The sequence below is a fragment of the Lactuca serriola genome, chromosome 2, assembly GCF_051521515.1.
Source record: "Lactuca serriola cultivar US96UC23 chromosome 2, Lser_US96UC23_V15, whole genome shotgun sequence".
NCBI lineage: Eukaryota > Viridiplantae > Streptophyta > Magnoliopsida > Asterales > Asteraceae > Lactuca > Lactuca serriola.
The window spans coordinates 202,053,953-202,126,041 of NC_136409.1; the positions used below are offsets into that span (position 1 = coordinate 202,053,953).

Consider the following 72,089-nt stretch of genomic DNA (forward strand, 5'->3'; position numbering starts at 1 on the left):
ATTAAAATTTTTGATGTTATAAATTTGAAAACTATTGTTCTTGAGATTTGTGGTTTATTGGAAATTTTTTGACTATTTAAAATGAAAAAAATTCCTTTTGAAAATTTGGTCGTTACACCAGAAGATGCACACAAGAATGATGATGGATTGCTTGGAGAAACTAATCAGCAAAACTTCTTCTTTTTCCTTCAAACCCACCAAAATCTTGCAAAATGAGTTCAAAAGCTTCAAAAGGACTAGGGTTTGGCCAAAGGGTCGTTTGGCGGTGATGAAGACTGGGGAGGAAACCCTAGCCATAAATTCCTTTAAATAGGGACCAAGGCCCGAAAATCTACAGTTTGCCTTCAGATGGTTGCCACACCGTGGCCTCATGCTTTCCACGTCGTGATGCGGCCACGTCGTTGGGGACAACAGTGATCTGCAAACCTTTTGGTGATGAAGACTGGGGAGGAAACCCTAGCCATAAATTCCTTTAAATAGGGTCCAAGGCCCGAAAATCTACAGTTTGCCTTCAGATGGTCGCCACACCGTGGCCTCATGCTTTCCACGTCGTGAGGCGGCCACGTCGTTGGGGACAAAAGTGATCTGCAAACCTTCTTGACCATGCCATGTCGTGGGGACACCTTTCCCACGCCATTGCCAAGAAATTCCTTGAAAAATATATATAATACTTATAATAAATTATACATGGGATTCTCGATGTTACAGTCTACTCCTCTTCGGCAATAAGAACATGATTGGTGTTTGTAACCCTCTTTTTGGTACACATAACAGGATCTCACATAGAAAGAATGCCACCAGATAAATCACGTGCACTACTAGTTGCAAAATCAAATGAGAAATTTCCCCATAAACCAAAACAAGTCAACGGTACGCATACATGATTCTTGAACTCCTAAAAACACACCTCATTTTACAACACAAAGTAGATATCCACCTTCGCTTCAACTTACTCCGGACACTACACGAATTTAGTGATAAGATATTCATTCATTAACTAAAACCACTCCCATTTGTTTAATATAATCGCTTCCATATTCTCACTAACATTATTCATACCATACCCTAGTTTGGTACCAACTTCGATAAATCTTGATATAGTATCTACCACTAACTCATGATTATCGACTCACTACAAACAAAACGTCATTTAGTGGCACAAACTTTTAAGAGTATATTTCTTTTATGCCACTATATCATGTTTTTAGTGACATATCTTTTGTACCATTATAAAATTTTACAATTTTAGTGGCATTTAACAATTTGTGTCACTAATATTCATATTTATTAGTGGCACAATGATATGAAAATGCCATTAAAAATATATATTTTGTGTTATACAATTTATTAATTACTTTTAGTTTTATTGTAATATTATAAATTATTTTTTTGCCACTGAAAATATTAACCCAGTTTTATAATCTGTATTGATGGAAGATTGGAGGATTATGGTTTTGTTTTGTGCCACTAAAAGAACCAAAATTCATTGAACACTGACACAAGTTTATCAAATAGAACCTGTAAGTGCCAATTATGGTTAGTTGAAATCTCGTTTCCCCTTTCACACGCTCCTCGATCACTCCACGCCCTAGTTTGATCGCCCTTCACAATCTCTTTAGAGACGAAAGTCGCAACCCACCATAAGACTCGGGCAACAAGTTGTTGAACATTATATATCGAAATTAGGTTTCAAACATCGCGCATTCTAAACTCTGAAACTCTGTTATCGAAATTCCAGGTTCTCGTTCAATTAACACTTGTTTCAAATGTGATTATAATTATTCTGTCTCTGATTATTTAGAAACCATGTACTTTTCTTTCTCTTAGTAATAGTTTTCACTTAGCATCCTTTAGAAACCATGTAATGTTACAAAATTTTGTTCGTTTACAATGAAATTTACTGAGAACCACAAAGAAACAATAAAAATTGACAATTAATTAGGTAAGGTGTGATATATAAATACTCCATGGAGGTCGTATAATTACTTTGAGGCTTTTAATTATATTGAGGGCATAGGGATGCATAAATTGTAGTATTGAACCCTATTACTGATTAAGATCTTGATTATATATGCATGTGACTCAATATCAACAGGCTTGTCCTCGAGCCTAATTACACATGGAGAATATGTCAACTGCAGTTGATAAAGCATATAACACAAAGCAGTTTCCTATAATTTCATTAGATTAAGAGTAAGTAGCCTATGGATAAGAGTAGCTTTCACTATTTCTGTAAATACTTTCGTGATCTAAGTGCAAGATTGATCTTAATGTTTGGACACGACATATCTCAAATGACAATACAACCCTCCTTAAACTCCTTAGCTACACTGAAGAAACCAAGATATATATATATATATATATATATATATATATATATATATATATATATATATATATATATGTGTGTGTGTGTGTGTGTGTGTGTGTGTGTGTGACAACCCGAAATTTATTCCGTCACTGTAACCCTATTCTGTTAATAAAAATTTATTTTTATTAAAAGTTTTCCGTTAACTTCTTGAGTTAAGTAAATAAATTGGGGTTATTGCCGTAATTTCATACGTGTCAGAAAACGAAAAATCACGCGAAAAACCCCGTTTGCGGTTGGTGTTGGGTGGACCCCCCACCTTGGCCGTAAACTAAACCCTATATAAGGGTTGAGTGGTCTTCATTCCACCTTTTTCACACCTTAGAAACTTTCTCTCTCTACTCTCTCTCTACAAATTCGGGTTTTTGATCAAGAAGCACTCTGTCAAGCTTCACATAAGTAAGTAAACCCCTCCTAGCTAGTTGTTTGCTTAGCATACTTGCAAATCTATGAATTAAACCCTCAAAAACCCCAAGAACATTGGGTTTACAGTTTGGGAACCTCCCAAAACTGTAAACACCCCAAAAGGGGGTTTTGATGCCCAAACTCCTTCCAGTGCTTGGCCAATGATCTAGGAACTTGCATGAATGATCTAAGAACCCCAAAACGTGAAAAGAAAGAAGTAAACATGAGTTTACGGTTGGGGAATATCCCAAAACCGTAAACACCTTTTAAGGGTGTTAAAATCCCCTTAACACCTTCTATAGCTTGTATAAGTGACTAGAACCTTGTATGATTACCCTAGAAACACCAAATCATGCAAGAAAGTGACAAACATGAGTTTACGGTCGTAAACTCATGTGTTTACGGCATTAAACTCCCCAAGGAGGGATTCAAAAACTGTAAACTCCAAAGAAGGTCCATTTCAAGCCCCAATCACTTCCATAACCCTTGATTCGAGTCTAGCATGATTCCTTGAGTAGTTTAAGACCTTTGAGCACCTAATGACACCATTGCCATGAGTTTACGGCCGTAAACTCATGAGGGAAATGGTCCCAAAACCGTAAACACCCTTAAGGGCTACCATTTGAATAGTAAACTCCAAAGTGAGGCCATACTCCCCTTAGATGCAACTCCTAACACTCCTAGCTGTTGAATCAAAGTGTTCTCATACGTTAAAGTGCCTTTACTTATTTAATTAGTGATTAAGTGTGACATCCCCATTTTTCATGGCCAGAAAAGACCGATTTGTTTATGCTTGTTTTTAAAATCAGAGTAATCTTTTAAAGAAAACAGTTGCGGAATTTGTTCCCAAAATATGATAAAGATTTATCAAAGCATTTCTTTAAAGAAATGTATTTTCATTATATAACAAAATCTCGGGATGTCATGTTCCGATACAGACACATAAGCATAAACATAACTTACATTATTTACACTAAAGATTTTACATCTCCTTTAATCTCTCTGTGAAATATATCTTCGTATCGATACATGTGATACAAAGGAAACCGAGTGGGTCAGACGTGGGAGCCTGATGAGCATATAGGGTTTTCATCCCACAATGTTATTTCATATAAATATATATAGAACATTCAAAATTATATAATTTCACCATATAAAAGCAACTCTTATCCCACCCCCATCGATCCTCACAACGCCATGATCTAAACTCTCGTATCTAAACTTTTCCTCTTTATCTTATCCCTACTCACAGATCTAAACTAATCTCTCCACCAGATCCATACTCTTGGACCTAAAACTAACCTCTTGGTCTAATCCATACTCCTGGATCTAAACTAATCTCTTGGTCTGATCCATACTCCCGGATCTAAAACTGTGCCCAATCCATACTCCCGGACTAGAGACAATTAACTATGTCTTAATCCATACTCTCGGAGTAATAACAAGTTTACCTATTGGTCTAATTCATACTCCCGGATCTAAAACTGTGCCCAACCATACTTCTGGACTAGGGACAATTTACTATACCTAAATCCTGTTCTGATCCATACTCCTGGATCTAAATTGTGCCCAATCCATACTCCCGGACTAGGGACAATTTACTATGTCTTAATCCATACTCCAGGATTAATAACAAGCTTATCTCTTTTCCTATTCCATATTCTTGGATCTAAATCCAATCTCTTGATCTAATCCATACTCACGGATCTAAAACTAACCTCTTGATCTGATCCATACTCATGGATCTCATCTACCCATGTCCTACCCAACATATTCGTAGATACAAAATATATATACAGTTTAACTCATTAAATCCTATATAGTTCATCCATTCCATACTCATCTCAAATAAACAAACAATATATAAACACATAGCACATATTTCATAACAAATACTTAATATTTATGTGTTAGAAGAAAGTGACCACACACACTCACACATATAAACATCTTTATATTATACACATAACACATATTTCATAGCAAATACTTAATATTTATGTGTTAGAAGAAAGTAACCACACACTCACTTGATTAGAAGATGATCGGACATCACTATAGCTCTTTAAGTAGATATTCTTCGGTGAAACCGGGATCACTTCACACACCGGGTTTCTCGCGGGCAGAGCTTCGGCTCAGAAACTCTTTTCTTCTCGGGATCTTCGGACTTCGGGACTTGCTTCGGGTCTCGGGAATGATACCGGGGCTTCAGGGGTACTTCTTTGCACGTAAATCGAGGTAATATGGGAGAGAGATGAGAGAATGAGAAACCAAACTCGGTTGACCCTTCAAATCTATTGATAGGGCAAAATCTGCCCTTGCCACGTCGTGGCACCTTTTTCCACGTCGTGGGCTTGTGCATCTGGGGGACTCCCGGAGGTGTTAGAAGACTTGCCACATCGTGACACTGCTTGCCACGTCGTGGTATCTGACAGTTTTGGGGTTTCACGCCCCGAACTTCAGAAATTCATAACTTTCGCATACGAACTCCGTTTTCGACGTTCTTTATATCGACGCATAGGTGAGATTATGCTCTACAACTATCGTTTAGACTCCATTGGCTAATTTTGAATTTATTTTTAATATACTATAAATATATTACTTATATATTTTCTTTAGTAGGTCGGGACAGGAAAACTCCGTTCGAAATTCATAACTCCTTCATCTGAACTCCGTTTTTGTCTGTCATTTTATCGTTGGACTACTATCGAAGACATTTTCGACTCTCGTTTAGATCACTAAGGATAGATATCTATCTACCTTAAATTCACTATTTACGTCGCGCTGGGTCGTGCCGGTTCTGTCGCGAAACTTTGACAAGTCATAACTTCTTCGTTATAACTCGGATTTTGGCGTTCTTTATATGCACGGAAACCTTGTGACATATACTAAAACTTGGTTAAGATTAATCCTTCTAAATAATCTTCCATCAAAAATTCATTTTTGATGCTTATCGTCTCTAAATTGACTAGCCTGGATCTACGGGCGTTACATTAAGTAACTAACTAGATACCATTATGTATCACTTCATGTTACATAGGATACATGGGTGTGTTCAAGTCCTCACTTAACACCTAGCGTCCTACCTGGCACTTCCATCCATTCCACTCACTGTAGATGAGTTCATACCCCTATACCTTTTTACCGAGTTTTCACGTTTTCAGGGGGAATACAAGCAAAAGTACAAGGGAACTTGTACTCAGAACCTATTATTTCGTATAAAATGTTTACATGTTCAGTATACTTTTAACACAGAAAACCGTATTACCATCCGATTAATAAATTAACTTGTAAAGTTAGTTTTCAAAACTATAGCAAGGAAACTCGTGAATCTCGTCATAAAATGTTATATTTTATATTTTACAAAGGATTCATGCCAACCATAAAACAGGATTTTCTGTATTATTACTCGTAAATTCGTTAATCTTAAGATTGGAGACACGTCCTTGGTAACACTCCACCGGAATACGCCAGTGTAGGACTAACCCTGTAACCAAAATCTCCTAGAGGGAGAACGTGACTATTATGTATAGATCTATACGGGACTGATTACCCCGCACCTTGCTGCTAGCTACAGTGGGACCGACAGGTCTACAGGTGACAAAGTCATAAAATGATACTGGCCCCGTTACGTGTCATATCCAGTTTATTGTATGGTTATGGAACTCGCAACTTAGATAATGGAGATTTACTTTTGGTTATAATGAACCTAGTGAACTAACCTCAAAGTAATAATTGTTTTGATTACTAGAGGATATTAGCAATATCCTTAGGAATTAGTTCACTACCTACTTATTAGTTTTATGTGTGTATTAAAACTAATGTATCACATCGAGAGTAACAGAGTTTTCAAGGAAATTTCACCTAATGATACAAGTATAGTAGATACTTGTACACTTCATTTCCGAATCGATAACCAACCATTAACCTTTAAGAAAAATATAGGTTTTTCTGGGATAACTTAACTTTTCATAAACAGGCTGTTTAACAAAGAGATAACCAAACTTCTTTTATAAGAAAATATCAGATTTTTCTTGGGAAACAACTTTTCATAAAATCAAAGGAACATTTTCTTTCACCAGAATCAACCGCTTATGAACTCACCAACTTTATGCTACTATTTCTAAACCTGCTTGTATTCTCAGGTCAACCATAGACAGATGTTTCTGCCAACTTTTGGAGAAAACGGAGCATTTTTGGAACTCATGTCTTTTACTTTTATTATATATTGGTATGTATAAACCAAGTTTTGAACAATGTAAATACTCATATTAATGTAATGGTTGTGTTTACTATGCTTGTTATACAACTGTTGTGATACTACGCATGACGTCCTCCGCCCCGGAACGTTTCCGCCGTCGGTTCCGGGGTGTGACAATATATATATATATATATATATATATATATATATATATATATATATATATATATATATAAAATGTAAGTACTAAGTAATAAATTTATTTAATATATGATCTGTATATGCAACTTTCCATAATTTAATGGCTAGTAATAGTATGATGTATAAAGCCTTTATGTAATAACTTATGACCATATTTTAATTTGCTTTTTAGGGTAGTTTTTGATGTTGTTTTCATGTGGTTATGTAGTAACTGGTTTTAAGCTTTGCATGGACAAGAAATAGTATCTAATACTTGTGGAGCTAATCATAACTGCATTTTCATAGTCAAGTCTGAATGTATATAGTTGAATATGGTATGTTCTCTTAATAATTATCTATTGCTTCATTTTAACATTTATTGGTAGTAAAATTGTGTATGGAAGAATAGTTTTGCTAAAAGTGTTTTCCTATTTTTTTCCCTTATTAGTCTCAATCTCAAGGGCAATTTCGGAAGACTAGGCCATGGCAACTCCATTGAAAGCGAAGCGTAGATGTTTGTAACTTTGTACATCAAGCAGACTTTCTAGTTTTTCTAGATATTGTATAAATCATATGTTATTTCACTTGTTGTTTTAATTTCTTGTGTTTGACTTCACTGCAGTTGGGGATGGAATCAAAATGGTCAACTTGGTTTAGGAACTATTGATTACTCTCTTGTTCCACAAAAAGATTTAATCTTTTTAGGTAAACTATACTTTCTATAATTTATTATCATTTCATAATAAAAGTGGAAGCTTTATATGTGTTGGATTTTATGTGGTTTAACCGGGATATTACTGTCAAAATTGTTGTTGCTTGTGTTGAGCATACATGTTTTTTTTTTGACTTATTAGGGCCTGATATTTAGGATCGGAGTCAATAGTTTTATTAATTACTTCTCTCCTATTCCACCAAATATTAGACCCTAATAAGAATATAAAGCAATTGCATCTTTAACAATAATCATGTTTGTAATTGGTAAAAAAACATTTATAGCAAATGTCCAAATATATAGATGATGAATAGAGGGGATTGCGAAATGAATGGAATAGTTCATCCTATTTTAAAAAAAAAAGTCAAAAAAAAACATTTTATTTGATTATTTCTTGTTTATTGTTCAAGAAACTTAGCAATTTATAGTAGTTTTTATGAAAGTGGCATAAAAAGTTACAAAAAATATATGTTTCAAATTATGTTTCCTTTTTTATATATAATTTTTCTTGAGTGTAACCAAATAAGGGCTATTAGAGAAGACCCGATGATAAGCATAATTAAGATGATGATGTCCGTGTTCATGAAAGAAAGATGCAAGATGTTGCAATGCCTCCAAATATTTCTTATAGGTAGTGCTTGTTTACTATGATTGAAACTAGGAAGGAGTGGAATGTTCCATTGAAATGAAAAAGAAAAAATGTTTGATTTGGTTGATGGAATGGAATTTATATTATTTTCAATGTGCTACAGTTTAATTATTTATTTTATTTTATATTATATATAAAAATTATGTGAATATAAGTATTATAAATTATGGAATCTCATGAGTATTTACCGATGCAAAACGTGCCACAATATTTTTTGTTATTGTGGCAAATAAAAAAATGTCACTAAAATATTAAAATGTGTAACTAAAAATAGCATGACTTTTTTACCTGCATTCAATGGTACAAAATATATACCCAAAAAAACTCTTCTTCTATTATGACAAATACAAAAGTGCCACTAAAAGTTAAAAAAACTACAGCGGCAAAAACAAAAAATGTTACTAAAGAGTTTTAATGTGAGCGTTTCTATTGGCACTTATTATATGTGTTTTTGAGTTTTTAGTGACAACGTTTTGCATGCCACTAAATGACGTACTTTTTTGTAGGGAATGTATTTTCTCAAACAAATTTTTTTGTCCCACAAGACAAGGATGCAAAAAAAAGAACCAGATATGGCGGCCTTTTTCCCATCTGATGGGAGAATTTTTCAAAACCAGGAGGCCTAAAAGGACAACAACGATCAGCAGATAATATGATAGTCTCATTCCCATGTTTTTGAGTACTCGAAACCTGTTGAATAACATAGTTATCATTGGCATTAACATCTCCCCATTTCAAATTATTATGAGCAGATAATATAATGTTATGATCAGCAGAGAATATAATGTTTTGATCATCTGATGTGACATACTCCACAACTCCTTCGAAGCCTTCATTAGGACCATTGCTTCTTTTGAATTCTTTTTCACCAAGAGTTCATTATTAATATCTTTCTTATATTGTTAACTATTTGATAATATTGCAGTAATGAAATATTTAATTTATAATGTACAATATTTTTAATATTTTTTTTTTTATGTTTATAACTATGACATGATATATTTTTATATTTTACATACTTCAAATAATGATTCGATATAGTTATACTTAAATATAAAGGTCTAGTAATATTTTTATTAAAATTATTTATGTTAAAATATGATGTGTTTTAAAAAGGCAAATTAAATGAGAAGGTTTGTAAAATATATTTCATAGATGAGATAAATTAATTAAATTTACAAAGAATAAACTAATGAAAAAAATTAACCATTAAAGAAAGCATGTACAGTATAGCAACTGTTAAAAGATGCTCTTAGTAACATATAATCATATGAACTAACATTGACTGATATTTGTTGCATGCTCTTAGTAGCATATAAACTAACATTGAGTGATAAGAGAGGTTCATGTACCACGTTTGGCAAAGATAAACACATGCATTAATATTGTTTTGAATATAAATAAACTATTAATAAAATTGGTTGAATTATTAATAAAGCTAATAGGAAAAGGACACTTCATTATTCAATTAAATCAATGTTGGGATCGATTAATAATTTATCACATCCTATGTGCAAGTTGGGGCACCTTATGCAGCAGTCTTCATTGCACTCACCTCATTTTTTATTTTCTTTTAATTGGCAATAAACTGCGAACTGCTTTTCATGGTCAAGCCTTTAAAGTCAAGAAAAGGAATAGAGATTTGAAAGTCAGAAATATCATGAAACATGTCAACATCCAACTTGGCCTATTTGAGCTCTACTAAAACTTCAGTCTTACACTCCACTGTGTCTCGGAAAGTGATAACACAAACACACACACAAACATTTTTTTAAAAAATTATGTATATAAACAAATATACAAACAAACAAACCAGGGCCATCTTAAATGAAATCTTGGATAGACCATTTTAGGCATTTTTTTTTGTCCCTAACGAACCTTGTATGAGAGCATTATATGGTTAAAATTGTAAAACCTTTTACGTTTAATACATCAATTTTTAATTGATTTTTATTTAATACGAATCTATATATATCTGTATTTAAAATGTTTTAATGATCAGCAAATCTAATTATGTTTAGCACACATGACATACATCTTAAAAGAAAAAGTTACTTGACGTTGACATTTAAATAACTAAAAATATTGCAGAACGGAATATTTGAAATAAAAAGTATTTGGCACTAATATTGGACATTGATAACACATACGTATATCGTAATTCTATATTCCAAAATAATTTTAGAATATTAAGTCCATCCGGTATAACTATCACTAACTATTAAAATGATGGATGTCGTCTTATCATCACATTCAACCACTATACATATAAGATATGTATCTGTAAGGTGTGGTTGGTTTTTTTTTTTAAAAACATCTTCTGACCTCTTATTGATGCGCGGCGCAGCACACGCGCAACACTTTTCATCTCACAGCTGTTTGTTTTCAGAAGTCTTCGGATTAAAAAACTTATGCGTGTGTTCTTCTTGACGTAAAACTTGTTTTGCCCCTTCCTATCTCTTTCAACCCCTTCTTCTTCTTTTTTTCTTGCTAAAATATTAATTATATATTGCTGAAATCTTATTTCATATTTTTTTCGTTTGTTTTTTGTTTATTCTTGTTGAATTTTTTTTTCTTTATTTTTTATATTGAATAATAATAATTTGGTGATGAAATATCATTATTTTATGCTAAAATATCTTCGTTTTTTTGTTAAAATATCATTATTATTTGCTAAAATATCATAAATTTTTGCCGAAATGTCATACATTATTAAATTTTCGGTATTAAAAAACTATTTTCGGATTATAAAATCAGTTTATTTTAATTTTTTAATATCTGTAGCAGCATGCAGATGTAAAAAAAAAACAAACACGTTTCTTATTACAGTCTGCAACTGTTTAGTCCACCTCTTCTACTGCAGAAGGTTGCAGAGATGGTCTGCAGACTTTATAGTTTTTTGCTTCAAAAAAACAAATAACACCTAACACATAACTACACATCATTTTTTTTAATAAAATTTAAATAAAAAAATAAAATAAAACATAGATTTAAAAAAAAAACTATTTTTCATTATACAAAAAAAACCGTTATACTAACTTAAAAAAAAAAACAAAAACAAAAACAAAAAAAAATTACTGTTTAAAATAAAATGCAAGAAAAAATAAAAATTTCAAACATAAAATAAATTACACATACAATCCTAGTTTATTTTTTAAATACAAAATTGTAAGTTTGGTCCACGTGGTATGTCAAAAATTAGATGTTTCGTCCAAAATATTTTAGAGTTGCACTATTGGTCCAAAAGTTTTTATTTGTTGTTATTTGTTGTAAATTTAGTCCAGTTTGTATGAAACTAGTTTAAAATGACAATTATACCTTTATCTTTTTCTTTTTTTCTTTTTTCTTTTTCTTTTTAATTGCTATATTTATAAGAAAAAAAAATCTTACCCACATCACATACACTCCTCCTCCAAATGAAGTTCTTCTTTCATACTTTCCCTCATCGATCTTCTTCTCCAAGGCAACTATGGATCCTTCATCGCCTCCAAATTTGGATCCCAATCGATCCAACTGCAATCATCGATGATCATCAATCGATATGAAAATATTAAATCCTTAAACGATCCAGGTTGGCCATAGTAAACCTTCAAACCTAACATCTTATTTCTCTATTCTTTAGTCAGCATCCCACTCACAAAATCAAAATACAAAAATCAAAACTCCTAGCAATCTATATCAAATACAAAAATCAAACACAAAATTTAAAATCATAACTATTTAGATCAAAATCCAAAAATTGAACTCGTCACACTCACACTAATCTAAATAAAATACAAAATCGATCTCCATATCTTTTCTTAAATCACAGAACTTTAAATCCATAAGTAAACTCCGGATTTCTTGCTTAAATCGCCAAAAATCGAACTTTAGATTAGTTACTTAGTCTTCCATGGATCTGAAACCACGAGAAGCTTGAACTTTAAACCCAAATATCGAATTTGCAGAAGATGTAGAAAATACATGAAGGTGCTGAAGTCGTCCCACAGGATACTTGCATCTGGATCTAAATCTGTTGTTGGAGAATACATTTAGCTCTAAATCGTCGTCGCCGTAAACCGAGAGTTTTGGTGCCTGGGATATATATAAACCATCTCGGTGGTATCACAATTCCTTGCCAAATTTCGAAGTTTGAGAACGTGAAGGTAGGATCGCCATTGGACACAGTTGCCGGAAAATGATACCCCAAAAGCTTCCCGTTTAAGCAACACTTGAGGATGTAGGATGAGTGGTGGTAGGGCAGATGTAAAATGGAAATGGGGAAAAAGAAGGGGAATGGAAAAGATAAGAGGTAGGGTGAGATCTAGGTCGTGAAAAGAGATATATATATATATATATATATATATATATATATATATATATACACACACACAAAGAGAGAGAGAGAGAGAGAGAGTGTGTGTGTGTGTGTGTAAGGGGGGGGGGGTATTTTCTTTTTCCTTTTTTTTATTTCTGTAATAAAAATTTTGAAAAAAGAAAATACAAAGGGCAAAATTGTCTTTAAAAAAATCAAAACAAATTGTATTAAAGTCATAACAATTGAAACCTTTCGGACCACTGGTGTAACACTCCATTCCTGGTATGTTGCTTCCGTGACATTTATTTAGAAGTTTTCGAGAGGGACTCGACGAGTCTATGGATCGACTCGTCGAGCACGTGTTAGTCAGCGACTCGGCGAGTCTGCCTGCCTGGTAGAAACCCTAAATCCCCGGGTTTGCACCCTATTTAAACCACCTTATGAGCCCCAAACTCGTTCCCTTCACCCTCAGAGCATCATTTAGCAAACCCTAATCGTTTCCTTGAGTAATTGAGCATTTCTTGTGTGAATCTTGAAGTTTTGAAGAGAAGAAGGAGGCTAGATCCAAAGGAGAAGAAGAAGATCCAAGGTCTTGCACCCATTTCAGAGTTTATTGAGGTATCAGCCGATTTCCTTCTGTTTCTATGATTTATTTCTCTTTCACAAGCATATTTAGCCTCTTTTAGCCATTTCTTAGCTTGTTCTTAGTAGAGAGATCACATTAGATTGATTAGCCTTCGGATCTAGCCATGTTTCAGTTCCAAAATCGTAGATCTATCACCTTTATAGAGCCATTTTGCATGATAGCCCTAGATATACTCTTCTAAGTGCCTTTTTAGCCTTTATATCCTTTTTCATGCGTATGTGCACGTAAAGTTGGAAACTTTACATGGTAAATCAGCCTTAGAAACTCAGATCTATAAATTGTATGCGGTGATTTTGAGCAGGATCGAGTTTTTAGTATTTGCATGCATGTGACTCGGCGAGTCGTTCTTCGGACTCGGCGAGTCAGGCCGCGAGTCCCTGATCTTTACCCCTTTGAGTGATTCCGAGTGGAGGCCAGTGAGCAGTAGGATGGACTCAGTGAGTCGGAGGTTAGACTCAGTAATGGAGAGACTCGATGAGTTGTTCATACAACTCGGCGAGTCCAAGACAATCTTCTTAGATCGAAGAACAACTTGTCGAGTTGTTCATATGACTCGACGAGTCGGATGCAGATTGCCTCAGCTTTTGAATCAAGAGGGTACTCGTCGAGTCGATGCCATGCTCGACGAGTAGCCACGAGTAGGGTTGAGAAGTGAGACTAGGGACTCGGCGAGTCAGGTCAACTGTAGGTTGACTTTGACCGGGAGAGTTGACTTTGACCAGGGGTAAAAGAGTAATTTACCCAATGCAGTGATTAGCATCTGATTGAGTGTGTTTATGGATTTGTAGCCGGAGAATATCGGAGCTGCAGCAGTTAGCTTCCAGAGCCATACACACAGCAGCCAGTTCACGAGGTGAGTTTCCTTCCAGTAGGAACGGGTCTAAGGCCACAACGCCGGCCCGTTCAGTCAGTAGTAGTTAGTCCGGACTTCGGTCGGATGCAGAGGACGGGGTCCCAGATAGTTAGTCCGGACTTCGGTCCGATGCAGGGGACGAGGTCCCAGTCAGTGGGCAAGGCCCAGTATATGCTTTATATGTATTGTATGGTATGTGGTAGTTTGGGGGAGCTCACTCAGCTCTGTGCTTACGGTTTCAGTTTTTGGTTTCAGGTACTTCGGCAAGTAAAGGGAAGAGCTCGGGATGATGGCATCGCACACACCACAACTTCTGTTTTTGTCCTGGGAGTTGATTCAGTTTACTTAGATATGTTTTGATATAGTTGTGACACAGTTTTCTCACAGTATTTTAGTATGGTTTGAGATATGCAGCGTACGGTTTTATTATATGATACTCAATTTTATGATTTTTGGTTTTATTAAAAATGAAATTTTCGGGTCGTATTTTTGGGATGTTTCAAGTTGGTATCAGAGCCTTGGTTTGAGGGATTCGGATACACTTCCGGGTGTATCTGAACTCAAACTAAGGGAAAGATAAAAAGATTTTCAAAAGGAAAATGTTTTCGAAAGAATTTTGAAAAGCACTTAGAAAGAAAAGAATTTTTAAACAAGATAAGGGTGTGGTGCATGCGATCAGCCGAGCTCAAGTAAGTACTCCCAAATTACCCATACAAGTTTACGTTATGATTATCAGTATCAGTATCAGTTTCAGTTTCAGTTTCAGTTTCAGTTTTAGTTTCAGCTTCAGTTTCAGTAGAACAGCATGCTAGAATAGGACTAAGGATCTAGGATGATGCCTTATGTGCCTGCTTTATGTGTTTCATCTTGATAAGAATTTCATGCTAGTAATGAGTAGACAGTAGTAGGATAGCCTGTGTAGGTTATGCCTGATAGTATGAGCTTAGCATTGTATGCTAGTACTGTCTCTTGTTATGAGAATAGTTTTGCCTGAGTATGGTTCCTTTATCCGAATGATGCTTGCTTTGTGCTTTGTGGGACTCTGAGTGATGGGAGTTAGCCATTAGGTGAATACGTCACATCACATGTGATCTGGGTTGAATAATCTCAGAGTGCTGGATTTGGCCCTATTGCGCCGCTCTTATCTGAGTCCAACCGTTGTAGGGACGAGACTTTTACTCGAAGGATTATCCGAGCCTCATTGCATGTGATGGTATTTAGGTGGTGGCTAATTGGCATTACAAGGAGGCCTTCAGCAGCTGAGGACTGGTTTGAGTGGAGTCAGAGATTTCCCTAGGGCAAGCCTAGGATGAGAGTAACAGAGATCAGTAGTAGTAGAAGTGACTTGGTAGAGTCAAGGCAGTTCTTGAGGAAAGTACGGATAGATGTGGAAGGTAGTATGGGCCCGTACTACTGAAAGCAGAGGATCCGTACTCGAATCAAGGAAGGCCGAGACAAGACCAGGAAGCTAGTAGTAGTATCAAGATCCCTTGAGATATTTCAGTTTTTCTGATGCTACTATGATGTGTTTCAGAATGGTGGTTTTGTGTTCGAGGCCAGCAGCCGGCAGTGGAGGTGTCGGGGAGGGATCAGGATCAGGCTCGGGGGACAAGCGCATGGATGAGCAGACCAGAGAGTTTCTTTCTTCAGAGATTACTCGTATCATACTGGAGGGTATCCTAGAGCTGATGGATGAGAGGTTGGGCACCTTCCGTGCCGAGGTGGCGGCCATGATGGGGTCGCGCACACTTACGTTCAGGGAGTTCAGGGCATGTGGAGATCCAGATTATCACGGGGCACGGGACCCCATAGCGAGTACTAGATGGTTGGCGGATGTGGCTAACGCGTTCCGCACGAGAAGGTGTCCCGAGGGGGACAAGGTTAGATTGGTGTCCTGTCTTCTAAAGGACAGGGCACGAGATTGGTGGGAAGAGGTTGGACATACCATTAGAGATGATGCAGCGTTAGATGCCATGACCTGGGCTGATTTCTATACCAGGTTCAGGGCGGAGTTTGCACCGGTTATTGAGGTGCAGCAGTTAGCTAGAGAGTTTCAGGACCTCACCCAGACTACAGAGACCATGGTGGAGATCACCGCCAAGTTTAGGGAGAGGGCTCTTCTTGTTCCTTAGTATGCAGCCAATGAGGAGATGAAGAAGGCCCGTTATCATGAGATGTTGCGGAGCGATATCCGCCAGTTTGTAAGCCGGTCCAGCTGTAAAACGCTGGATGACATGATTGCTAGGGCTCGAGAGAGGGAGATTGATCTCGAGATGGAGAAGAAGAGGAAACCGGAGGCGGTTTCGGGTTCAGGAGGTTCGGGCAAAAAGCCCAAGGTTTCAGATCACAGATCCAGGATTCAGCCGAGCCACGGTCGATGTGGCAAGTGTGGGAGGATGCACGATGGGGTGTGCAAGGCAGGGAGTTCCGGCTACTTCAAGTGCGGTTGGACTGGGCATTTGAGCAGGGATTGTACGACCCCTGCTACTGCCATCGCAGCATCAGATCTGATTTGCTTTCAGTGTAATCAGAGGGGACATAAAAAGTCCCAGTGCCCAAGTTTAGCCGCAATAGGGAAGGTGGTTGCACCTGCCCTGCTACTTTGAGGATTACAGATGGCCGGCAGGGCCGAGCCGAGGCGTCAGTGGCGAAGAGTAGGGCTTTTCAGATGACAGCAGAGGAGGCGCGAACGACTCCTGATGTGGTGACGGGTATGTATTTTCCCTTCATCTCTTTATTATTTTTGATTGATTATTGCTTATGATTATATGTTTTTATATAGGGTCGTTCTCTGTGAACGGCATTTCTGCTATGGTATTATTTGATTCGGGGGTTACCCGATCGTTTGTATCGCTAGCGCTTAGCAAGAGGTTTAGTAAAGCTTCAGGGGAGCTGGATTGCCCACTAGAGGTTGAGATAGTAGATGACAGGACCGTGAGGGTCGCCAGAGTGCAAAGAGGGTGTTCTCTTCAGTTGTTTGACGAGCAGTTTTCGGTGGACCTGGTTCCTATTCCCCTGTGAGGGAATAAGGTTATAGTAGGCATGGATTGGCTGAGTCCCAATGGGGCGGTGATTGATTGTGAGTTGCAGCTAGTGAGGGTTCGCACTCCCAGTGGGGGAGAGTTAGTGATTCAGGGCGAGAGGCCACAGTGCGGACCAACCTTTTGTTCTGCCGCGAGAGCGAGACGCTATTTTCAGCAGGGTTGCACTGGTTATGTAGCTTATGTCTTGGATGCCCGGGAGAAGGGCAAGACGACAGTTGATGATGTTCCGATTGTGCGAGACTTCCTGGATGTATTTCCCGAGGATTTACCGGGAATACCTCTTGAGAGGCAGGTCGAGTTTAGGATCGACCTGATTCCTGGTGCGGCTCCGATAGCCAAGGCACCGTACCGTCTAGCTCCCCCTGAGATGCAGGAGTTGTCTACGCAACTGCAGGAGCTGTTAGACAAGGGTTTCATTTGGCCGAGCAGTTCGCATTGGGGAGCACTGATCCTGTTTGTGAGAAAGAAGGATGGGTCGCACCGTATGTGTATAGATTACCGGGAGTTGAATAAGGTAACGGTGAAGAACCGTTACCCACTTCTGAGGATAGATGATTTGTTTGACCAGCTTCAGGGAGCGTCTTGGTTCTCCAAGATTGATCTACGCTCCGGATATCATCAGATGCAGGTTAGGGATGAGGATGTGCAGAAGACTGCTTTCAGGACCAGGTATGGTCATTATGATTTTGTGGTGATGCCATTTGGGCTCACTAATGATCCAGCCGCGTTCATGGATCTCATGAATCGTGTGTGTAGACCGATGCTGGATCGGTCAGTGATAGTATTCATAGATGATATCTTGGTGTATTCCATGACGCAGGAGCAGCACGAGGAGCACCTGAGGGAGGTGCTGGAAGTTTTGAGGAGGGAGAGGCTTTTCGCAAAGTTCTCCAAGTGCGAGTTCTGGTTGCGCGAGGTGCAGTTCCTTGGTCACCTCGTCATCCAGAAGGGTATTTTGGAGGATCCGGCCAAGATAGAGGTCGTGATGCAGTGGGAGGTCCCGAAGTCTCCATCCGAGATTCGGAGCTTCCTAGGGTTGGCAGGGTATTACCGGAGGTTCATTTAGGATTTCTCCAAGATAGCAGTGCCGCTCACCCGACTGACCAAGAAGTCGGTGGTATTTCGTTAGGGGCCTGAGCAGCAGGCAGCGTTCGAGACCCTCAGGCAGAGATTGTGCGAGGCTCCGATCCTTACCTTGCCAGATGGGGTAGAGGACTTTGTAGTCTACTGTGATGCCTCAATCACAGGTATGGGAGCAGTGTTGATGCAGCGAGGCCATGTGATAGCTTACGCCTCGAGGCAGTTGAAGCCTCACGAGGCTAACTATCCTACCCATGATTTAGAGCTGGGGGCGGTTGTGTTTGCCCTCAAGATTTGGAGACATTATCTTTATGGGGTCCGTTGTACTATCTACACGGATCACAAGAGTTTGAGGTACCTTATGGATCAGCCGAGTCTGAACATGAGGCAGAGGAGGTGGTTGGATGTGCTGAAAGATTATGATTGTGAGATCCTTTACCATCCAGGGAAGGCCAACATGGTGGCCGACGCCCTAAGCCGCAAGGTGTCGGCAGCCCCTATCAGAGATTTGTGTTTGAGGATGACAGTGATTACTCCGTTGTTGGAACGGATTAGGGAGGCTTAGGTTGAGGGCCTCAAGGAGGAGAGGCAAAAATGTGAGAGGATAGTGGGTCGAGTAGCTTCGTTTGATTATGACAGTCGGGGATTGCTGACACTCCATGGGAGAGTGTGGGTACCGTACTGGGGTGGGGTACGACAGGTGTTGATGGACGAGGCTCATAAGTCTCGATTTTCTATCCACCCAGGAGCGACGAAGATGTATAGAGATCTTCGACCCGATTATTGGTGGCCCTGCATGAAGCGGGATGTCGCTTGGTATGTTGAGAGATGCCTGACCTGTAGGAAGGTCAAGGCGGAGCACCAGAGGCCTCACGGCAAGATGCAGCCGTTAGACATTCCCGTGTGGAAATGGGAGGACATTACCATGGATTTTATCACCAACTTTCCCAGGACTGCACGAGGGGTAGATTCGATATGGGTAGTAGTGGATCGGTTGATGAAAAGTGCTCATTTTATCCCGATCCAGGAGAGCATATCGGCAGAAAAGTTAGCCGCTATCTATGTGCGTGAGGTAGTGGCACGTCATGGAGTGCCGGTATCGGTGGTGTCAGACCGAGACGTCCGTTTTACATCCAGATTCTGGAAGCGGTTTCACGACGAGATGGGTACTCGTCTCCATTTCAGCACCGCTTTCCACCCTCAGACGGACGGGCAGAGCGAGAGGACGATTCAGACTCTCGAGGACATGCTCAGGGCATGTGTTCTAGACTTCAGTGGCAGTTGGGATACGTATCTTCCATTAGCGGAATTTTCGTATAACAACAGTTATCATGCGAGCATTGATCGACCTCCCTTTGAGATGCTTTATGGGAGGAAGTGTAGGACCCCGATTTGTTGGGGCGAGGTCGGTCAGCGGGTCGTTGGGAGCACAGAGGTGGTGCTCAAGACGACCGAGTTGATTCAGCAGGTCCATAGTAGACTGCAGACTGCGCAGAGTCGGCAGAAGAGCTACGCCGATAGGAGGCGTTCAGACTTGGAGTTCCGGGTGGGCGATATGGTCCTTCGGAAGGTCTCACCCTGGAAGGGTGTCATCAGGTTTCGGAAGAAGGGCAAGCTGGGCCCCAGATTCATTGGTCCTTTCAGGGTTTTGGTCCGAGTGGGTCGGGTTGTTTATCGGTTGGATCTTCCAGTAGAGCTTAGCCAGATACACAACACTTTCCATGTATCTCAGTTGAGGAAGTGTTTGGTGGATGAGTCAGCAGTGGTTCCCTTAGAAGATATTCAGGTTGATAGCAGCCTGAATTATATTGAGAGGCCGGTCGCGATTCTGGACCGGAAGACAAAGACCTTGAGGAACAAGGCAATTCAGTTAGTGAAGGTGCAGTGGCAGCACCGGAAGGGGTCTGAGAGGACGTGGGAGGCTGAGGAATAAATGAGAGAACACTACCCGGAGTTATTTGCAGATTCAGCCGTAGCAGACTTCGAGGACGAAGTCTGAGACAAGTGGGGGATAATTGTAACGCCCCATTCCTGGTATGTTGCTTCCGTGGCATTTATTTAGAAGTTTTCGAGAGGGACTCGACGAGTCTATGGCCCGACTCGTCGAGTAGGGACGAGATTTCGAGCACGTGTTAGTCGGCGACTCGGCGAGTCTGCCTGCCTGGTAGAAACCCTAAATCCCCGGGTTTGCACCCTATTTAAACCACCTTATGAGCCCCAAAATCGTTCCCTTCACCCTCAGAGCATCATTTAGCAAACCCTAATCGTTTCCTTGAGTAATTGATCATTTTTTGTGTGAATCTTGAAGTTTTGAAGAGAAGAAGGAGGCTAGATCCAAAGGAGAAGAAGAAGATCCAAGGTCTTGCACCCATTTCAGAGTTTATTGAGGTATCAGCCGATTTCCTTCTGTTTCTATGATTTATTTCTCTTTCACAAGCATATTTAGCCTCTTTTAGCCATTTCTTAGCTTGTTCTTAGTAGAGAGATCACATTAGATTGATTAGCCTTCGGATCTAGCCATGTTTCAGTTCCAAAATCGTAGATCTATCACCTTTATAGAGCCATTTTGCATGATAGCCCTAGATATACTCTTCTTAGTGCCTTTTTAGCCTTTATATCCTTTTTCATGCGTATGTGCACGTATAGTTGGAAACTTTACATGGTAAATCAGCCTTAGAAACTCAGATCTATAAATTGTATGCGGTGATTTTGAGCAGGATCGAGTTTTTAGTATTTGCATGCATGTGACTCGGCGAGTCGTTCTTCGGACTCGGCGAGTCAGGCCGCGAGTCCCTGATCTTTACCCCTTTGAGTGATTCCGAGTGGAGGCCAGTGAGCAGTAGGATGGACTCAGTGAGTCGGAGGTTAGACTCAGTAATGGAGAGACTCGATGAGTTGTTCATACAACTCGGCGAGTCCAAGACAATCTTCTTAGATCGAAGAACAACTTGTCGAGTTGTTCATATGACTCGACGAGTCGGATGCAGATTGCCTCAGCTTTTGAATCAAGAGGGTACTCGTCGAGTCGATGCCATGCTCGACGAGTAGCCACGAGTAGGGTTGAGAAGTGAGACTAGGGACTCGGCGAGTTGGCGGCCCAACTCGGCGAGTCAGGTCAACTGTAGGTTGACTTTGACCGGGAGAGTTGACTTTGACCAGGGGTAAAAGAGTAATTTACCCAATGCAGTGATTAGCATCTGATTGAGTGTGTTTATGGATTTGTAGCCGGAGAATACCGGAGCTGCAGCAGTTAGCTTCCAGAGCCATACACACAGCAGCCAGTTCACGAGGTGAGTTTCCTTCCAGTAGGAACGGGTCTAAGGCCACAACGCCGGCCCGTTCAGTCAGCAGTAGTTTCTGGACTTCGGTCCAATGCAGTAGTTAGTATGTTTGACGCCTCCGTGGCTCAGACAGGATTTATGTGTTTATGCTAGTTGATATGTTATGCTATGCTGTGTTCAGTTAGTCCAGACTTCGGTCCGATGCAGGGGACGGGGTCCCAGTCAGTTTCGGACTTCGGTCCGATGTAGGGGACGGGGTCTCAGTCAGTTTCGGACTTCGGTCCGATGTAGGGGACGGGGTCCCTGTCAGTTTTCGGACTTCGGTCCGATGCAGGGGACGGGGTCCCAGATAGTTAGTCCGGACTTCGGTCCGATGCAGGGGACGAGGTCCCAGTCAGTGGGCAAGGCCCAGTATGTGCTTTATATGTATTGTATGGTATGTGGTAGTTTGGGGGAGCTCACTAAGCTTCGTGCTTACGGTTTCAGTTTTTGGTTTCAGGTACTTCCGCAAGTAAAGGGAAGAGCTCGGGATGATGGCATCGCACACACCACAGCTTCTGTTTTTGTCCTGGGAGTTGATTCAGTTTACTTAGATATGTTTTGATACTGTTGTGACACAGTTTTCTCACAGTATTTTAGTATGGTTTGAGATACGCAGCGTATGGTTTTATTATATGATACTCAGTTTTATGATTTTTGGTTATATTAAAAATGAAATTTTCGGGTCGTATTTTTGGGATGTTTCAACTGGTGCAACTCCAAAATATTTTGGACCAAAAATCCAATTTTTGACATACGAAAGAGACCAAACTTGCAATTTTTTCTTTTTTAAACAACTCTTTCCATTTTGGGCGATTCTCAAAATTTAGCCAAGTTTTGAGATGTGGAAAAAGTCTATGGGTTGTGTGAAAATTGATGCATGCCAACACTAACCACATCGATATCGTATTCATGTTGATTATTTACGATGTTGTAAATTTCATTCAATTGACAACATTTTACCCTCATACCGTGCTACTTCGAACATATTTCGTCGTGATTTCGACTTGCACAAACCACTAAACCATAGAAAAAACTTCATACTTTTCCCAAAAAATCTCTAAAGTTTTGATTATATCCATCTTCGAAAATCGACACTCATGTTAGTGCTAACTTCTCTTCTTCCTCTCCCAACCAATTCATCCTTTTGAGAACCATGTTTTTTTGAATATATAACATTACCAAATGTGCAAATGTGACTAAATGGAAAGAAAATTTGTATGAAAAATAAGGTGGTTTGGAGTGCTATTGATACAGATAAAAATTAAATTAAAAAAAATCCAAATTAGCCTTTACAATGGTCAACCAACGAGTCAAAGAGCAAAGTGTTTTCATTGGTTGTTGTCTCTCATTATTTACACCACATCAGATTATGACAACGAGCCAAAACAAGACACCGGGATGGTGTTCGTGGTCGTGATCCGTTGTCACATAGACCACGAATGCCTTCTCGAAATGATACACTCTTTAATGTACATGATATTGCACCTCAATGCACAATTCCACACTTGAAGTCTCTCTCTCTCTCTCTCTCTCTCTCTCTCTCTCTATATATATATATATATATATATATATATATATATATATATATATATATATATATATATATATATATATATATATAAAATGTGGTATCATACGGGTGCATGAACGGGCCGATATTGGAGTAGTCAAAGGGAAGAGGTTTGTTTGGACATGGCGGCTGGTCATATGACAAATGCTTAAACCCCATGCTTAAATCGTCTTCGATAAACATCTTGAAAAGAATATTCAACCGCCGCCAAAAAGTAAAGCCTGAATTTTTGGAGGTAGCAAAAGAATTTGATTTTCGGTTTACAATTTCTAACTTCCAAACTTTTATCGAGAAATTTGCACATGTTATTCATGGAGGTTTACAGGGTAAATATATGTCTCATTTTATTTACATATAAAATTTTGATAGTTTAACAAGTATGTGATTTCTTCAAACTTTACCTAGCCACGTCATACGATTCAAACTTAAAATAATATATACAATATAGATATCTCATATTTATAAGTCTAAATCTATTAGGAATACTATTGTACTTTTATAAATAGTTCAGGGGTTAATATTGTACATTTCTATATTTGTCTGTTAAGTCAGTTATATGTATTGTAAGAGCTTAGCTCAATGTGTGAATTCAATACAACATTTTCTCTCTCTAATTCGTGTAATATGGTATCAGAGCGTAACTGCTTTCCGTTCTGTTAATTTTCCGATCATCTTCTTCGATCGTTTCTACGATCATCTTATCATTTTGATTTCAATTAGTCATTACGCTATTGTTCATTAATTGTTTTCTTCGAAATGTCGACATCTAATTCTACCAATTCCGGTTCCATTGTTTCACCTATGGATGATCGTATGCATCCGTATTATCTTCATCATGCTGATAGCTCTGGTTTTGTTTATCTCAATTACTTACCAGCGAAAACTATAATTCTTGGAGTCAAGCAATGCAAATTGCTCTTTCTGTTAAGAATAAGACTGGATTCATTGACGGTTCTCTACCTAAACCAAATCCTTCTGAAGCGATTAATTATAATGCTTGGATGTGGAACAACAAATTGGTACTATCTTGGATCCTAAATTCTGTCTCTAAAGAAATTTCTGCCAGTGTTATGTTTACTAATACTGCATTTGAGACATGGAATGATCTAAAAGAGCGATTTCAACAAAGTAATGGTCCACACATCTTTCAAATTAGAAGAGAACTTTCGAATCTCAATCAAAATCATGACACCATTGGTATTTACTTCACTAAACTCAAAACACTCACTGATGAACTCATCAATTTCAGGCCACATTGTACATGTAATAAGTGCGATTGTGGTGTTGAGAAAATCAACAAATATTTTCATAATGAACATATTATGAATTTTCTAATGGGCTTAAATGATTCTTTTTCTCAAACAAGAGGACAAATTCTTCTCATGGATCCTCTTCCATCAATCAATCGTGTTTTCTCGTTAATTGTCCAAGAAGAGAAGCAGAAATCTCTCAGTCGTGACACTAATGTTCAAACAGTCAATGGCTTTTGTTACTAAAGCATCATCTTCTTCTTAAACTCGCAAACCTGCAACAAATACCATATCTAATAATAGAGACAGACCATACTATACTCACTGCAAATTGCAGGGTCACATTATGGATAAGTGTTACAAACTTCATGGATATCCACCCGAATATAAATCCAAAAACAGAGTTGCTGCTATTCAAAATCATGATGATGCTCTAGATCAAATATCTTTTATTAACAATGATCTTTCCAACATGTTCAAAGGATTTTCTCAAGAACGGTGCCAACAAGTGATGTCGGCTTTATCCACTCACATGATTACTGTTAATCCTCATGAAGAAACCACTACAGGTAAATGTTATTCATTATCCATTAATTCTGGGAAAAATCACACAAATGGATATTGGATTCAAGTGCTACTCAACATGTTTGTCACGAAATTGCAATGTTTCTTAACACTAGAAGAGTTTATCATCTCACAGTTACATTGTCTAACAAAATTACTCTTCGAGTTACCCTTGTTGGAGATATTAACATAGATCATCTTTTTGTTCTTAAAGATGTTCTCTATGTTCCTTCTTTAGACCAGAGCCTCATTTCTATTAGTTCTTTAACCAAGAATCAGAGTTTAATGGTTCAGTTTACATGTCATTATGCTCTAATTTAGGATATGAGGGAAATGAAGATGATTGGCAAGGCTGATTTGTGTCAAGAGTTATATGTGTTGGATGATAACAAATTCAAGAAGCATGATAGAGTGAGCAATGCTAACAATGTGTCTTTGGATGTATGGCATAGTAGATTAGGGGATCCTTCTATGCAGTCTTTGTTTCCAATACGAGATCACTTATCTATTAAGACAATTAAACAAGATTTGTTTTCTCATTGTAATGTTTCTCCTCTTGCCAAACAGAAACAATTACCCTTTGTATCCATGAATCTTCTTCAAAAAGACTGTTTTGCCCTTATACATTGTGATATTTGGGGACCATATCACATTCTTTCTTATCAAGGTTTTAGATATTTTGCTACTATTGTGGATGACTATAGCATATATACATGGGTATATATGCTTAAAAACAAATCTGAATTATTCAAATCATTCCTTCATTTTAGCAAATGGTTGTCACTCAATTTGCAAAGAAAATCAAGATTTTCAAATCTGAAAATGCTAAGGAACTTGAATTTAAAGATTTTTTTTGTTTGCAGCCAATGGACTAATTAATCAGAAGTCTTGTGTTGCCAAACCTCAACGAAACTCTATTGTTGAAAGGAAACATCAACATTTACTTAATGTCTCTAGTGCATTGTGTTTTCAGTCAAATTTACCCATTGGTCTTTGGAGTGAGTGCATTTTGACTGCAGCTTATCTTATCGATCGTTTACCATCCAAAATTCTTCAAAAAGAAACTCCATTTTACAGATTATATGGCACACATTCTTCATTTTCACATCTGAGAATCTTTGGTTGTTTAACATATGCATCTACCTTACAAGCAGGAAGAACTAAGTTCAGTCCAAGAGCCAAATCATGCATATTTGTTGGCTATCCTCCCAATATGAAAGCTTATAAATTGTATCATTTATCTAATAAAGAGTTTCTTGTTTCAAGAGATGTTTTATTTCATGAAACTATATTTCCTTTCAAAAATGGTTCTGCTCCTTCAACTGATATGGGTCTTTTCGACAAAATTGTTTTGCCATCTCTAATGACCGATGAAATTCATTTTGAAGTTGTTTTCAATAATACTCAATCTGATCATGTTCAAATTGTATCACCAACAATTCAGATTCCTGAACCTATTCCTCCCACCAATACAAGACCAGTTCGAAATAGAAATCCTCCAACATACTTAAAGGATTTTCATTGTAATTCTTCGAAACATTCCAAAACCACTTCTTCTTTGTATCCTTTGGAGGATGTCATCAGTTATGACAAATTGTCTTCTTCTCATAAAGCCATGGTGATGAGCATTTCTGCTAATTTTGAACCTCACAATTATAATCAAACAGCTAAATATCCTTAATGGTGTAATGTTATGGATGATTAGTTAAAAGCAATGCACTCTAACAACACTTGGACTATTGTACCCTTACCTTCAGACAAACATATTGTGGGTTGTAGATGGGTATACAAGCTTAAATTTGGAAGCAATGGTCAGATTGAACGCCACAAAGCAAGAATTGTTGCAAAAGGGTTCAGTCAACAAGAAGGTGTTAATTTTTTTTTAAACTTATACCCCTGTTGCTAAGTTGGTTACAGTTAAACTTCTTCTTGCTACAGCTGCTGCAAAATCATGGAACTTGGTTCACTTAGACGTAAACAATGCTTTCCTAAACAGAGATCTAAAAGAAGAGGTTTATATGGACATTCCCACTAGTTTAAATGTCCAAGATCACAAGTGTTCAAATGGTACCAAACTAGCATGTCGTCTAAAAAAATCGATTTATGGATTAAGACAGGCTTCTTGTCAATGGTTTGAGAAGTTCTCCAATTTCAGGATTCATATTGGTTTCAAACAATCCAAATCTGATTATTCATTGTTTTTTAAAGGTACCGGGGTCAAATATATTGCTCTTTTGGTTTATGTAGATGACATTTTGATTACAGGATCATTGATTGATGAAATCGACTCCTTGAAAATTAAGTTGAGTGATCAATTTAAACTTGAAGATTTGGGATCTTTGGGTTATTTTTTGGGATTGGAAGTTGCTCATTCTAAAGAAGGAATCTTTGTCTCTCAACGGAATTTACACTCTTCAACTAATTGAAGATTTGGGGTTCTTAGGTGCCATGCCTGTTTTTACTCTGATGGATCCAAGAAACAGTTTATGAAGTAATGTGGGTGATGTATATGATGATCCAGCTCGTTATCGAAGGTTAATTGGTCGGTTGCTATATCCAACTATCACCAGACCTGATATTTCTTACTTTGTTCAAAAATCATCTCAATACATGTCCAATCCTTGTATTTGTCACACCCCAAAACCACGAACGGCGGAAACGTTCAGGGGTGGAGGACGTCATGTACAGTATCACAACAGTGTGATATAATAAACAAGCAACAACATCATCCATTGCATTATAAGTAAAGTTTAATACATGTGTGTTCTTTCATTGTAATAAGACACCAAAATATACAATCAGAATAAAAGACGAGTCTTGTCTGCTCCGTCTTCTCAAAACCTGGCCATCGTACCTGTCTACTGTTGACCTGAGAATACAAGTTATTTTGAAAGCGAGTATCAGCTTTAAAGCTGGTGAATTCATAAGTATTTAAGTTTCATTGTCTTGCTTATGAAAATCTATCATGAAGGCCATGTAAACCTTTAAGTGAAAATGTTGATGTAAGTATGAAAAACCCTAGAAAATCCCTTATTTTCTATAAGTATGAAGTGTAGTCTTCTACTAAGACCCGAATATTTTGTTATGACTATGTAGTCTTCTACCAAGACCCGACTATTCTATAAGTATGAAGTGTAGTCTTCTACCAAGACCTGAATGTTTTGTAAGTAATATGATAGCTTTTCCTTTCTATTGACTAGTACTAGAGTACTTAGTCTAACTCCTCGTTTATGTGAAAGTATCACAAAATAAAGTAAACAGGAAAAATATAATCATGTAAGTGTTATTGTCTCGGGTTACCAGGACAAACACGACATCGCCGAAGCGAAAGATAGACCCTATGGACATCCGAAAAGTGTCCCCTCATCCTCTGTAGCGGCAGCAGGGTGGAGGGAGGGTTAGTCCCATAACAGCGTTAACCTAATGATCCTCCGAAGATTCACATCTCATCCACTATTGCAACAGTTGGACAGAGGGATGGTTAGTCCCGTCACTGACTACTAAATAAGTGACAACCTTAAAAATCCGTAGACATTCATCGACCACTGGTGCTAATCAGTGGGGTTCGGAATGGTAAGTCCCGCCGAGTTATCCCATTGAACTGGGACAGGAGAGATAATTTACACAGTAAGTACTAATAAATCATCCTCGTAGTTCTAAGTACAAGTATCCAGGTAAGTAAATACAGGATAATGCACCTAAGTAACAGTGTTCCTGTATGGTATTCATGTAATGTGTTCATGTAAGCGTGATCATGTATCATGTAAGTATATGTAAACGTACTCAGGTATCATGTAATCAACTGTAAATGTACTCATGTATCAGGTAATGTACTGGTATAGACTCATGAATGAACTGACTCTTGTGTGATTCCTTGTAATAGGAATAATGTTTTGTTTCTTCAAACTATCCTTATGACAATTAACTGGAAAGTAAGTGGTCGTTCAAGTAGATTTATGCACCCTCGATACACCAGGGTGTGGGAAACTGAACGAAGGATGAAAACTATAATCTCTAACATATAAATGAACATATGCGCATAAGTATAGTTCGATTCAAGAAGGTAAAATAATGGTTTTGCAAGATATCTAGGAGTTTTGAACAATAATTAAGAGTGACTTGATGTCATTTTAATAAACATTTCAAAACTAATACTTTTGTTATCAAAGTATTTTAAGACAGAAAACCATTTCATGTGACACCTTTTGAAATATGTGAAATCTACTGAGTGAAAACACAGTTATAAAATACATAAGATTGATTTAATAACATACTATTTTCTACTTGTATCCCCCCCCATTAAAGCATTTAAAATCATTTAAAACATTGATTAAGGGGTATGAACTCACCTGTAGATGGTGATTGGGATGAACTGAACGCTATAGGATTGCTAGGTGTCAAGCGAGGACTTGTACACACACTACGATCCTAAAGAACATATAATCACACATATATGCACTCAATTAGTCTTAAGTTACTAATTGATAAAGCTAAGACATCCTAGACATAATAAACACTTTATATAAGTGTTTTAAGCCCTAAGGATTGCATCTAAGCTATTATGGGACAAGGTACTTGTGTTTAAGGTTCCAAAGGACCCCATATATGAGTTTACTCCTCATATACTAACACACATGGAGTTTACGGTTGTAAACTCTTGAGTTTACGGCTGTAAACTCCCAACCATGGGTGTTTTGTGTGTTTTGAAGTTCCAAATGATTCCTAGAATTATTCCAACTTGGTGGTTAAATTCTTGGAAGGGTTTAAGGTCTAGAAACACTCCATTTAGGAGTTTACGTCCCTAAGGCCATTTCCTTTGGATTTTACGGCCGTAAACTCCCTTGGAATGGTGTTCTCGTTGATTTCAAGCCTCAAGCATAGGTGGTATAAGTTCTAGGCTTTTATTCCAAGCATATGAAGACATTAGGCACACTTTGGTGCCCTCCTTTCATGTTTACGGCCCAAGAACAAAGTCTTGGGTGTAAACTCACTTTGATAAGTGATTTTGATGTGCTTAAGGCCTTAGATTAAATGGGAACAAGTCTAGATAAAAGTCCTAAGCCTTAGGTGCCTTAAAAGCACCATTTTGAGTTTGAAAAGGGAGTTTATGGCCTAAGAAACTCTTGGGCCGTGAACTCCCAAACTTGGGTGATTCTTGGTTGTTTTCTTGTCCCTAACACACATACATATGAGTCTAAGGTAGATGCATAACACAAGGGTCGGTCTCGGCTTTGTTTCGGGAGTTTACCGCCCAAGAATACCTTGGGGAGTAAACTCCTAGATCTAGTGATTTAGCCTTCTAAATCATATTATAAATACATATAAAGCTTTCTAACATTACTAGAAAGAGGTACTCACGATTTGGGATAAAAACCCGAAGATCCGCGAGATAGAAAATGGTTTTTCTCTAGTTGGAAATGTGAATAATGAATGAATTTGGTTCAGAGTTCTATTTATAGTCCTGAGATATTTTGGCAGAAAATATTTTTATTCCTGTAATGATCTCTAATATAATAGAGTGTTGGAATAACAGTGTTGCACAAAACCCTAGTGCACCCACTCTCCTGATATTTCCTGAAGTGTAAACCCTGAATTACTCAAACTTACGCGAAAAGTCTGAAAATTAACTGTGACCGCTACAACTTCTATTGAAGTGATATAGTTTGTACATAATGGAATTTCCGGGTTGTCACGGTATTCCATATTATTAAGCAGCTTGTCATTTGGTTAAATATTTGAAACAGATTCCTGGTCAAGGTATTTTCTTTTTGGCCAAATCTCCATTGACACTCAAAGCCTTTTGTGATACTGACTGGGCAAAATGCTTGGATTATCGAAAATTCATCACTGTTTTTGAATATTTATTGGAGATTCTTTAGTGTCATGGAAATCAAAGAAGCAACCAACTATTTCACGTTCTTCAGCTCAAGCTGAATATCGAGCAATTGCTTCTACCACTGCTAAAATTATCTAGTTAGGACAACTTTTGAGAGATTTTGATTGTCCTCCAAAAGAAGCTACGTTACTCTTCTATGACAATTTCAATTAAGATTGCATCTAATCTGATTTTCCATGAGTGCACTAAACATATAGAAATCGATGTGCATTTTGTTCAGAAAAATTCATTGATAAGACAATTCGATTCATGCCCATTCGATCTCAATTCCCGTTAGCTGACATGTTTACTAAACATCTTCCATCGACAAAGCTACAACCTTTTATGAACAAGATGGCATTGAAAAAATATATTTCGCTCTGCCACCTTAAGGGGGGGGGTATTAGGAATACTAATTTGTAAATAGTTCAGGAGTTAATATTGTACATTTATATATGAAACATCCAAAAATATGGTCCCAAAAATTTCAATTTGATAATAGATAAAATAGTATTTTCCCATAACATCCAAACATTTGAATAAAACCAATGTATCAATTTGCCATAAATCTGAGTAAAACATCATAATAGAATCTCAATGGTTTGTGCGGTGCAGTCATCCCGAGCTCTTCCCCTTGGAACCAGAAGTACCTGAAACATAAACTGAAAACCGTAAGCACAAATCTTAGTGAGTTCCCCCAAAATACCACATACCATACATATCATGCAATAATGAGATACAAGCCCCGCCAACACTAAGATAACAGTGAGATACGGGCCCCGCTCACACTCGAATAACGTGCCCCGCCCACACTCGGATGATAGTGAGATACGATCCCCACCCACACTCAGATAGGAATGAGATATGGGCCCCGTCCACACTCATATAAGGGGCCCTCCCAATAGACATACATATACAAGCACATACAAGTATCACACAGACAACAAGTATAACATAACCAAACGAGGGTCGGCCTTGGTGCCTTAGACCCGCTGAACCTGGTGAGTAAACTCACCTCGAATGCATAAAGGTAGCTGAACGGATCCCGAATCTGAATATCGACTCTACACAACCCCTAAACATAAAAGGTTTCCTTAAGTACAACACAAAATGCCCAAAAGCCCCTTATATGTCAAACTTGATCAAAGACTAAAGTCAAATACAAAGTCAATGATCTGACTTGACCCAACTCGCCGAGTTGTCCTTCAACTCGCCGAGTTTATCAATGTGTCTGAAAAGTCGGGAAGAAACAGTCCAACTCGTCGAGTTCGCCAGAAATCAAACATCTTAATTCATTAAGCCGACCTTATCGAAACTAAAAGCTTCATATCTCAGATCTTAACTGAAATGGCCTCAAGAAGGGTAAAGTTTCCAACTTTACCCCTAATAACCACCAAAATGGGTTCAAAACCCAAACCCTAGGCTTAAAAGGGTGAGGGATTAATCATTAAGCACTTAATCACCAAAGGCATAACCCCAAACTGCAGATCTGACCCTAAAAGCTGATTAACTACGTAAAGTTCCCAACTTTACATTCATGCATGACTAGGAGAAGCTTAAATGCTCAAAAGAAGCCATAAGAAGGACTTAATGAATGCATGAAGCCCTTAAGACCATAAAGTTGGCACCTTTATGCCAAAAGAGCTCATGAAGATCATATATTTGAAAGAATAACACTTGGGACGTCTTACAACCCCGTCAACCACCCACACATGACTAAAAGCATATAAACTAACCCAAAAAGAGATCTAAAAAAATATTAATCAAGGTTAGAACTTTATACCCGAAATGTGCTGGTAATGGTTCAGAGAATCAGGATTTGAAGGCTCCTACTTGAACCACCACCTTGCACCAAGCGTCTCTTCTTTCGGCGAGCTTCAAACACACCAAAATATACCCATAATAAGCTCACAACACTCAAGGACGCTCTAGGGTTTCGAGATTAGGGTTAAGGGCTATGGAGGCTGGGAATGAGGCCAACACCTGGACTTAAGGTGTTTAAATACTGTGCAAAACCCTAAAATTAGGGTTTCCTTCCTAGCTGTCAACTCGCTGAGCTGAGGCACCTCAACTCGCCAAGTTGACTCATTAAACTTCGCTGCTAAAACACCATGTAATACGTCGAGTTGAGGCTTCCAACTCGACGAGTCCTCCAATAAAACGCAAATAATTAAAAATAAATTCATACTAGAAACAAGACGTTACACTATATTTTTCTGTTAAGTCGCTTATATGTAGGCCCGACAATCGTGTCGTGTTCGGGTTGGCGTGTCGCGGGTTGGCGGGTTGGCGGGTCAAAATATGCCAACCCAAACACGACCCATTTAAATATACAGGTCACGGGTTGGCGGGTTTGGAACATAAACCCATATATGACCCACTAACCCATTTATTTATACGGATTCACAAGTTGGTGGGTTCGTGGGTTAGATTTGGGTTCGTGGGTCTAAATTTTAGATATTTAAGTCTTACACATCCAAATGAAAATAAAAAACATTCATAGAAACATATTACAGACTTAGCCTTATAGGTTACAACTTATGACCTTAGACCATCCACCACAAGTAATAATTTCAAAACAATCAAATAGTCTATGAATAAATGATATATATTACATAATACTTATTAAATATTAATACTTGATATATAAATACATTTAAAATATAATAATTTTTTTTTATTAAGAATTTATTTTTTGAGAAACCCATATATGACCCGTTTAATAAACGGGTTGGCGGGTTGACGGGTTAGCGGGTTGGCGGGTTGAAAAACTCAACCCAAACTCATTTATTTCGTGTCGTGTCGCGGGTCGTGTCGAGAATTGCCAGCCCTACTTATATGTATTGTAAGAGCTTACCTCAATATGTGAATTCAATACAACATTTTCTCTCTCTAATTTGTGTAATAAAATCTAAAAATAAGAATAAAAAAATCATTTTCTAAAAATATGTACCAAAGTAATAATGACAACTAGAATATCATACATAAGCTGAAGTACCTCACCGAGAGATTAACAACCTTCATCACCATGTAAAACATTTGTCTCGCTAACTCGTGACATACTTGTTAGCGACGTATATGTTGAGATATTTAAATTTATGCTTTTTGTTGAAGACTGTACATCGCTAATTAGGTAAACTCAACTCTTTATCAACACCAAATCGATAGAAATATGATAGCCAACAATAACAACTTAAATATCAAGTTCAATATATGTTACATAGAATGACAAAAAAGAAATGGTAATTCATCCAAAAGAAAACACATATCCATATCGATACAAAATTAAAATATTCTTAACATTTACCATTACTTTTTGTTATTTGCATTTTGTTCGGTTGATAATTAAATATGTTCAAAATATAGGCGTGACTTTGCGACAATGTCAAGCCTTAAGTTTTTTCAAGTCGTAACAAGTCACATCATTTGTAAGGTATGACTTAGGGTCCTACAGGGTTGCGTACGCTCAGCGTACCACCCTGGTACACATAGCGTAATGGGGTTTCAGGGACTACACGTTGCGTACATCCAGTTACGCTCGACGTACACCCATGTTAAGCCCTTTTTCCGTTAAGTGCTTAATGCTCCAGTCATTCACATCCAAAAGCTAGATCTAAGTCTGAAAAGATGTCCTAAGGCATAAAGTTGGCAGCTTTATGCCCTTGCATGCCTCAAAAACGCCCAACACCCCCATTTAGACCTTTCCAAGGTCCTTTGTCCACGCATGAGACCAATACATCCATCAAGATCTCATTTTTATGTCTCTAAATGACTAAGGGACCTCAGATCTGACCTTCCCACCTCATGGAGTAGCTTATCTCATCAAATGAGGTTCAAAATCAACCAAAAAGGGACCAACTAGAAACCCTAGCTAGATCTAAAGGTTTAAATGGAAAGGTGCAAACTGTTTACCTCTAGAAGCCTTGTAAGATGTCCACAATACAGATTCTTGAAGCACCAAACCGTCCCAAGCTTGTCTAGCAAATCACCTTCTTGAAAGAACTCCCAAAATGCTCACCAAAAGCCTCTTCTTAAGCTCAAACACTCAATCACACTCAAACTCAGCTGAAATAAACGAAATGGGGGCTAAGGAGGTTGATAGGGTTTGGTCCAGGAGGTCATAAGTTGTTTAAATAGGGTCTCAAGTCCGGATTTAGGGTAGCATGGTCTTCACCGGCGTACGCCCAACGTACCCTTATGTATGCCCCGTGTATGCGAGATGCCCCCGCGATTAAAATGTAGAGTATGCTAAGCGTACTCAGAAGTACGCCCCGCGTACTCCAAAGGACCATTTATGACAAACTTGAAATTCTTCAAGGGTTTCCAAGCCATACCTGATTTAGAGTGTTACAATAATCATATAATTATTTTGGTCTTTATCAACCGCTTGCATTCTACTAATACTAAATATGAGTTTTAATGTATTGTTACATTTGACGTTGTAATTAATTAATTTTCAAAGTACTAATTTTTTAACTTTGATAATGGTGATTATTTAAAATATTAATAATTATTTGTAAGGTAACATACTATAAATTTATGTTACGTATAACTATTATCAAATTTAATTAACTTAAAACACTTATCTGAAAAAAATATATTATAAAAATTAGTTTGTGGATATATTTTTAATTAATTTGATATGCCGATTTAGGTTTTATAGTTAAAACATTTAGCATGTTTAACTATTTTAAAAGTAAAACATGTAACACCCAGAATCAGAAAGACCAAGAAAGGAAAGGAAGCCCTAAATCAAAAGGGGTCAACTGTCGAGTCTAGGGAAGAACTCGACGAGTCGGAACGGGATCCGTGAGCAAGATTAAGTGACCGACTCGGCGAGTCGGCAAGTGGACTCGGCGAGTCAAGTCTGGGTTGGGAAACCCTAATTCCGGGACTTGGTATCCTTTTTAAGCATCTTATTCTCTTCCATAGGGTTCATTATAGCCTCTCCCGAGCCACCCAACTTCATTTTTGGAGATTTTGGTGAAGATTAAGGTTCATTGGAGTGGATTTTGAAGGCTTGGAAGAAAGGAGCAAGGAAGGATGTGTAGATCCAGCCTTCATATCATTTTGGCAATGGTTAGAAGGTAAAAAGTCTGGACCTTGAGCTTTTAATTGATAGATCCCCTTTCTAGTTTGCTTTTGGTCACATTCAGATCATTTCCAAGGTTAATCCGAGTATTAAACCCTTAAGGTTGGATTTGGACAACAGATCTGGACACTCTAGAGATTTAGAAGCTCAAAGTTGTTGGCTTTATCCAGCTAAGGTCCCATTTCATGACCTAGGGTTCCTTTGAAGCTTGGATTAAGTGTTCTAGCCTCATAACACCTTGCAAGGACATAAAGTTAGCAACTTTACGTGCAAAGCTAGCATTAGAAGTCCAGATCTATGAGTTGAAGGTGTTGGAATGGACTGTGATTGACAGAATAGAGGTGTCACAAGGTGCACTCGAAGAGTCAGTTCATGGACTCGGCGAGTCGGGTCGCAAACCTAAACCCTCCTGTTTATGATTCAGATAAGTGAGTGGGGTTAGAGAAGGACTCAGCCACTATGTGTTCGTAATGGACATGAAGATCATGGTACTCGACGAGTTCAAGGAGGAACTCGGTGAGTCCAAGGCAATCTCATTAGCTTATGAAGGTGGACTCAGTGAGTTGTAGAACAACTCGGCGAGTCGGTTGAAGATGGTCCCAAATGTTTAGTTGAAGGAGAGCACGTCGAGTTGTTGCTAGACTCGACGAGTAGAGTTGAGGTTGTTTTGAGATTTGAGGATCATGGACTCGACGAGTTGGTAGAACAACTCGGCGAGTCGAGTCAACTGGAAGTTGACTATAACCGTTGACTTTGACCTTCAGAAGGACCTTGACTAGTGTTGACCTAGTTGAATTCAGGAGACAGTTAGGCTAATTGTTATTATTGGTATTGGTAGCTTGGGGAGCTAGTGGAGCAACGGTTCAGAGAGTTGTCGGATAGAAGCTAGAGGGTTATCAGCAGAGTTCAGCAGTGTAGGTGACTTTTCCTTTTGTGTGAATGGGTCTACGGCCACAATGTCGGCCCATTTATTTATGAGTAGGAAGACCTGGGGGTTAGCCCTAGTCATGGCCTGCTAGTATGATATTCAGGACCAGGGTCCAATGTCGGGCGGGTCCCAAGGAATGGTTTGCATGATAGAGTATACTTGTTGTTTGTGTAATACTTGTATGTGACTGGTAGGGAGGTGAGTGTGGGCGAGGTCCCGTATCTCACCATTGGCAGAGTATGGACGGGGTTCCATATCTCATTAGTAGCCGAGCAGGGGCGAGGCCCGAGCTAGGAAAGGAGTGAGTGTGGGTTGGGCCCGTATCTCACTATCAGCAGGAGTGTGGACGGGGTTCCATGACTCATCAGTAGCAGGACAGGGGCAGTGCCCAAGACAGGCGAGGCCTTAGTACAGGAATGTAGTAGAGTAGTTATAGTTTATATGGTTAGCGGACGGGGCCCAGAGACAGGCGGGGCCTAAGAGAAACATATATGTACACTGAGCGGGGCTCGAAGCCAGGCGAGGCATAGAGCAGGCGGGGCCTGTTGTAGCGGGCGAGGCCCGAGGTAGTAGGTGAGGCCCAGTATTTGCAGTATGCAGTTATGTGTATGGTATGTGGTAGGTTGGGGAACTCACTAAGCTTCGTGCTTATAGTTTTCAGCTTTGGTTTCAGGTACTTCCGGTAGCGGAGGGAGGAGTTCGGGATGATCGCATGGCACACACCATAGTTAGTCAGCCTGGGATGTTTTACTCTGATAATAAGAGCATGTTTTGAATTGATACTCCGAACTTATGTTATGACTTATGATATGTTTTATAAATATGGTTTTAGTAATGTTTTAAAGGAAATTTTTTAGTCGTGATTTTTGGGTTGTTACAAGTTGGTATCAGAGCCTTGGTTTGAGGGATTCAGACATACTTTCGGGTGTGTCTAGACTCAAACTAAGGGATTGGTAAAGAAATTTTCAAAAGGAAAATCATTTTTTGTAAAAATGGATTTTTAGAAAAGATAAGAGTTTTAGAAAAAGCGGAAGGAACTTTGAGAAAGAAAAGAACTTTGAAAAGAGAAAAGAGTGGTGCATGCAATCAGCCGAGCTCAAGTTAGTACCCCAAAATACCCATACAATTTTATTTTATGATTATAAATTAGTAGAACAACATGCTAGATTAGGATAAGGATCTAGGGAGGATGCCTTATGTGCCTGCTTTATGTGCTTCAGCTTCATGAGAATTGCATGCTAGTATTGAGTAGACGGTAGTAGGATAGCATGTTAAGGTTATGCCTGATAGTATGAGCTTAGCATTGTATGCTAATACAGTTTCTCGTTATGAGGATAGATATGCTTGAGTAGTTTCCTGTGTCTAAATGCTTCTTGCTTTGTGCTTTGTGGGACTCTAAGTGATGGGAGTTAGCCATTAGGTGAATACGTCACGTCACATGTGATCAGGGTTGAATAATCTCATAGTGCTGGATTTGGCCCTATTGCGTAGCTCTTATCTGAGTCTAACCGTTGTAGGGACGAGTCTTTTACTCGAAGGATTATCTGAGCCTCGTCACATGTGATGGTATCCAGGTGATGGCTAATTGGCATTACAAGGAGGCCTTCAGCAACAGAGGACTGGTTTGGGTGGAGTCAGAGATTTCCCTAGGGCAAGCTTAGGATGAGAGTAGCAGATATCAGTAGCAGTAGAAGTGACTGGTGGAGTCGTGGCAGTTCTTGAGGAAAGTACAGATAAATGTGGAAGGTAGTATGGGAACGTACTATTGAAAGCATAGGATTCGTACTCGATTCAAGAAGGGCCGAGATGAGACCGGGAAACTTGTAGTGTGTGTATGAGTGATCCCTCAGCAGTGACGTGTGTTTTGATCATTATTGTATTATGTTTTCAGCATGGTGACGTTGCGTGAGAGACCAGTGGGCGGATCAGGCGCCGGAGAGGGATCAGGCTCGGGTTCAGGGACCGAGCAGCTCGAGGAGCGGATGAGAGAGTTTGTATCAGCTAAGATCACGCGCAGTATCTTAGACCATACTCCTGTGATCTTTGGCATGGTCAAGGAGGGTATACTAGAGATTGTGGATGAGAGGCTGGGAGCCTTTCGCATAGAGATGGTGGCTTTGGTGGGAGCGCGTACCTTGACATTCCGAGAGTTCAGAGCCTGTGGAGCTCCAGATTATCATGGGGCTAGGGACCCCATTGCTAGCAGCAGATGGTTGGCCGATGTTGCCAACGCTTTTCGTAGTAGCCGGTGTCCCGAGGGGGACAAGGTCAGACTTGCCTCCTGTCTTCTGAAGGACAGAGCGCGGGATTGGTGGGAGGAGATTGGTCATGCCTTGGGGGATGATGTCGTGTTGGACGCGATGGCATGGAGTGATTTTTCGGCCAGGTTCAGGGCTGAGTTTGCACCAGTTATTAAGGTGCAGCAGTTGGCATGGGAGTTTCAAGACCTCCAGCAGACTACGGAGACAGTGGCGGAAATCACCACCAAGTTCAGGGAGATGGCTCTTCTTGTTCCGCAGTATGTTGCGGATGAGGAGATGAAGAAAGCCCGATATCACGAGATGCTGAGGAGTGACATCAGGCAGTTTGTGAGAAGGAACAACTGCAAAATGCTGGAGGATATGGTTGCACGGGCTAGAGAGAGAGAGAGAGAGAGATTGACCTGGAGCAGATCAGGAAGAGGAAACCGGATGAGATTCAGGTAGACACGAGTTCGGTCTAGAGAACCAAGGGGTCAGATTCGAGATCGAGGGATCATCAGAGCCGCAGCCGATACGGGAAGTGTGGCAGGACACACGAGGGTGCGTGTAGGAGCGGTAGTAGTGGTGATTCTGGCTGCTTCAAGTGCGGCCGGACTGGTCATTTCAGTAGTGATTGTACTGCTACCACCACTCAGGGATCATACTTGATATGTTTTCATTGTAGTCAGAGGGGACACAAGAAGGCCCAGTGTCTGAGTTTGCTTTCGGCAGGACAGGTGATGACACCTGCCCCTGCGACCTTGAGGATCACAGACGGCTGTCAAGGCCAAACAAAGGCACCTGCGGTAGGGAGCAGGGCTTTCCAGTTGTCTATAGTGGAGGCATGAGCAGCACCGAGCGTTGCAGGTAAGTATCTTCTGATTCCATGTCATTTTTATTCTTGATTATATTGTCATAGTGTTGCAACTATGTTATGTATGTGATGGTTTTCCTGTTGTGTATGGATTATATGCCATCTGCATACCATGGGTTTCGGTCGGTAGTTCATAGTAGTACCCTCTTATCTAGCCGGTTCTTCAGAAGCAGTTGCAGTATCAGGTGTGAATGGGGGTTCGACAAGTGCCTTATTAGTTTTCGAGAATGGTGCAGTTTTGGTGTCGGTGGTTGCTAGTTGTGGTAAGTGTTGGATGTCAGCGGACTGACCTCTTTTGATAAGAGAAAAGGATTGGGAATCCTTCTTAAGTTGGGGAATGTAGGGACCTAGTCGAATCAAAGTGGGGGAGACCTATTCCAGAAGTCAGGAGCGGAAATAAGTGTAATTTGGGATGCCTTCGGTTTAGTAGTCGGTGGTTGAGATAGAATGGTGAACGTAGTAAGACTGCGGGATAGCCACAACATTCCCCAACAGCGATTTAATGAGGGAAGTGATGTCAGATTGTGGGTAAGCCATATCATTCATTAGCAGTTTAGTTAGCGGAGTGTGGGCAGGGGCCCGTATCTCCTAGTTCACGGAGTGTGGGCGGAGGCCCGTATCTCCTAGTTAGCAAGGTAGGGATCAGGAAAGGGTAGTTCGTTGAGATTAGTATGGAGTTGGCTTGCGTAGTCGTGGAGAGGTGAGACCTTAGGAGAGGCCGCTCCAAGATACAGTTGAGTGAGACCCGTGGGCGAGGCTCATTTGTTAGTAGTAGTATAGGTGAGACCTAGGAGCAGGATTGCTCAGTAGTATGGTTTGGGTGAGACCCGTGGGTGAGGCCCATGCGACAGTAGCTAGGCAAGTGAGACTAAAGGGATAGGACGCTTTAGGATATAGTCGGGTGAGACCCGTTGGCGAGGCCCGTGAGATTATAGCAACGCAGGTGGGACCTGGTAAGGACCTTAGGGTCAAGATAAGGGATCGAGGATCCCAAGACTTGTAGCGCCTGGGTGGCTGATTAGATAGAGCAGCTTAGATAGCCGAAGTTTCTTCAAAAGTCGCTGGAAGCGACTAAGAGATTGTGCTGGGTGTAGTAACCGGTGGGAGTCCGGTAACCCAGATATTGACAGATTAGTTGGAACCAGGGTGGTCTCAGTTCATCCGGAAGGCGGATAAGGGACAATAGAATTTCCAGTTAGTGGTGGTAATGATAAGAGAAGTATGGTATGAGGTAGCTGGTTGACCGAAGAGTGCTACGCCTCTCACAGCAGGGTTGAATAATCTCAGAGGGAAGGATTTGACCCTGTTGTGCAGCTCTCGTATGATTCTAACTGTTGCAGGGGTGAATCTTTTACTCAAAGGATTATCTGATCCATTGCTGGGATGGGTGCTCGACACTAAGTTATACTAGTATGAAGTATTCAGTGAGTACCGGTAGTAGTGACCAGCACTGGGAGTGGATGGAGTAATGGATACGGTGAGGGGTATGTCCTTCACGAAAATATAGGAGGTGGTTGGTTATAGAAAGTTGCCTTGGGAAGGCCAGTGAACGCACAAGGAAATGGGGGTGAACCCCTAGGATGTCCAACATAAGTACTCGGGGAGTACCGGAAGGATTGTCAGTTGAGTAAGTTGTGTTCTCAGGATTAACGGGATCAGAGTGCACTAGAGGATTATTATTTACAAGGACTAGTGTTAGTCTGAATGACTGGGCGAAAGGTGAATGGGATTGGTCAGCAGAAGTTAGATTCATCGGGCAGGAAGGTTGAAAGCAGATTGCAACACAGTTGGTCGTAGCAGACTTCGAGAACGAAGTCTAGTTTAAGTGGGGGAGAGTTGTAACACCCAAAATCAGAAAGACCAAGAAAGGAAAGGAAACCCTAATTCAAAAGCGGTCAACTTGTCGAGTCTAGGGAAGAACTCGATGAGTCGGAGCGGGATACATGAGCAAGATTAAGTGACCGACTCGGCGAGTCAGGTCTGGGTTGGGAAACCCTAATTCCGGGACTTGGTACCCTATTTAAGCATCTTATTCTCTTCACTACGATTCATTACAGCCTCTCTCATCCAGAACTCCAAAACCCTAGCCACCCACCTTCATTTTTGGAGCTTTTGGTGAAGATTAAGGTCCATTAGAGTGGATTTTGAAGGCTTGGAAGAAAGGAGTAAGGAAGGAAGTGTAGATCTAGCCTTCATATCGATTTGGCAATGGTTAGAAGGTAAAATTTCTGGACCTTGAGCTTTCAATTGATAGATCCCCTTTCTAGTTTGCTTTTGGTCACATTCGGATCATTTCCAAGGTTAATCCGAGTATTAAACCCTTGAGGTTGGATTTGGAGAATAGATCTGGACACTCTAGAGCTTTAGAAGCTCAAAGTTGTTGGCTTTATCCAGTTAAGGTCCCATTTCATGACCTAGGTTTCCTTTGAAGCTTGGATTAAGTGTTCTAGACTCATAACACCATGCATGGACGTAAAGTTAGCAACTTTACGTGCAAAGCTAGCATTAGAAGTCCAGATCTATGAGTTGAAGGTGTTGGAATGGACTGTGATCCAAAGAATAGAGGTGTCACAAGGTGGACTCGAAGAGTCAGTTCATGGACTCGGCGAGTCGGGCGCAAACCCAAACCCTCCTGTTTATGATTCAGATCAGTGAGTGGGGTTAGAGAAGGACTCAGCCAGTTTGTGTCTGTAATGGACATGAAGATCATGGTACTCGACGAGTTCAAGGAGGAACTCGGCGAGTCCAAGGCAATCTTCTTAGCTTATGAAGGTGGACTCGGCGAGTTGTAGAACAATTCGACAAGTCAGTTGAAGATGGTCCTGAGTAATTAGTTGAAGGAGAACCCGTCGAGTTGTTGCTAGCCTCGACAAGTAGAGTCGAGGTTGGTTTGAGATTTGAGGAGCATGGAATCAACGAGTTGGTAGAACAACTCGGCGAGTCGAGTCAACTGGAAGTTGACTATAACCGTTGACTTTGACCTTGAGAAGGACCTTGACCAGAGGTGACCTAGTTGACTTTGGAAGGACAATTAGGCTAATTGTTATTATTGGTATTAGTAGCTCGGGGAGCTAGTGGAGCAACGGTTCAGAGAGTTGTCGGATAGTAGCCAGAGGGTTATCAGCAGAGTTCAATAGTGCAGGTGAGTTTTCCCTTTGTGTGAATGGGTCTACGGCCACAATGTCGGCCCATGTATTTATGAGTAGGAAGACCTGGGGGTTAGCCCTAGTCATGGCCTGCTAGTATGATATTCAGGACCAAGGTCCAATGTCGGGGGGGTTCCCAAGGAATGGTTTGCATGATAAAGTATACTTGTTGTCTGTGTGATACTTGTATGTGACTGTCTGACTGGTAGGGAGGTGAGTGTGGGCGAGGTCCCGTATCTCACCATTGGTAGAGTATGGGCAAGGTTCCATATCTTAGTAGTAGCCGAGCAGGGGCGAGGCCCGAGTTAGGAAAGGAGTGAGTGTGGGCTGGGCCCGTATCTCACTATCAGTAGGAGTGTGGACGGGTTCCATGACTCATCAGTAGCAGGACAGGGGCGGGGCCCAAGACAGGAGAGGCCTTAGTACATGAATGTAGTAGAATAGTTATAGTTTATGTGATATGCGATATGTTATATGTTTGTATATGGTTAGCGGGCGGGGCCTAAGAGAAACATATCTGTACACCGAGCGGGGCTCCAAGCTAGGCGGGGCCTGTTGTAGCGGGCGAGGCCCGAGGTAGTGGGAGAGGCCAAGTATTTGCAATATTCAATTATGTGTATGGTATGTGGTAGGTTGGGGAACTCACTAAGCTTCGTGCTTACAGTTTTCGGTTTTGGTTTCATGTACTTCCGGTAGCGGAGGGAAGAGCTCGGGATGATCGCATGACACACACCATAGTTAGTCAGCCTGGGATGTTTTCCTCTGATAATAAGAACATGTTTTGAATTGATACTCGGAACTTATGTTATGACTTATGATATGTTTTATAAATATGGTTTTAGTAATGTTTTAAAGGAAATTTTTTAGTCGTGATTTTTGGGTCGTTACAACACAATCCTGATATACCCTCACAACACTCACCGTGCGATCATCTGTAATCTCTACCTCGAGCAGGGTATCCAGAGTCCCCGACGCGGCTCGGAACTTCTTGCTAAGCGCAAGTGATACGAACGATCGAGTAGCACCCGAATCAAACAAAACGTGAGCCAACATACCGTTGACCAAAAAGGTCCCTATAGCAAGCATAACACATACATAAGCATTTTACAACATAAAGCAGAGAAGAGTAAACACATACCAGCCACGACGTCTAGCGCTGCCCGAGCCTCCTCGGTAGTCAACTGAAATGCGCAGCCTTTCGTATAAAGCTATAAGAGGAGAGATCTTGATGATGAGTCCTCTTCCTACTATTTCCACTATCCACTCTATCTTGATTCATGAAGAACGATAGAGAGACATTTCACCTACACCTAACCTTGTCACAGACTCTATGGCAATGCATGTTAACACTGGATTTAAGAAGAATCTAAATTGTTCACACTACAAGAAGAGTGGACACATCAAATCTCAATGCTAAAGACTCCATGGATTTCTAGCAGACTTCAAGTTCACGAAAACAAAGAAAACAGAGTCAATGGTTCACAATGTTACTGCTACAGATGATCCACAAACAATTTCACAAGAACAATACAAGCAATTGATGGACCTTCTTATCAACAAAGGCACTTCTCAAATCAATTCTATTATCACTAATGGCTCAATGGATACAACAGGTAATCCTATTGATAGTTCAGGAAACCATGTCTCTTATATATTCAATGTTGATATTCACTCTAATGGGACAAAATCCAAATAGATAATCAACTCAGGAGCTACTGATCACATTTGTTATGATATGTCATTATTCTCTTCCTAGAGAAGTCTTTCACATGTTCATTCAGTTGCTCTTCCAAATGGACATTTTCTTCATGTTACAAAAATGGGAGAAGTCTTTATTCATAACACAATCAAACTTTCTGATGTGCTTTATGTTCCTGAGTTTAGACAAAATCTCATTTCTATTGCCAAAATCACATCTCAGTTAAAGGTATGGATTATCTTTACTGATGAATTTTGTGCAATGCAAACCCCTTTGTCGAAGAGTATTTTTATCATTGGCAAAAGGATATACAATCTCTACTTACAATGGCATAAGTGTTTGAAGATTCCTGCATTTGCGAACAACTCTTCCATTCCTTTTTCTTCATGTAATTCTGCAAATAAATGTAATATTTCTAATCTTTGGCATTATAGATTAGGACATTTACCATTTGATAAAATGAAATCGATGCCATTGACTTCCAAAGATTTTTCTAACGATTTGTTCAAATCTTGCAAAATTTGTTATCAAGCAAGACAACATAAATTGTCTTTTTCATTGAGTGAAACAAATTCCAAACAACTTTTTGATCTTGTTCATATAGACATTTGGGGTCAATAAAAAGAATCCACACATAATGGTTTCAAGTACTTTTTGACCATTGTTGATGATCACAGTAGATGCACTTGGATTCATCTACTTAAACATAAGAGTAATGCTTTCACTTTTATTCAAGCTTTTGTTAAATATGTTCAAACTCAATTTCATATCACTATTAAGATCATTCGTACTGATAATTCTTTTGAACTCAGTTCTAGCAATGAAGGTATTCAATTCTTTCAATCCTTGGGAATCATTCATCAAAAATCTTGTCCTTACACACCCCAACAAAATAGGATTGTAGAAAGGAAACATAAACACTTATTAGAAGTGTCTAGAGTTTTATTCTTCCAATCTGAACTTGGGAAATGTTATTGGGGAGAATGTGTTTTAACTGTTGCTCATTTAATCAACAGATTTTCTTCAAAACGTCTGGATAATAAAAGTCCTTATGAGGTTTTATTCAAAAAGAAAACAAATTTGGATAATTTGAAATCTTTTGGATGCCTATGTTTCACTTCTACTCAACGTGTGAACATAGATAAATTCATGCCTAGATCCAAACCTTGCATTTTTATTGGATACCCTTTTGGTCAAAAATGTTATAAAGTGCTTGATCTCAACACAAGAGATATCATTATTTCAAGGGATATTAAATTTGTTGAAAACATTTTTCCTCTTCATAATCTTGTTTCTCACTAGATTCATGAATCCCTTGATCCACATTTTCCGAATATCTTTGATGATATTGATGATCAATCTTTGCTCCATAATGATCAAATTTCAAACAGTGGGGATGTTACTTCTTCTGTTGTGAACAATGAATACCATAATGTTCATGACAATCATGTTCCAGATGTCCCTGTTAGAAGATCCACCAGAACTGTTATTCCCTCAACTCGTTTGCAAGATTATATTTGTTACAACGTAGTCAATCAAAATGAAGATTTTACTGATTGTTGTCATACAATAACCAACATCTTCATCAATGATTCTGTTCAAAGCTCACATTTCTCAAACAATGTTTCAATTATCAATCATGTCACTCCTAAAATTGTTGAACCACTATTCTACAATCAAGCAAAAGGAGATCCTATGTGGGAAGAAGCAATGAAAAAGGAACTTAAGGCATTAAATGATAACAAAACTTGGGAAATTGTCAAGCTTCCTAAAGGCAAAAGACCAATTGCTTGCAAATAGGTTTACAAGGTGAAATATAAAGCTGATGGGTCAATAGAAAGGTACAAAGCCAAACTTGTGGCCAAGGGCTTTACTCAAAAAGAGGGAGTTGATTATCACGAGACATTTTCTCCTGTCATCAAATTTAACACTGTTAGAAGCTTAGTAGCCTTAACAGTGAAGAAGAATTGGAAAGTTCATCAATTTGATGTGTGTGACATCCCCAATTTCACGGCCAGAAAAGACCGATTTGTTTATGTTTTGTTTTTAAAAATCAGAGTAATCTTTCAATGAAAACGGTTGCGGAATTTGTTCCCAAAACAAAATATGATAAGAATTTATCAAAACATTTCTTAAAGAAATGTATTTTCATTATATAACAAAATCTCGGGATGTCATGTTCCGATACAGACACATAAGCATAAACAGAACATACATTCATTTACACTAGTGATTTACATCTCTTTTAATCTCTCAGTGAAATATGTCTTCGTATTGATACTTGTGATACAAAGAAAACTGAGTGGGTCAGGCTTGGGAGCCTGGTGAGCATATAGGGTTTTCATCCCACAATGTTATATCATATATTTATATAAATAGAACATTCAAACTTGTACGATATCACCATATAAAGGAAACTCTTATCCCACCCCATCGATCCTCACAACGACATGATCTAAACTCTCGTATCTAAAATTTTCCTCTTTACCTTATCCCTACTCACGGATCTAAAACTATCCTCTTCACCCGATCCATACTCACGGATCTAAAACTAACCTTTTCACCTGATCCATACTCATAGATCTAAAACTAAACTTTTCCCCTGATGCATACTCATGGATCTAAAACTACCTGATCCATACTCACAGATCTAAAACTAACCTCTTGATCTGATCCATATTCTCGGATTAATAATTGTACCCAATCCATACTCCCGGAATAGGGACAATTAACTATACCTTAATCCTAATCTGATCCATACTCCCGGATCAATAATTGTGCCCAATCCATACTCCCGGACTAATAACAATTAACTTAATCTTAATCCATACTCCCGGACTAATAACAAGTTTTATCTCTTTACCTAATCCATACTCTCGGATCTAAAACTAACCTCTTGGTCTAATCCATACTCACGGATCTAAAACTAGCCTTTTGATCTGATCCATACTCACAGATCTAAACTAATCTCTTGATCTGATCCATACTCACGGATCTCATCTACCAATGTCCTACCCAACATATTTATAGTTACAAAATGCATATACAGTTTAACTCATTAAAACCTATATAGTTCATCCATTCCACCAACATCTCAAATAAACAACAATATATAAACACATAGCACGTATTTCATAGCAAGTACTTAATATTTATGTGTTAGAAGAAAGTGACCGCACACTCACTTGATCAGAAGATGATCGAACATCACTACGACTTGTAGAAGTAGTATTCTTCGGTAGATCTGGAAGATCTTCACAAAAAGTGGCTTCTCGCAGGCAGAGCTTCAGCTCGGGAATTTCACTTCTCGAGATCTTCGGGATTCGGGTCTCGGGATGATACCGGGGCTTCGGTGGGTTAAAACAGGGCTTAGAGAGAGTATCAGGAGTGGGAGAGTAAGAGATGAGCAACCAAATTCGGTTGCCCCTTGAATTCTATTTATAGGGTGAATTTTCTGGGTTCACCTCGTGAATTTCTAATATTCACCTCGTGAGTTTCTAATATTCACCTCGTGAGCTCGATACGTCATTGCGTTCGTCATGGCTACTTGCCCTGGAAGACGTCCATCATCTGTTCACCTCGTGAGTCACTAATGCTTACCTCGTGAACTGGGCTCACATTGTGAACTACATATGTTCACCTCGTGAGTTCTGATAGTTTTGGGGTTTCGCGCCCCGAACTTCATAAATTCATAACTTTCGCATACGAACTCTGTTTTCGACGTTATTGATATCCACGCGTAGTTAAAAACAAGATCTACAACTTTCTTTTAGACTTCGTCGGCTAATTTTGATTTAATTTTAATATATTATTAATATATTATTTTTAGTAGGCCGAGAGAGGAAAACTCTGTTCAAAATTCATAACTTCTTCATCTGAATTCCGTTTTCGTTTGTCTTTTTGTTGTTACACTACTATTAACGAGATCTTCAATTCTCGTTTAGTTTGTGTTGGCTAAAAACCGATCGATCCCAAATCGAGTATTCGAGCTGCATACCGCTAAGTTGAAACTTCGAAAAATCATAACTTCCTCATACGAAGTCAAATTTGGGCGTTCTTTTTATGAACGCTCTCAGTTTAACGTATTCTACGACTTTCGTTTACATTACTAAGGCTAAATATCGTTCTATCGTAAATTCACTTTTTACGTCGCGTTGTGTTGTGTCGGTTCTGTCGCGAAACTTCGACAGGTTATAACTTCTTCGTTATAACTCGGATTTCAACGTTCTTTATATGTACGGAATCCTTGTAACATATACTATACCTTAGTTAAGATTATTCATCCTAAATAATCTTCTATCAAAAAGTCATTTTTGATGCTTATCGTCTCTAAATTGACTAGCCCTAATCTACGGGCGTTACAATGTGAATAATGCATTTCTGCATGGAGAATTACATGAAGAGGTGTATATGAAAATGCCACATGGATTAGAGAATACAACTTCCAATCTTGTTTGCAAATTAAAGAAATCTTTATATGGATTAAAGCAAGCATCAAGACAATGGTATGAAAATTTGTCTACTGCTCTTCTCACCAAAGGATACCACAAATCTTTAAATGATCATTCATTGTTCATAATAAAAGGTTGAATCAACCATCATCATAATTTTTGTGTATGTTGATGATCTTCTTGTCACCGGGGACAATGATGAAGAAGTGACTGTTCTCAAGAAATTTCTCGACAATCAGTTCAAGATCAAAGACCTTGGTACTATAAATTTCTTTTTGGGTTTGGAATTCATCACTATCCCCAAATGGAATGGTAATTCATCAAAGAATTGTTGGAGTCCTACTTAACTCAAGATGCAAAAGTTGTTCATCTCCATTGCCAAGCAAATTAAAAGATTTATATGAGAAGTCAGAAGTATTATCTGATCCAACAAGCTATATACAACTTGTGGGAAAGCTGAACTTTTTATTGCATACTCGTCCAGATATAGCCTTTACAACTCAATTCTTAAGTCAATTCAACAGTAAACCATGCAAAAGTCACATGGATGTTGCTATTCATGTTCTCAAATATTTGAAAGGAACCATTTTCCAACGAATATTTCTCAATAATAAACAAAACTATAAAGTGGAGGCTTTTTGCGATTCAGATTGGGCTGCTTGTCCAACAACCAGAAGATCTGTGAGTGACATCTTTATCACTATGGGTGGGAGTCCTATATCATGGAAATCAAAGAAGCAAGTCACCGTTTAATTATCTTCTGCAGAAGCAAAATACAAATCGATGAGAAAAGTATGCTCAGAGCTTGCGTGGCTTAGCAGATTATTAAAAGAATTTGAAGTTCCTAATATTGATCCGATTCCTTTAAAATGCGACAATATGGCAGCTATCTATATAGCCAAGAATCCGGTTTTTCATGAGAGAACTAAGCATATAGATCTTGATTGTCATTTTGTAAGGGAAAAGCTTCAAGATGGTTTAATAACTTTGTCCCACATTTCAACAAAAGACCAACTAGCATATGTTTTGACAAAATCTCTATCGGGATCTGATCACTTACACGTTGTTTCCAAGCTTGGTCTCTCTTCATGTCCACCAGCTTGAAGGGGGGTATTAGAGTATAAAAGTCAACAAGAAAGTTGACTTTCCTTTTTTGTTTCAGATGTAATACGTCGTCATTTTATTCAGATAGTGTGTTAGTTTGTTAGTAGATATTTTTGATTTCTGTTGTATATATATTGCATCCGTAACATTATGAATGGTTAAAGAAAATCATTTCAATCATCCTTTCTTCTTCAAATTTTCTCTTTCATTCTCTTTCAACAACCATCATACCTAGCTAGCGGTAGGTAGAGTTTATAAATTGAAAAATTCATCGTGCTGCCACACTACAAGAAGTTAAGATCAGGCATTTCCACCTTACATATAAATTCATAAACGTATGTGTAAACAGTAAAAGCTGATTGATTTCTTGGAAAGTTTTTCCGATATCATTCAATATCCTCGTGGATGGCTAAAACCAAGACAACGTATTTTGTGTAGTATTTCGAATTCAATGTTTTTTTTCTTTGATCAGTTATATATGTTCGTACTTTTTAACAGGTTTTAGTCAGATAAGATGTAGGAGTTACTTCCAACATTGGCAGGTTGTATTGGTTTCGTGGTTTCATCTTCTTGGTTGTGTCAAAAATGGCGGTGGCCTGTATATATTAAATTGAACTTGCTGTAATTAATAAAGTTTGTCTCCATTTGGGGCTCATTTTAGTAGTAGTTTAGGATTTGATAAGTTATCTAGTTTTCGGATTTTGTTTTAGTTAATTGTCGATGTATCATGTAATCGTGAATGGTTCAGTATTTATATCATATATAAATCCTTTAATTTTATTAATAAATTTTTTATTTTTTCAGAGTTTTTGAGATGCAGTATGAATTTGTTTGGTTGATTGACTTGGTCAAACTTGTTCCAATGATATTTTTTTTTTGTTTTAACGTTCCAACAAAAACCTTGCGCAAGGTGAGGTCAGCAAAAAGTCTTCTGACCAGCCGCCATGTCCAAACAAAATGCATTAATCCATTCATGGACCCATGATGTCAAGACCCGACCCGTTCATGTACGGTCAATTCTATATATAGTATACACCCACACAATTATCAAATAAAACAATTTCCAAAAATACTAATAAAACAATAATCTCTCTCTTTTATTGTCATATATCCAACATGAATTCTTTCTTTTACAACCATTCGTCGCCGGACTTCTCCTCGGAAATCTCATCCAGCTCGCCTGAGTACTCTTCCTCCAGTTCCCAATGTAATTATCCAACCTCACATGATCAGTATCACCACTATCTTGATCTTCCCTTCAACGAAAATGACTCCCAAGAGATGCTTCTCTTCGGAGTTCTTGCCGACGCTGAACCTCCACATGATCCGAAAAACCACATTCAAGTGGAAGAGTGTCTCGATCCGGAGAAGGAGTGTAGCTACAGAGGCGTGAGGAGGCGACCATGGGGGAAGTACGCTGCTGAGATACGTGACTCCACACGAAACGGGGTTAGGGTATGGCTGGGGACATTTGACACGGCGGAGGAGGCTGCTCTGGCGTACGACCAAGCGGCGTTCGCCCTCCGTGGTTCTGCAGCGGTCCTTAATTTCTCGGAAGAGTTGGTATATGAATCTTTAAGAAAGATGGGGTACAAATACGAGGAAGGTAGTTCGCCGGTGTTGGCACTAAAGAAAACACACACCATGAAGAGGAAATCGACGATGAAGAAGACGAAGAAAGAAAAGGTTGAAAACGTCGTCGTTTTGGAAGACTTGGGTAGAGAATACCTTGAAGAGTTATTAGGTTTATCTGAGTGAGGTAGCGGTACGTGGTAGTTTCAGTTGGTGAAAATAAAAAGCATGCAAATTGGTCTGATTAAACTTTTTCTCTCTCCCACACCACAAACACATACTTCGATCATTGGAAAAAGATCATCAAGTAGTGGTGGCCAAAGGGTGTGATGTAAATTTTGTAGGAGGAAGATGACAGAGCCAGAACATGTAAAAATTACAGCGTCGGATCCTAAATATATGGGAATATATATATATATATATATATATATATATATATATATATATATATATATATATATATATATATGGTTTTAACTATAAATATATAGTGTATTTTTATTTGTATTCTTTAGATCTAAAAACTCTTCTTTAGCCTTTTTACGTGTTATACTTTATATCAATCTATAATTTGAAACACACTAGGTTTAAAAAGTTTAAAAAGTTGTCAAGTGGAATGTTGAGATATTATTTTATTATATTGATAAAATAAAATTATTGTTCTGTGACTCTGACTTGTCATTATTTTATTTTATATTAATCAATAATTTTTTTTCTATAAGAAAACTCAACATCAGACGCAAATAAAATTGAAATTTAAACCAAAATCTAATTTAATTTCAAGTATAAACCGATATTGAGCTGAAATTAAACCTAAACCCAAAAAGTCATTAATAATTTATGCTTAGCTTGATCAAAGCGTTCATATGTAATGTACGATTCGATCAGCAACCTGTATTAATTAAGTTAATATAACCCACCTCCATTATTCCTTCATCTATCATCACCCTCTCCATTATTCCTTCAACCCAGCTATAATCACCTTCTCCAACATTTATAGATTAAAAAGTGTCGGTTGCTGTAGAAGAGCCACGCTAATCATATTGGTGATCAGAGCAACAGCTTGAAAGGTGACCTGTATTAATTGTTTATTTTGAAGTATCTTCTTCCTCTTTTGCTGAACTTCATCCATTAACAATCTCTACACAACCACATTAACGCTCCCGTCTGCCGCTAATATCACCGATAGATACTTTCTCTTTCACTACGCAGTTTGTTCCCTTTATCATATATCTTGCTGCAGGTGCTCAGTAAAGGAGATGCCATTATGAGAGGATCTGGATTCGACGTAATTAGGTCCCACCCAATTAACACCGCCGGAGGTAATAAATGAAAGCTCATGAAATCATGGAAATTGTTCAGGCCAGGTTCAGTAACGGATCAAAAACCCTAAAGCTTTCATTGTTTTCATCCAACGTGTCACAACTAACAAGGGTGACCAGGTCGATCGATAGGCAAACTTGTATATCTCTAAGGTTGGATTTTTTTTTCCCATTTAGACATGTAGAAGTATTGATCGGTTGCTCTAGATCTTTCCAAAAATCTTATTTGTTTATGAATTATATTTTAATTTTATATATCTAAAACAAAATGGAACTTTTTATTTATAAATAGAGTATATATAATATTGATAATTAATATTTTATTATTATGATTTTTGAAAGATAATATTTTATATCCTTTTTTTTAAGTCACAAAAATAAGAATTTATAAAAACGTGCCCGCAAACACACACACACACACACACACACACACACATATATATATATATATATATATATATATATATATATATATATATATATATATATATATATATAAAGTTGAGAACTCATAGTTTTCCGATAACACAAGAACTAAAAGTGAAGCATTAGATCAAAACTAAGTCATTAAGAGCATTATCGTAATCATACAAATTTCATTTAATGTTTAATTTTTTATGTTATTAGAAATATTAATAGAAATGTCTAAAACATTACATAATTAATCAAATTTTCGGATCTTTTAAAAAATAGTATTTTTCAATTTTTTTAAAAAGTGCATATTTTTAATTTTTTATAGAAAACATGAATTTATGAAAAAAAATTGAAAAAAATATTTATTTTTAAAAAATTGCAATTTTTTTAAAAACTTTTAAAAATCAATAAAATAAAATAATAAAAAAACTTGAATACTTAAAAAATACTATAATTTTTTAACCAAAAAAAATCAACATTTTAGGTACATATATACATATTTTTACAAATGTATATATGCATATTTCATATACTATAATATTTGTAAGGAAATCATAAGAAAACTCATTTTATTTACTAAGCTATAAGTAGAATAAGTATTTTATTTGATATAAAATAAAATATAAAAAACAAAAAAATAAAAAGCATTTTCATGTCTTCGTGTCAATATTTTCATATTTTCTTCAATGTATCATTTTTCACCTCTTCAATATTCACAACAATTTCTTCCAAATCTACAAGAAAATTTAAAAAAAATGATTAATTCAAAAACACTCACAAAAATACACATGTTATTCATAGGTGAATTATATGTGATTTACATGTGAATCACATGTAATTCATATGTGAATTAAATGTGAATCACATGTGAATTACATGTTAATCATATGTGATTTACATATGAATCACATCAAATTACAACGTTGAACTTTTTATAAATTTAGATAAGTAAAAAAGAAACAACCATAGTTGTCTAAATTTAACTGCTGAACTTCTTAAGCCCATTAAGTAAAAAAGAAAACTACTCATGAGTTGTATTAAGAAAGAAAATAGAGATCAAAGATTCAAATCTACTTTCAAAGTTATAAACCAATTTTAAATAAGATATTATAAGCCAAGAGAATAAAACATGACTCACCATAAAATAAAGGTAAAAAAAAAATCGATGAACAATCCATGTCTAGAAACAAAGAGTAACCTCATGAACATATTTATTCTCATCCATGATAAGTAAATCATGGCACATAGCATCAAATCTCCATTCATTAAATAACAAGAGCAATCTAGAAAAAAAATAAGAAAAATTAATAACAACAAATTTGCAATAGGAATATATAATAATGTATGAAGTATGAACATGGTCGATTTCTCTATCTAGAATGAGCAACTCGCAGGTTTCTGTTTGAGGAAAGTTGAAGTTTTTGAGAACTTTATACTTCATAAGACAATCCCAAACTGCTGCAACAATAATTCATACGGGTTGTTTTATTGACAATTTCCACGTTATGTATCAAGAAAAAAATCCATGCTTATTGTTTTACTGATTTGAGAAACTATTAGGTGGAAGAACTCGGTGATGAACTTGATGCAACAAAAAGCACTAGTTTTCTTTGTGCAGCAACTATCAAAAACTTTGAACGGATAGATTAGATTTGAGTAAACACACAAAAAAATATTATTTTATTTATTTGGAAAACTGGATTACCTAAATACCAAATTTATGGTTCAAACCATTTAAGCTATTCAGATTGGTTAATCTGGGTAACTAGATTTTGATTGGGACATCCAACAATTTCATAACATATAAATTGATTTTTTTTTCTGTAGTATTTACTTGCTCGAGTTTCTGATGTGGCCGATTCTATATAGAAAAACTACAATCTAATCATTTGACAAGACCATGCATTGCTAGACCATTGATCATGGCATTCCAAACAGAAACATGATGGTGTTTTACACTTTCCAAAATTGCTTTTGATGTTTCAATTCTACCACATTTTGAGTACATGTCTACAAGTGCAGAACTCATAATAAAATTGAGTTCGATTCTTTTTTCGGTTAGCAAACCATGTATCCATTTAGCTTGGTCTAAAATTTAAACACATATAGGGTTTGAAATTACCTCCTTAAAGTGTAATTCAACAAGACGAAGGTTGGATGGGGGAAAACCAACGAATTTTCAGCCACTAGGGTTACTGCCAACAAAGTGCCGCCACAACTCCATCTTGTTTCACAGAGCTTCTTTTTTCTTGTTTCTCCTAATTACACAGTAACGAAACTAACGACTAGACAACAGTACGTTAAAAACTCGGTATACTCGATCACTTATCACTCTACTTTAGAACAGAGTTAGCTTTGATGCATCGACGCTGCTAGGTTCGATTTTAAGGCATGTGAGTTCGATTTTAATGCGTGTGAGTTTGATTTTAAATCACACAATTACTATAGGGAAATATGCATAAAAATCCCTATATTTTGGCTCTATTGACAAAAAAATCACCTCTAATTATTTTTGCAATTTAACCGGCTATTACATGCAATTTGGCTCAATTTTTAGGTTACCGCAAACAATAGCATGTTTCATTGGTTAAAATGTAAATAAAATATCAAGGGTGACTTTTTTTTGTCAATATGTCAAAATATTTGTACTTTTTTTTTCAATGAATAATAATTGTTAAAATCAAGTCTTATATATATTAAGATTAAGAGGGTGTTTGAGATTTTATTTTGAACATCAAAAGGACTTTTAGCTAAAATGATTTATTGACTTATGATGATGAGAAATTGAGTTTTTTAAAAATTATTTGGATTAACTTTTGTGATGGAAAAAAATCAATAAGACGATAATTTGTTTTTTAAAAAGTGTTTGTCTTAAACATACATGTTTCATAGGTTATTTAACTTTTATAACCCAAAAAGTTATAAGGAGTTTTGAAAAGTTAGAAATCTTATTGAAATCTTTTTTTCAACTCTAAATTATAATATATTTTTATTGAAACAACCATTAAAATTTGTTTTATTTATAATATGTGATAATAAATACATAAATTTTTTTAATTATACTTCTATTTTAATAAAACATAAAAACCGATTAAAATATAAGAATATATTGTTATGGAATGTATCTGTTACCTTTTGACGATGGAACAAAATCAAATTTTGATACGAAATATATATTTACATACCAAGTACTTGATTGAAAACAGTACGTTAATTCATCCATAGATCGATAGAGAAGATGAAAAACAATATTGCACGCATGACATAGAAGTTCTATTCTTGCAATAACTCAGCAATAAATATTCTTTATTTACATATAAAATATATTCCAATATACCATGTTGATATCAATATGCCTACAATTTTAAAAATCCGAACAACAAAGATTATACGATCTTCTTTCTCTCTTAGATTTCATAATGGTTATCCATGTCAATGGTGGTTTCATAATTGCTTAAAAACCTATTTATGCAATTGGCAAAAAAAAAAATTATTTGCAGATCAACTTTATTTTAATCATATTTTTGATAAATATGAAATCACATGAAGATTTTTCAACCAAGTACTTTGTATGTAGATTTATTTCCTATCAAATTTTTATTTAGTTTCATCATCAAAAACTGATGATATATTTCATAACAAATATATTTTTATATTTTAATTGGTTTTTATATTTTAGTAAATAGAAGTATAATTAAAAAAAATGCATTTATTTATTATCATATATTAAAAATCAAACAAATTGTAATGGTTGTTTCAACAAAAATAGACTATAATTTAATCTTAAAATAGATAATACTTTATGTTAAAATTATTATGCATTGAAAAAAAAATTACTTATATTTTGGTCTATTGACAAAAAAAATCATTTTTGATATTTTGTTTACGATTTAACTTTCGAAATCTGTTATTGTTTTGGATGTCTTGAAAATTAAGTCAAAGTGCAATTAATACCAATACAGTGGTTTACTAGCAAAAAATAATCAAAAATAACTTTTTTAACAATAAAATCAAAATATAAAAAAATAAGAAAAACATATGGATAATATAAAACTTTACAAAACTAGTCTTGAGACATTTAAAAATCATAAGTTGAAACCATCAGCACTGATGTCATGGTATTGGCCTCTGACCAGAGCCACCAAATCTACTTTTTCTACTTTTTTGACCCATTCGTGCATCCACTCCTTTGAAAGTCCCACTAAAAACTTCCATTTTCAACATTTGCACTGTTCTCTTCGTATAGAAAGAAGCAGTACTTCTGTCAGCCTATATAAACCCCCTCTCTTGAAATTCCACCAAACACTAACTTATCAACCGAAAAACATCGTATCTCTTCAAAGATTCTCATTCAGTAATAACAGAAAATCCAAGTTTCATGGACTCTTCATTCTTTTCTGATCATACTTCAAACGAATACCTTCCCTTTAATGAAAACGATTCCCAGGAGATGGTTCTCTTTGGAATGCTGGCAGAGTCGTCTTATGATCACCAGACAACATCTTCTGCAGCTGACAAGATTAGCTACAGAGGGGTACGTGCGCGGAGATGGGGCAAATATGCAGCAGAAATAAGAGATTCCACAAGGAATGGGGCTAGGGTTTGGTTGGGGACGTTTGATACAGCTGAGGAGGCTGCTTTAGCATATGATCAAGCAGCATTTGCCGCTAGGGGTTCAATGGCAGTTCTTAACTTTCCTGTAGAGACGGTTTACGAGTCGCTTAGAGCAATGGATTATAGGTTTGAGGAAGGGGGATCTCCTGTGTTGGCATTGAAAAGGAGTCACTCCATCAGAAGGAAAGCTATAATCAGAGAGAAGAAGAGGAAAGAGATGAAGTTAGATGAAGATCGTAAGAATGTGGTGGTGTTTGAGGACCTGGGTGCTGATTACTTGGAGGAGATTTTGAGTTTGTCAGAAAGCTCTGGTTCTTGGTAAAACAAAGGACGATAGATACAATTAAAGATTGGAAGTTCAAGCTTAAGCTCAGTGTGAGTGAGTGTCTGTAGGCTAGTCTTTTTTTTTTTTTTTTTTTTTTTTTTGCCAATCGACTTTTTGATATTATGTAAAGATGAAAGTGATGGACGAGAGTCCAGGGGAATCGTATCACGAAATTTAATGTGTAAATTAATTACGATTTTATAATATCCTCTCTAAATTTCAACTCTATTTTAATACAACATATAAATTAAAACGACAGTTTAATAAAAAAGGAAAAAACTAAGACATGCAGTAGTTTATACTAGTTTTTCGCAGAAAACATAAAAAGAAATATACATTGTGCGATGCAAAAATAATAAAATGTATGATTTAAACTGTGAGAAATAAGTTACATTGTAGTATAATGTTTTCTACAATAATATTTGTTGTTGACGTTGTATATTTTTAATTTATTAATAAAATGTCTACAGAAGGAAAAATGTGGTTTATCAAGTAAACAATTCAATTTATTAAAACGGATTCATGAAATAAGTAAATTATAAAAGCTATAATATAATTATTAGATTTAACTAACTAAAAATTTCATATAAAAAAAATAGAATAAATAAAATTATGAATTAACTTATAGAGCCAACGGCCAAGTGCCTGCCTTCTTCTCATTACATTACCATAAACAGAAACTCCCCGTTGCGATACAAGGGCATGTTTACTAGTTGCCTTAAAAAAACAGAGAAAAAAATCAAGTAGGCTACTAAACATATGGAGGGATAAAAATATAAAAAGAAACATGGTTTTGTAATTTGTAAATCACTTTTCTAGTCATCAATCAATCAAAGACGTTTAACAAAAAGAAATAAAGAAAACGAGACGGTGATAGTAAATTGTACCTTTGAGGAATGAACACGAAACAGAGACCGGCAAGACCTCAAGAGGTGCAATCAGATATACGATCATAGGGAACGGAAAGTGGCGCTTTTTGGTGGACACATAGCCGGCATCATGTTTATAAAGAAAACATGGTTTTATAATTAACCAGCGACAAAATTGCAAAAATGATCCCTATGATTGGCAAATTTATGCGATTTTGGATCAAAACAAAACCTTGGTGTATCACTGCTCCAAAATTTGATATTTCTATTGTTTTTGGTCCCTCACACTAACTTCCATCCATATGTCCGATTACCTGCAATATAGACGAGGTTATTTTCGTCTTACTACCTCTATGTCATCGATTACTGTCATATTAAAGGATATACACAGTTAGAGTTAATGACCATTCACTCTTTACCCACTAAACTCATTTTCTTGATCAAAAAACCTTAATCGTTCAAACTCTTGCATTTGATCATCAACTTCAATCATAAGTTCAATTGCACAAGTATGCTCTACATATGGGAAATCAACCAAGAAATCAGTGTTTTGATGCAATCCAGATTTACGGTGACGTATTTTGTTTCTTATATATTTCTTCGAAACAATAAAAAGCTTTTACAATCAGTATAAAGTAATGTTTTTTTGGTTTGGCTCATGATTTTTTACATAAGGATATCCCACGATGATCACTATTGAGCTCCATCACGGAGGGAGGTTCACAAAATTCCCATGGATAAGCTACATTGAAGGAAAATTAGACCACGTGGACCTAGTAGACATGGATGAGTTCTTTGTGGATGAGTTGGACGAGGTGATGCTAAAGCTTGGTTATTGTATCAACTCATAATAACAACATGCAGTTCTATCAACTCATAACACAAAATTCTGAGCAAATCTCTAGCACTAAACTAGCATGCCGTTCTATAAACTCACAATAACAACACATAATCAAGTAAGGGAATTTTGGGAAATCACTGCTCGGGGCTCTGGCTGATTTTACACTCCGGTTCACCTTGTTTCCTCTTGAAATCTGTTTGCTCATTTAGAAAATCATTTCTTTTTTTTTTTGAAAAATTTCTCAAATCCTCAGTCTGAGTCCAGACATACCCGAGGGTACATCTGGATCCCTCAAACCAAGGCTCTTATACCAAATTGTAACGCCTCAAAATTCAAGAAAAAATTTTCATTTCTAATTCTCAAAATATTACTCATAAATTCCAGTCATCACAGAAATTATAAGTTATTATTAAGCAATATCAGAGCATCCCGATATTCTCAAATCTCCATAAGTCGAAGGATGTGTACAATCGTGTCTTCGCCATCCCGGAATCTACAAGAGTACTTGAAACACATTTAACTCAACACGGTAAGCACGAAGCTTACGCCTTGTTTCCAAGTTCTACTTAAGGAGATAAATGGGAAAATACGGAGGGAAAGTGAGGGGTGTTGAAGGAAATCGTGTTCCCGAGTTTCATTAACGGAAGGAAAGTAAAGGGAGGGAAAGGATTTTGGAGCCATATTTTCCTTCCAAATTTTCCTCCCAAATTGGGCGGATTTGGGAAGAAAGTGAGGGGAAGGTAAATTTTAAGTTTTATTTTCTTTTTCCTCCTAATTCGGGAACACAAAAACTTAAAATTTTCCTTTCATTTTCTTCGAACTTGGGAACACGGAATAATGAATATTTTCCTTCACCTCCCTTTCTTTCTGTCAAAATTTTCCTTCCTTTTCTTTTAATTAATTTACAAAGAAAACTCGGGAACAAAGCAATAGTGAGTTCCCCAAAATACCACACACAAATAATTAGCCTCTCATGGCTATATCTCGAAAAGGACCCTCTGGTCATGTGTCTCAGTGAAGACCCTCCGGTCTCACGACTCAAGTTGGACCCTCCAGTCCTATATCTCAGTGAAGACCCTCCAGTCTCTCTACTCGGTTTGGACCCCCTGGTCCTATCTCAATAAATACACAGAATAATATACAACAAAAATCACAAAGACATAATGCATAATATCACATATCTCAGTATAAGCACATAAGACCCTTCGGTCAATAACACAGATAAGACCCTCCGGTCGCACAGTAATTACCACTCATGTAAGTATAGCGAGAAAACTCACCTCAACTACTACACGAGAAACCCTACACTGTCGTTGCTATTGCGCACTGACTCCTGAACTGGGTCAAAACAACCCAAAACTATAATCAAAGACTATACAAGGCTACACCCCAACACTATGCCCCATAGATGGCCCAACTAAACAGGCCCACTACTGACCCAACTTATTGGGCCCACCAAGGCCCAAGACCAAAAAGGTCCACAAAGGTCCATTAATGGCCCAATTTTCCAAATTGGGCCTAAACCCTTACTTGGGCCTTACCCTAAAGCCCACGACTTAACTCTAATCTAAAACACCCTTTCTCAGATGGCTCAACCAATTACCAGCAATTGGCCCCAAAAAGACATCCTAAACCGAAGCCCAAATATGCAAACCCACTCAGAAAGAGTATGCAGGGCGTACTTAGTGGTACGTTGCGCGTACTCACTTAATGGCTTGTACGCCCAACGTACTGGCTTGTACGCCCAACGTACTTCCCTCTGAAAACCCACTTTTACATTAAGCACTTAATGCTTTAACCCATAAGTCCAAATTACAAATACGAGTCCCAAATAATATTTAAACCCATAAAGTCACTGGCTTGGTGACTTTGCATGCCCCAAATAAGCCCAAACTCCAAAAACGGCATTCTACTTCCATGAAAATGGTCTTAACTCTTGCATGAACCCATTAAGACTTCCAAGATGACAAATTAATGATTCTAGGTCCCAAATAACACTAAGAGGGGCAACTCTAAGCACCAAAAACGACATGGACTCAAGGGAATTCATCAATGGGACCAATAGAGTCCATAAACTCAACCCAAAAGAGATCTAAGAAAATAACCACCAAGTTTGAGACTTTATACCACAAATGTGAGCCAAAGGCTAATGAGGTTCTAGATCTAAAAGCTCTAGCTTCTTCAATGAATCTTCAAGAGTGAGCACCTTCTTTAAAATCACCAAAACACACTTCTAATGGTCTTCTAAGCTGCAAGAACACACAAGAAGGATTAGGGTTTCGTGAACGTTGTCCAAGGGTGACAGGGAGGGTGATCTGTAAGGCATTATGTTCTTTATATAGTCTTCATCCCTAAAATTAAGGTTTTTCATTCTGATCCTTGTACACGTACCTTCTTGTACGCCCCGCGTACGAGGCCGCGCACCCCGACCCAAACCTCGCACTTACGTTGCGCGTTCTTCCCAGATACGCCTCGCATAGACCTTTTCTCCTTGGTACGCCCTGCGTATCACTCTGTATGCCCCGCGTACTAAGGTTTTCTCCCAAACCATAACTCTTCCGAATGTCATAACTCACTCGATACAACTCCGATCTCGACCATCCGTACATCCACAGAAAAGGCATCGAGACGCTTAACACTATTATCAATTCATACTTGCCATCAGATATCCCAAATCTGAAATCAATTTCCCAAAAAGCCCGATTCACAAATTATTGAAATACCTTTTTTTTCTCCAAGTCACAACCAAATACCCAAAACATCCAATATAGCATCCACCTCTAAATTAACCCAATAAATGACTTCTTCAAGGATTCTAACCCTGCTAATACCCAAACCTTGATCACCATTTCGAAATGAAAACGTCTTGAAAACAGGATGTTACAACTCTCCCCCACTTAAATTAGATTTCGCCCTCGAAATCTCTCCTTGCTAACACTAAGATCATCCCAAACAACCTGAGAAGCGCAACAGAAAAATCAGAACGTTACATGACCTCCCCAAGACAACCGAATCCAACAGAAACCTCCAACCCAAAGAAGAATGAACCTCAATACTCTGCCCTTAGGCACTAAAAGAATGACCTGCCGATCCGCATGAAAATCGAAACTCTACACTAGGTCTGACCTCCCGTCAGACAAAACCATTCTACTACCAATCCCATGACGATTCAGCTCCGACCCCGAACTGAATGATCATGTCTGACCAGAAATATCCATTGATATTCGCAAACATAAGCCCTAGCTACCTTCCAATGTTTATTCCATAATTGAATATAAAGGTCAACTCCCGACCCAAAAGTTAAACCGCCAAAGGCTATCTCTAGCACATTCGGTTATACAGCTCCCCAACCGTTCCATCCAACAGAGTTATCTCAACCAATCACATTGCACACACAGTTACTAAGTTTGCTTTACCCCGAGCGAATATTACAACCGATATGTAGTCACACATCACCTCCGTCCTCTATCGTCTACCACTTAGTAATTCCATGCGTGTTGTGCTCTTTCCCAAGACCAACTAACCAACCCATTCAGCTCTAAAACATCAAGTGGAAACCATAACTACTCAAAATGAAATCCATCTGACTATCCGAAATCCCAACCTACCTATCATTTTGTAACACCCAAAGTTTTGAAGGCCAAGAAAGGAAAGAAAACCCTAATTTTTAGGGGCGACTCGGCGAGTCCAAGGAGAAACTCGGCGAGTCCGAGCGGGATCCGAGTCGAGGAGTAAGTGACCAACTCGGTAAGTCGGCCAAGTGGACTCGGCGAGTCTGGTCTGTGCGAGGAAAACCCTAAATCCGGGACTTTGGGCGCTATTTAAGCTCCTTATTCTCTCCATTAGGGTTCCTGAGAGCCTCCCTCATTCAGAAAGCGAACCCTAAGCCTCCATTGTTGTGCATTCAAGCTTCCAAGCCATTTTTGGGTGAATTAAAGGAAGAAGAAAGAGGGGAATCGGTGAAGCTTCAAGGATTGGCTTCAGATCTGGAGTTTGTGGAGCCTTTCTGAGATATTGAAGGTAATAAGTCGTTTCTCTCCTTTAGATCTTCCATGGTGGTGAGATTTGGGACTTTTAAGCCATGGTTTGTCACCCATTTGAGTTAGAAGCCGGATCTGGAGTTGCTACTTCAGATCCAAGTGTGTTATGGACTGGAGAAGCATAAAGTATCAGGCCTTGAGTCAATTTTGAAGCCCCTTGGCCTTAAACCCTAGTTTATGGTGTATTTTGCCTAGATCTCCATCTCTACACGTAAAGGTTGCAACTTTACGTGAGGAATAGGCTTGGGAAGGGTAGATCTACAGATTTTAGTCCCTGCATGACTCAAAAGTCCTCTGCATGTATGAAGGACCGGATGGACTCGGCGAGTCCTTTGAGTGGACTCGGCGAGTAGCTTGAAGATGAGGAGGAACTCAACGAGTGGGATGAACAACTCGTCGAGTCGGATGAAGTTGGGCTTGAACTCAGCGAGTTGGAAGAACAACTCGGCGAGTCTGTTCTTGGACTCGGCGAGTCAGGTCACGAAACCCCAAACCCTTCGAGTTGAGACTCGAAATAGTGAGTCGAATGGAGACTCGGTGAGTTGGACAGGTCAGGACTCGGTAATCGGTAGACTCGGCGAGTCGAGTCGCTAAGAGAAGGACTCTGAACATATGAACTCGGCGAATCAATAGGGTGACTCGGCGAGTATGGTTGACCTGGAAGGTTGACTTTGACCAGGACTTTGACCTTGACCAGAGTTGACTTAGTTGACTTTGGGGGGATAGTTAGAATAAGTGTTGCATTGATATTGGTAGCTCGGGGAGCTAGTGGAGCAGGAGTTCAGAGAGCTGTCGGTCAGCAGCCAGAGGATTATCAGCAGAGTTCAGCAGTGCGAGGTGAGTCTCCTCACTGTTTGTATGGGTCTAAGGCACCAATGCCGGCCTATTTAGAATATGCATGAAAGACCAGGGGGTGGCTCCTGGCACACTGTATGTTATTATGGATGATGGGAAGACCCGGGGGTTAGCCCTAGGTAATATGCATAAAAGACCAGGAGGTGGCTCCTGGCACACAGTATGTTATTATGGATGATAGGAAGACCGGGGGGTTAGCCCTAGGCAATATGTATGAAAGACCAGGAGGTGGCTCCTGGCGCATTGTATGTCATTATATATGAAAGACCAGGAGGTGGCTTCTGGCACACTGTATGTTGTTTAGCTAAGTAGAGTAGTATGTACGGTTGTCTTTGTGATACTTGCATAAAAGACCAGGGGGTGGCCCTTGGCACATGTCTGTAAGACCAGGGGTGGCCCTTGGCACTTGTCTGTAAGACCCAGGGAGCGGCCCAGGCTTGACCAGGAAGACCACGCGCGGCCCGTGGCATAATGGCAAGACTATGTTTGGCACATAGCACCTTACTTGATTATGGATAAGCCGGTTATGTATGGTTCTTGGCTATGAATGGTTTGCATGGTATGTGGTATCTGGGGGACTCACTAAGCTTCGTGCTTATGGTTTTCAGTTTTGGTTTCAGGTACTTCCGGTAGCGGATGATGGAGCTCGGGATGATCGCATGGCACACACCATAGATTAGTCAGCCAGGGAACGTTTTACTCTGATAATGAACATGTGTTTTGAAAACTAATACTCTGTTTATGTTTTGAAATGATGATTTTACATTAATTAATATTTTATTAAAAGAGATTTTTAGTCTTGAATTTTGGGACGTTACACATTTACACAGATAGAGCCAAACTCAAACACAAGAGTCTGGTACGGTAGAAAAATTGGGACCACTAATATCCAATCTGATAGTCAAATCATGACCCGTGATCCACGAATCTACGCATGCATTACACCTCAATCCTTCCGATTTACGACAACCCCTCCCTAACTCAATACATATCGATTCTCGACCATCACTGAGACCCCAGTCTCGCCCGTGGTCCGACCACCAGGTTCCCAAAGACTCAATTGACAAGGCTTCCCAAGCCTAATAATCCCTATGCGTCACACTCTGACTAGTGAATGCTACGGGTCCCTGCAGTCTTACAACACTCTCATACTGACTAATGAGTGTTACGGCTCCCCGCAGTCTTACATCACTCTCTCATTGACTAATGAATGTTACGACTCCCCGCATCCTTACAAGACATCCCTCACTAACTAATGAGTGCTACAGCTCTCTACAGTCTTACAACACTTCTCTCACTGACTAATGAGTACTACGGCTCCTCACAGTCTTACAACACTTCTCTCACTCGTCATGGGCTCACCGCATGGTTTTCCCTGATAGTCCTAAGTGATTACTCCCACCTGGTTCCATCCATTCTCGTATCACCACACAATATCATCATCAAGCCATCACCATACTAAGTTTACTAAACTCATGCGCCGCGACCCATCATAGATAGGTGCGCACACCCACCCAGATTAAGCTTCACTACTCCTGACAACAATTAACTGATGGTTTCACTACTGGAAATATAATCGCTTGATGCTCCACTTGTCGTATGACAAACCCAAGTCTCATAATAATCCAACAATTTAGGGCATCATACTCGGATACCTCGATACACCATCATAGAATTTCATGATAACTTGCCACGACCACGACCTTCCACTTACACAACTTAAAACCTTGAAGTACTCTGACTCATAATTAGAAGCACGGAGGAATCGTCAATGACTGAGAATGCGTTGACGACAATCCAAAACCCCATCCTTTATTGATCAAAACCCATGCAATACTACTCATACCGACTCTGAAGTTGATTGACAAATCAACTGTTGCCCCTCTTGGAGTATAGATAGCAATCTATACGTCAAGCTATCAAATCTCTTTGCCATCGAAGCTTGGCCTTAACGAGTAACGACCCAACCTCCTCGAATCTCGAGCATTGGCGAACCCGAAGGAAACACTGACCACGATAAGATTCCTGACCAACGGCTACCTGCCGCGAAGACATTCATTCTTTCCTGAGCACATATAACATGCATCATCTCGCTCTGCACCATGCCTTGAATATCTCCAAACCCAAGTCTCATATACCCGAGCCGCAGATCCCTTACATCCTAATCTTTTAAAGTCGCAACTTACACAGATTTACAATCGTCCACTGATTACCCGGTTCTCCCCTACATAGGGTTCGAACCATCACCAGTTGGCATACCAAATAGACGACGCTACAAACTGGCTCCCCAGCTACACCATACCTGAATCTTGGAGCGTAACATCCAACACCCGATGACCTTCTGGATAAAGTCCAATCCACTCCAAGTATTCTGAAGCTCAGATGGAGACTCCGGAAACTCCCCAATATGACTATCTCCAATCACCAAGAATCTCATACTGACACGCCACCGGACATTTCGACTGTCCCGAATTAGTTCGACTCTTTATATGGAAATATTGGACTATCACACACACATCGTCTCTAAATCCTCAACCAACATTCCATCGCATGAGGTACCACCAGTCATTTACTACCACTATCAACTGCCAAATGGAGATTTACATTTTGGTCTTAGAGCTTTAGGGAATGATGTTGATGTACTTAGTCTTGCACAGTACATTGAACATCATAAGATCATCAAGATATACACTGAATATAATGAAACTAAGTTACTTACATACTTTATGTCTCCAACAGTTAAACCTAGGGTCATAATTGAGGAAATAGCAGATGATGTACCCTTACCAAAATCAAATTCAGCAATGGTTGATTTGCATCTAGTAAACCAAAACCAGGAAGAGGTCCTAAATCTTGAATTGTGTTTGGTAAGGCATGAGACACCAATATACAATAAGAATAGGATATTGTAGTTAGTTGAAGGGAGTCAATCATGGAGTAAGAAATTGTGTTTCAACTTGGAACACATTGCAACTATTGGTGATCAAGATGCACATGTTGAAATTGGTAATAAAGTTGCAACTATTGGTGATCAAGATACAGTTGTTCATGATCAAGATACAGAAGTTTATGATCAAGGCACAGAAGTTCATGATCAAGGTGCAGAAGTTCATGATCAAGGTGCAACTCTTGGTGATCAAGAAGTAAATATAGAAGTGTGTGATACCTTTTATGACCAGTCATTTCAATTTGAAGACTTTAATCCTTTCTTTAAGCAATATACTTCTAATGAACGTAATGATCAGAGTATGGGAGTTGGTGCAGGACTTGGTGAAGTTCAATTTGAAAGTGAGGGAGTTTTTGAAGGACTTGGTGAAGGGGGTGGTGAAGGGGGGTAGTGGAGGGGTAGTGAAGGGAGTGAGGAAGATAATGACTTTATTGAAGATGAAGAAAATTATGTAAGTGATGTTGAGGTGGACGTGAGTGATTTCTATGTGAATGTTGATAATGATGTTGAGTATGTTGACCGAGGAAGGGTATTGAGGGTATTAATGAAGAGGTTGATATTGAAGATATTGAAGATATTCAAGATGTTGAAGATGTTGAAGTAATTGATAATGATGAATAGGACTCATTAGGTGAAGATACTGATGATGATAGTAGGAAATCAATATTAAAACAGTTGGTGAACGTGAAGAAGTGCTCTCTTGGTGAAGTTAATGCAGTTACTTTTCAAGTGGGTCAAAAGTATAAAAATAAAAAGGAAATTAAGGACAAAGTCAACAAACTTTCCAGTGAAACTAGAAGGAATATCGGCTTCAAGAAAAATGAAAAAATAAGGCTTAGGGTTGTGTGTAAAGGTAATGTACCTAATGTAAATGAAAGTGGGGTAGGTAAGGGTAATAAAGTCAATTGCTCTTGGTCAATGCATACTTCAAGGTCAAAAGATAGTGATCATAGGTATGTGAAAACTTTACTGGACAAACATACATGTGTTCAAACTAGAAAACTTAGGGCTTGCACTGTGAAGTATATACCCACGTAAATCTTAGACATGGTCGAGTCTAACCCTACAGTACCTCTTCGAAGCATTCAAGACCAAGTTCAGAAGAGGCTTCACGTTGGTGTGTCCATACACAAAGTACAGAGGGAAAAAACAACAACTACAAAGCAAGTGACTGGTGACTACACAAAGCAATACGAGGTGTTAAGAGATTATCTTATGGAACTACAAGCAACTAATATGGATACAATTGTGAAGCTTGAGGTTGTTAATGAGTCTAACATTGCTAGAGAAACAAGGCAGTTTAAGAGGGTGTATGTTTGCTTAGGGGAATTAAAGAAAGGGTTTAAAGAAGGGTTAAGAGATATTCTCAGACTAGATGGTGCTTTTATGAAAGGACCGTTTTCGGGAGAAGTGCTCACTGCAGTTGGATTGGATTCAAAAATAGCATATACCCACTGACATATGCCATTGTTGAGACTAAAAATTTGAGTTGCTGGAAATGGTTTCTAGAATTCTTAGGAGATGACTTGGAGTTGTATTCAAATTCTAGCTTTACTTTCATGAGTGATAAACAAAAGGTATTATTTTCTTCTTTTTGTATAACTAATAGTTCATTTGTATATGAATATTGGACGAATTATGTGGGATAATATTTTTACAAGGACTCTTACCTGTTATTGCACAACTATACCCACAAGTTGAGCATCATTTCTGTCTAAGGCATATTTATGAGAACATGAGGAAAAATGGAAAACAAAAGAGTATAAAGATCACTTATGGCAGTGTACAACAACAACCACGGTACCAGAATTTGAACACTGCATGAATGAACTTAGCAAGTTTGATAAGGATGCTTTTGAATGGTTGAAGAGAATCCCCCCTCACCATTGGGCCAGAAGCCACTTTTCAGGTTATATTCCCTACCTTAGGTTTTTCTTTATTAGTGATCATTGTATTTGACTTATTTGATATAATGTACTTGTTTGATATAGGTAAAGCATGATCATATATATTGCTCAACAATTTGTGTGAGGTATTCAACAGTAAGCTTATTCATGGTAGGAATAAGCCAATCATAAGTTGTCTTGAGTACATCAAGCAATACCTTATGAAAAGGATCTGCAATGTGATGAAAGTGATGTCCAAAGCTCCAGGTCCACTCACTCCATCATCATCAAAGTTACTTGAGAGAAACAAGGAAGCTTCAGTCCAATATAGGGCTAGATGGAATTGGACCGCAAAGTATGAAGTTTATGGTCCTTGGATGACCAACATGTGGTTGACATGCAAATATGTCATGTACATGCAGAAGGTGGGAATTGAATGAGATCCCATGTCGACATGCCATAGCTATAATACATGAAATGGTTGATAGTGGAGACAAATTTGGGGAGCTTTACACTTATGTCAACAAAGTGTATTGGCTTCAAACTTGGAAGGAAGCTTACTCTTACATCATGGACCCTATAAAGGGTAGAGCCATGTGGCCAAAAAGTACCCGTCCAATGAAATTGACACCACCACCACCACATTACATTCAACCTTAGAGACCAAATACCAAGAGAAAGAGAAGTACAGAAGAAAAGTATGATAATCAGAAGCATAAGCATGGTGCAAGTGAACCTAAAAAACTTACCAGAAAGTTTGTCAGTGTCAAGTGTAAGAAACGCAACAATAGGGGTCATAACTCAAGGACTTGCAAGGGTGAAGGAGGGAATGCAAGAAGCAGTCAAGGAGGGAATGCAAAGAGTAGTCAATGAGGGAATGCATGAAGTAGTCAAGGAAGGAATGGAGGTGGCAGTCAAGGCAGGAATTAGTGTATTTTGTTTAAAAACTTATCTTTTGGTTTAGTACCACTTTTGTGCATTTGGATGTAATGTTTTAGAACTACTTTGTTGTCAAGGTTTTATTTTGGTCTTTTAGCCCTTTGGCTATGAATCTAATGTCAACCTTTTGTGATTGTTAAAGAATGATGTAATGGTTTATAACTACTTTGTTGTCATGTTTATGGTTTAGAACAACTTTGTGATTGTTAAAGAATGATGTTTATGGTTTAGAACCACTTTATTGTCATGTTTATGGAACCACATTTAAAGACTTTGATGACTTTGTTATGAAACAAAAAATAAACATTAACATTAGGTGATAACTATATTACATTGTCATTACAACCATCAAAAGGGTACACATTTCTGAAGTTGTCCAAAATAAACCTAAAACGATATTACAATATCAAATAGCAAAAAACTACCACATTCCCCTGTTACAATTTCATAATCCAAAAACACCCAAAATTACATGCACCAACAGGGGTCCCTAATTCCAAAATCTTAAATGAAAAACACCCAAACCACCACAAATAGTAACCAACATGCAAACAAACACATCATCAGTCTTGCCACTTAATAGTTTGCATTGTTGATATTTCTCAATAATACGGGTATTATCAGCATAGATCTTGCACACATTGGAGGATCATTCCATCCTAATCTGCATCTGGAACCCTTCAAGTAAGAAAAAAAGCTAAACATAAGGGTGATTTTCCAAAATGAGGGTAAAATACCAAAGAAACACATCATCATTTGCCACCTACCTGTTGAGGACAAGAAAGAAACCTCCGACCAGGGTTGCTGATGTCCAGGAGGTGCGAACCATCACAACCCTACCACAAAAACACATCACCATTTGAATTGTTGATGTTGAAGAAGTTGCGAACACAGAGTAGGAAGAATATGAAGCT

The 72,089-nt window shown here is 38.3% G+C and overlaps 2 protein-coding genes and 1 pseudogene across 2 annotated transcripts; all 3 read left to right on the plus strand.

Annotated features, from left to right (window-relative positions):
- The first annotated feature begins 24,924 nt into the window (after positions 1 to 24,924).
- Positions 24,925 to 26,823, plus strand: LOC145089964 (uncharacterized). The gene is made up of 4 exons (XM_079028336.1): positions 24,925 to 25,147; positions 25,279 to 25,358; positions 25,464 to 25,809; positions 26,006 to 26,823. Exons 1-4 carry the CDS (start codon positions 24,925 to 24,927, stop codon positions 26,821 to 26,823), a joined length of 1,467 nt encoding a protein of 488 aa, XP_078884462.1.
- Positions 26,824 to 51,596: 24,773 nt separating this feature from the next.
- Positions 51,597 to 52,547, plus strand: LOC145088158 (ethylene-responsive transcription factor 1B pseudogene; annotated as a pseudogene).
- A 5,629-nt stretch (positions 52,548 to 58,176) lies between these two features.
- On the plus strand, positions 58,177 to 58,890 carry LOC145088159 (ethylene-responsive transcription factor 1B-like). The gene has a single exon (XM_079026383.1). The coding sequence runs from the start codon at positions 58,238 to 58,240 to the stop codon at positions 58,793 to 58,795; it is 558 nt and encodes a 185-aa protein (XP_078882509.1). The 5' UTR covers positions 58,177 to 58,237; the 3' UTR covers positions 58,796 to 58,890.
- Positions 58,891 to 72,089: the final 13,199 nt, after the last annotated feature.

Coding starts and splice junctions, on each gene's coding strand:
- LOC145088159 (XM_079026383.1), top strand. CDS start 58,238: ATGGACTCTTCATTCTTTTCTGATCATACTTCAAACGAATACCTTCCC.
- LOC145089964 (XM_079028336.1), top strand. CDS start 24,925: ATGGATAAGTGTTACAAACTTCATGGATATCCACCCGAATATAAATCC. Junction 25,359..25,463: donor ATCTTTTTGTTCTTAAAGAT/GTTCTCTATGTT, acceptor GCTCTAATTTAG/GATATGAGGGAAATGAAGAT. Junction 25,810..26,005: donor TCACATTCTTTCTTATCAAG/GTTTTAGATATT, acceptor TTTTGTTTGCAG/CCAATGGACTAATTAATCAG.